The sequence below is a fragment of the Talpa europaea genome, assembly GCF_964194135.1.
Source record: "Talpa europaea genome assembly, chromosome: 9".
NCBI classification, from domain to species: domain Eukaryota; kingdom Metazoa; phylum Chordata; class Mammalia; order Eulipotyphla; family Talpidae; genus Talpa; species Talpa europaea.
The window spans coordinates 6,610,053-6,680,710 of NC_140076.1; the positions used below are offsets into that span (position 1 = coordinate 6,610,053).

A 70,658-nucleotide genomic window follows, 5' to 3' on the forward strand; every position below is an offset into this window, starting at 1 on the left:
TCCTTGCTGAGCAGGTTCGCCATGGGCCTGCTGGATGCCCGCAGCCCCAGGGAACAGGCCATGAGGAGCCTGCTGCGGGACGAGAAGGTGGCCATCGCCTCTCTGAAGGGCCTTCCCAGAGAGCTCTTCCCGCCCATGTTCACAACTGCTTCTTCCCTTGGATCCCGCAAGCTCCCAAAGGCCCTCGTCCAGACATGGCCCTTCTTCCGGCTCCCTCTGGGGTCTCTGTGCAGAGACCCAGATCGTGAGAGTTGGAAGAGACAGGCAGTGCTGGCAGGACTTGATGACGTGCTCTCCCGGGAGGTTCGCCCCAGGTGAGTCAGATCCAGTAGGCCTGTGAGGGTCCTGAGAATACACAGGGCAGCTGGGGGCATGGAGATGGGCCAGAGGTGGGCCTGGGGTGGGCCAAAGACTTCTGGTGCCACAAGAGGGCTCTGAGAACTGGACCATGGCTGGGCTCCCCTGGGGAAATACCTTCCCCAATGGTGGGACGGCTCAGAAGCAGGGCCCCCTGCAGAACATGCCTCTGCCTGCTCCAGGGCTCCCCGGGACCTGGAGGAGAGGCCAGGAAGGGTGGAAGGGAAAGGGGTGGAGCAATGAGGCAGGGAAGGGGAGAGAGGGCCGGGGACCAGCTGGCATCTGGGATGTAGTGAGATCCCGATGGGGGGGGGGGGTCCAGCCTTGCCAATGCTGAGTCCCGGGCTCCCTCACTGCAGTGACCTAAAGGCCTCACCACTGGCCCGTGGCCCCACAGGACCTGCAAGCTGCGGGTGCTGGACTTGCGAGATGTCAATCACAAGTTCTGGACAGTGTGGTGCGGAGGTCAGTTTTCCGTGGCCTTATGCAGGCGGCAACCAGTGAGTGAGAGAAGTTCGCGGGAGAAGCACTCAGCTCCCCTGACGGTGTGCATAGAGGTTCAGATCTTCAGGGGCTTCCTGGATGGACACAGCAGGTACATGATTGACTGGGCCAAGAAGACAAGAGGGGTGTACCTGTGCTGCGGGCGCCTGCAGTACTTTCACTACCCCACCAAGCACCTGCCCCTCATTAAGATTCAGCTGAGCTGTGTCCAGGAGGTATCAGCCCCCTGTTGGATAATGACCCACCCGGGCCAGTTCGCCTGTTCTCTGAGCTGCATGACAAATCTGAAGCGGCTGGACCTCAACCTCGGCCTCTGAGAATCCTTCTATCCTATGGGGATGGAGACCCCCAAGAAAGAGCGGCTACTAGGCCAGTTCATCTGTAGTCTGCAGAGTCTGAGCCGCCTGTGCGAGCTCTACCTGAGGTCTCTCCCCTTCGCTGAAGGCAGTCTGGGCCAGCTGCTCAGGTGAGGGGCGCGCTTCTCCCAGGGGCTAAGGAAAGACATGGGCAGCGGATCTTGGGGGCTGACCCCGGGCGGGTGGCTGTGAACTTCACAGGAGCTGACCTCTAGGATGGCTCTGGAGGACAGCAGGTGAGGGCAGAAGGCGCAGGAGACCTGAGCTTGGCCTGGCCAGGCCTGCCTCACTGCCCCGGGAGCAGGAAGGTGCCGTCTCCAGCCCCAGGCTGTGGAAGTGGATTGCCCCCGGGAGGGCGTTCCCTTGTTGGGAACCAAAAGCCTGTAGGTGGATGATGTGAGGGACCAGAGGGAGAAAAACGATTTGAGGGATGAGGGTCTGCTGGGCATTTGGGGTGTCATGAGCCCCTGCAGAAGGGCACCCCACAGGTGCTGGGGGACCTGGCTTGGGCTTGTTGTGTGATCTTGCCTCACCTCCAGCCCCCAGTGTAGGGCGACCAGGGCTCCAGGGGGCTGGAGGAGGCCTGAGTTGGGAGCATGCCTGGTCTGGTCTCCCAGCGTCCCGAGATGCCCGGCCTGATGGAGACACCGAGTCAGACTCCCCCAGAGCAGGTTCTAGCACTTCCCATCACCTTCACGCTCCCCCTTACATCAATGTACCATGTTGTCCCGCAGATGAGGAAGGAGAGCTTCAGAGATTTTCTGACCTTGACCCAGTCACACGGGAGGGCAAAACGCTCAGTGTCCCAGGAACCTGGGCTCGAAGGTGCCGCCCTTCATCAGATGCCGAGAGGACCTTCATCTTGGGCGGCTGGGGGTCATGCCCCACCTTGAGCGCTCTTGTGCAAGCTCGCACAGGGCAGGTTCGCTGCGGACTCAGGCAGACAGAGGGAGTCCGGGGTCCTCAGGGGAATTTGCAGGCCTTTCAATGCTGAAACGGCCTCTCGAGGCAGCGAGGCTCTGCAGGGGGGCTACCCCCCCTCCCAGCACCACGGGAATCTCCAAGCTCCTCCTCTCTCTCATGACCTCTTCTCGTTCTCGGGTCAGGCTGCCTTTATCCACCCACTCCGCGCCCAGGTGTGCACATTTGCTCATGCGCAGTGCCCTGCCCGGCAGCGGCTCCTGCATTAACACGGTCCAGGCCGCAGGTGGTGGCCATAGAGGCCAGGGGCCGGAGGCAGAGGAAGCCTGACTTCGTTTACCCTACAGGCACTTCTCCCTCCAACCTATCTCCTCAGAAATAACCCCGAGTCTCTCTCCAGGTGCCTGACCTCGCCCTTGGATGCCCTGGCGCTAGCCAAATGCACCGTTCTGGAGCCCGACTTGACACGCCTGTTCCGGTGGCCCAACATCTTTCAGCTGCAGGAGCTGTGCCTGCGAGGCATCCCCCTGGCCTCCATCGGGGAGCCCCTGGGATCCCTGCTGCAGGTGTGCGCGGCCACGCTCCGGCACCTGGATCTCGGGGCCTGTGGGCTCCTGGACACCCACCTGGAGGCCTTGGTGCCCTCCCTGAGCCTGTGCTCGCAGCTCGGGATCCTCAACCTCCTCGGGAACCACCTATCGGTGGCCGTGCTGGAACAGCTGCTGCTCCTCACCACTGGCCGGGCCCCCCTAGGCTGGGAGCTGTATCCTGCCCCCCTGGAGTGTTTCCACCCTGAGGGGTTTCTCAACCCTGAGGCTTTTGCAGTGACTTGTGAGCAGCTGCTGGAGGTTCTGAGGGACTTAGAGCAGCCCAGGTCCATCTGGCTCAGCTTCTGCCTCTGTGTAGAATGTGGGGATGACATATTTTGTAATGGGGAGCCCCAATTCCTCTCCTGCGAATATTGTTGTTGGGAGTTTGTAGATTTCTTTCAGTTGAGGTGACCTCTAGGGCCTGGTGATCCTGGGACACAGACCCTGCTCTTGATATTGGCTTCACATCATTGGAAGCGAATGTCAGGGGTCAGGCGCTGAAATAAAGGGAAATAAAGTCTTGAGGAGTCTGTGATCAGACCGGAGCTACCGGGATGAGGAGGGGCTAAGGAGTCACAGCACCTTCTAATTTCTGACCAGCCTCTTCTGTCCTTGGGTGTCTCGCTCAGTGGAAACTCTGCACAATGAGCCTGTTCCTGGCTCAGGAGCCATGGGAGCTTCAGGCTCCAGCAGGGGACTCTCTTTGACTCTGGTGTCTGGGCCTGGGCACTCGATTGCTCTGGCTCTCCAGGAGGGTAGGGACCCTCCTGGAGAGGGTCCTGTCTCCTGACCTTGGTGCCAGGACAGGCCTGTGCCGCGGACCAGCACAGCAGTAGACGATGAGGCCGTCTCAGGGTTGAGAGACTGCGCAGGGTGGTCAGGGATTCGGCTAAAGAAATGACAAACAGACACACTTCAAGAGAGAGTGTAAATCTGAGTGCGCCTTTATTAAGTTAGTGGTCAGTATATATATGTTTTTTCTAAAGGCATAGGAACAGTGAACATCAAAGAGATTAGTTTGCTCATAGGCTTAGCTTAATTGACAGGGCAGTGATTTATGTCCGAAGTTACACCTGGACCTAGCCTCATTCCTAATTGGACAGGTTATTAACTCTTTCTATATTCTTGTACTAACTACTACTACTATTACTTACTTATGTTTACTCATAATTAATTGTCATAGGTAAATTTATATTATAATGCAGTTAATAGCAAAGGTACTAAGGTTAAGCACATAACAGAAAGATTATTAAACCAACAATTCTATTATAACACAGTGTTTAGTAATGTTTCATTTGCATTAGTCTAATTATTAAATTACGTATGTTTTTTAATTAACAATCAATGACCAGAAAAAGGAAAGATTTTAGAAAGACAGTTGTAGCAGAATAAAGTTTGTGGGCCTTGAGAAAGCGAGATAAGGTTCCAGGTGGTCAGTATTTCTTTTAATCATCTTTGTGGCAGCTTCTGGTGGTCATTATTTCTTGGCAGGCATTCGGCTTCTCTGCATCTCAGGGAGTTTGCTGTTCTCCCCCTGCGCGCATGGTTCCTTGCCCACGCCGGACCTCAGGGACCATGGCAACAGCCATTAGCCCTGAAGGTCACTGCAGGGGGGTGTGCAGCAGGCCTGCATTGCGTGGGCAGAGCCCCTGGTCTATAAGGGCTGCGCCACACAGAAGCTGGAGCCTCCTGACCTTAGGTACCCTCATGCCATGAGCCAGGACCTGTCCTTGCCTTAAGCACTTGGGCCAGTGATGAGCCAACCCCTCCTTGGGGTTTGCAAGTGGTGACCTTGGTGTGGCAGGTGACTGAGGTCAGGGGCCCCTCCCTAAGCAATAGCATAGAGACCCACATCAGAGAATCTTGGTGGGAACTGGTTCAGACACAGGTCTGCGAGGGTCTGCTGTCTGAGGACAGAGGGCCGTGGTACCCCTCCCAGGCTGGGTCAGGGCTTCTACAGAAAGGCTGCAGGTCTCAGGGCTGACAGACAGGCGCTCCTGTCCATAGGCCTGAGAAAATGGACGTCACAGCTCCAAGACAAGAGATTTTGCCTCCATGGCCTTTTGCTTGGGGGTCCTGGAGGCATGAGCTGCAAGCTGCCTTGGTGAGGACCGGACTCCATCCCTCACCCTCTCATTCACGTATTAGCTTCTCCAGAAACCCCCACAGATACCCAGGAGTCCTGGTTCACAAGCTCTGGGAAATCCCTTCTCCCAGGGGAGATGGCCCTTCCATGATGCGCCACAGGGACCCTGAGTTGAGGGCACAAAAAAGCTCCCACTGAGCACCAGGGGCTGGGGCAGTAGGCCATCCAGATCGGCTTGGAGGCTAAGGGGGTCGACCTGCAGGCCAGGCCAAGGTAGGCCTGGAGGATGAGGGGGTCGACCTGCAGGTCAGTCCCAACATCGACTGGAGGTTTAAGGGGTATCCGCAGGGGGTCCTGCTAGCCTGGAGGCTAAGAAAATAAATTTGGAGGCCATACACATCCTAGCATGGAGGCTGAGGGGGTCGGCCTGCAGGCCGGACTCTGCTCCACATGGAGACTGAGGGGTCGACTGGCAGACTGGTCCCAGCTTGGCCTGGAGGATGAGGAGATTGACCTACAAGACCAACACAGTTCGGACGCAAGGCTAAATGCATAAACCTGAGGGCCATTCCCAGCTGAGTAAGAAGACTGAGGGGGTTGACCTGCAGGCCGGCCTGAACACAGCCTGTGGGCTGAGGAGGTCAACCTGCTGCCGGGCCCCAGCCCAGCCTGGGGGCTGGGGAGGTCGACCTGGTGGCCAGCCCCTGTGAAGCCTAGGGGCTGAGGTGGTCGAACTGCTGGCCGGCCCCTGCAAAGCCTGAGGGCTGAGGAGGTGGACATTACTGGTCGACCACAGGCCAGCCTGTAAACTGTGAACGTCGACCTGTTGGTTGGCCCCAAAGTGCCTGCGGTCTGTGGAGGTCAACCCACAGCAGGCCCCAGCCCAGCCTGGGGCGTAGGAGGTCGAACTGCAAGCCAGCCGCCACCCACCTGGGGCTGAGGAGGTCGACCTGCAGGCTGGTACCAGTTCAGCCTGGGGGCTGAGAGGTCTACTTGCAGACCCCCCTGGCCCAGCCTTGGCGCTGAGGATGTCCACCTACAGGCCGACCCCAGCCCGGCCTGGGGGCTGAGGAGGTCGACCTGCTGGCCGGCCCCAGCCAAGACTGGGGGATGAGGAGGTTGAACTGCTGGCTGGCCCAGTCCCACCTGGGGCTGAGGAGGTCGACCTGCAGGATGGCCCCAGCGCAGCCTGGGGGCTGAGAGGTTGACCTGTAGACCGGCACTGGCCCAGTCTTGGGGCTGAGGAAGTTGACCTTAAGGCCAGCCCCAGCCCTGCAGGGGGCTGATGAGGTCGACCTATAGGCCGGTCCCCGCCCAGCCTATGGGATGAGGAGGTCGACCTGATGGCCGGCCCCAGCCTGGGGGGGGTCTGAGGAGGTCGACCTGCTGGCCGGGCTCAGCCCACCTGGGGCTGAGAAGGTCAACCTGATGGCTGGCCCAGCCCAGCCTGGGGGATGTGGAGGTTGACCTGCTGGCCAGACTTGGGCCCACCTGGGGCTGAGGAGGTCGACCTGCAGGCTGCCTCCACTGCAGCCTGTGGGCTGAGAGGTCATCTTGCACCAGCCCTGGGTCAGCCTTGGGGCTGAGGAGGTTGACATGCTGGCCGGCCCCAGCCCAGCCTGGGGTTTGAGGAGGTCAACCTGCAGGTCGGTGCCAGTCCAGCCTGGGGCTTATGAAGTCGACTTGCAGACCGGCCCTGGGTCAGCCTTGGGGCTGAGGAGGTCGACCTGCTGGCCAGGCTCAGCCCACTTTGGGCTGAGGATGTCGACCTGCAGGGTGCCCCAGCTCAGCCTGGGAGCTGACGAGGTTCACTAGCTGGCTGGCCCCAGCCCAGCCTGGGGGCTGATGAGGTCAACCTGCTGGCCAGCCCCAGCTGAGCCTGAGGGTTGAGGAGGTCAACCTGCTGGCCAGCCCCAGCCCAGCATGGGGGATGGGGAGGTCGACCTGCTGGCCGGCCCCAGCCCAGCCTGGGGGCTGAGAAGGATGACCTGCTGGCCAGCCCAGGCCCAGCATGGGGGCTGAGAATGTCCACCTGCTGGCCGGCCCTAGCCCAGCCTGGGGACTGAGAGGTCGGACCTGCTGGCCTGCCCCAGCCTAGCCTGGGGGCTGTGGAGGTTGACCTGGTGGCCAGCCCCAGCCCAGCCTGGGGGCTGAGGAGGATGACCTACTGGCCAGCCCCGCCCAGCGCGGGGGCTGAAGAGGTCGACCTGCAAGCTGGCTCCAGCGCAGCCTGGGGGCTGAGAGGTCGACTTGCAGACCGGCCCTGGGCCAGCCTTGGGGCTGAGGAGGTTGACATGCTGGCCGGCCCCAGCCCAGCCTGGGGTTTGAGGAGGTCAATCTGCAGGCCGGCCCCAGTCCAGCCTGGGGCTTATGAAGTCGACTTGCAGACCAGCCCTGGCCCAGCCTTGGGGCTGAGGAGGTTGACCTGCTGGCCGGCCCCAGCCCAGCCTGGGGCTTATGAGGTCAACCTGCAGACCGGCTCTGGGCCAGCCTTGGGGCTGAGAAGGTCAACTTGCTGGCAGGTCCCAGTCCAGACTGGGCCTGAGGAGTTCGGCCTGCTGGCTGGCCTCAGCCCAGCCTGGGGGCTGCGGAGCTCGACCTGCTGGCCGGCCCCAGCGCAGCTTGGGGCTTGAGGAGGTCGATGTGCTGGCTGGCTCAGCCCAGCCTGGGGGCTAAGGAGGTTGACCTGCTGACCAACCCCAGCGCAGCCTGGGGGCTAAGGTGGTCAAACTGCTGGCCGGCCCCCGCCCAGCCTGGGGGCTATAGAGGTTGACCTGCTGCCTGGCCCAAGCCCAGCCTGGGGGCTGTGGAGGTCGACCTCCTGGCCATTCCCAGTGCAGCATGGGGGCTGAGGCGGTCGAACTGCTGGCCTGTCCCCGCCCAGCCTGGGGGATGAGGAGGTTGACCTGCTGGCCGGCCCCAGCCCAGCCTGGGAGCTGAGGAGGTCCAGCTAAAAGCCATCCCCTGCCAGCCTGGAGGCTGAGAAGATGGACCTGCAGCCCGGCCCCAGCCCAGGCTGGAGGCTGAGGAGGTCAACCTGCAGACAGGCCCCAGTCCAGCCTGGGGCTTAGGAGTTCGAACTGCAGGCTGCCACAGCCCACCCTGGGGCTGAGGAGTTCGTCCTGCTGGCCGGCCCTAGCCCAGCCTGGTGGCTGTGGAGGTCGACCTTCAGGCCGGCCTTAGCCCAGCCTGGGGGATGCAGAGGTTGACCTGCTGGCCTGCCCCAGCCTAGCCTGGGGGCTGTGGAGGTTGACCTGGTGGCCGGCCCCAGCACAGCTTGGGGGCTGAGGAGGATGACCTGCTGGCCAGCCCAGGCCCAGCGTGGGGGCTGAAGAGGTCGACCTGCAAGCTGGCTCCAGCGCAGCCTGGGGGCTGAGAGGTCGACTTGCAGACCGGCCCTGGGCCAGCCTTGGGGCTGAGGAGGTTGACCTGGTGGCCGGCCCCAGCCCAGCCTGGGGCTTAGGAGGTCGACCTGCAGACTGGCCCTGGCCCAGCCTTGGGGTTGAGGAAATCGACCTGCAGGCCCGCCCCAACCCAGCCTGAGGCTGAGGAGGTCGACCTGCTGGCCGGCCCCAGCCCAGCCTGGGGGCTGAGGTTGCCTGCTGGCCAGGCTCAGCCCGCCTGGGGCTGAGGACGTCGACCTGCAGGGTGGCCCCAGCTCAACCTGGGGGCTGAGGAGGTCAACATGCTGACCGGCCCAGTCCAGCCTTGGCGCTGAGGAAGTCCACCTGCAGGCCAGCCCCAGCCCAGCCTTGGGGCTGATGAGGTCGACCTTCAGGCCTGTCCCCACCCAGGCTATGGGATGAGGAGGTCGACCTGATGGCCGGTCCCAGCCCAGCCTGAGGGCTGAGGAGGTCAACCTGCAGGCTGGCCCCAGTCCAGCCTGGGGGCTGAGGAGGTCGACCTTCTGGCTGGCCCCAGTCCAGCCTGGGGGCAGAGGAGTTTGACCTGCTGCCAGACTAAGCACAGCCTGGGGGCTGAGGAGGTCTATCTGCAGGTCAGCACCTGCCAGCCTGGAGCCTGAGGAGATGGACCTGCAGGCCGGCCCCAGCCCAGCCAATGGCTGAGGTGGTCGACCTGGAGGCCTGCCTTAGCCCAGCCTGGGGATAAGGATGTCACCTGAAGGCAGGCCCAGATATAATCTGAGGGCTTAGAAGGTCAACCTGCAGGCCGGCCCAGGCCAGACTGGTGCCTGAGGAGGTCTGCGTGGTGATCTCCTCAGCCCCTAGGGTGGGTTGTAGCTGGTCTGCTAGTGGCCCTCCTCAGCCCCCAGGCTGGCTGCAGCCGGCCTGCAGGTCGACCTCTCAACTGACAGGATCGGCTGGGGCCCGCCTGTAGGTCGACCTCCTCAGCCTCCTCGCTGGGTTGCGGCCCACCCGCATGTCAACCTCCTCAACCTCCAGGCTGGGATGGGCCCGGACTGCAGGTCGACCACCTCATTGTCCAGTCTGGCTTGGGCCGGTCTGCAGATTTATCTCATCCTCCAGGTTGGGCTGGGTGAGGTCTGCTGGTCCACCTCCTCAGCCTCCAGGCTTGGCTTGGGCCTTCCTGCAGGTGGACCTCCTCAGTCTCCAGGCTTGGCTGGGGCTGGCCTACAATTCCACCTCCTCAGCCTCCAGGCTGGGCTCAGCCTTAGTCGAGGACCTCACCTTCCCTGTGAAGTAAGTAGCCTGGGAACACGTGGTGAGTGGGATCTGGTGGGTCTCATGAGCTCAAGGTCCCTGGAGCCATCTTCACATCCACCTGGACCTTGGGTCCTGGCAGCGGGAGAGATGCTCACAGCAGCTGGGGCCTCAGCTGGCACATGTGGCTTCGAGGAGTCCTGATTCACCCACAGGGCTCAGCTGCCAATAGGGAGGGGTGGGCTGGTGGCTGGTCAGAGCCACCTCCATGGAGATGACCAAATTCCCAGCCTTGGCCCTTTACTGCCAGGCGAGACAACGTATTGGCTGTTGCAAGCAAGGGCCTATTGTCAGTATTTCTAATCATCTATTATTGAAAAGCTATTTGAATATGAATGTGTTATGGTTTGTAGAAATATGAAGGATATAGAAACCTTTTCAACAAGAATAGAAATTTAATAGTTTTAACGTTTGCATGCTGCTATTGAAGAAACATTTGGTATTGAGTCACAAGTCAAATGAGACTTCAAAACAGATTTTAAAGATCAAGGAACCAGAATGTTTCTTTAAAAAATAGTCATAAAATTTTAGAGCCAGGAGGATAACAACTGTATGTTTTAAAGTAATCTATATTTCAGCGCAATTTTAGGTTCACTGGAAAGCTGAGGAGAAATTCCAGAGTTCCTATTCAACTCCTGCTTGTCCCTCCTGGATCCAGCACAGCAGCCCTAGCAACCAACACCGCCCACCAGAGGGCACAGTTGCTACAATTAAGGAACCTATTTGGTCACATTACTGTCACCCAAGTGCGTGGTTGACATGACGGTCCCTCTTGGTGGCTGATATGCTGTGGTTTTGCCAAATGCTCAATGACACGTACCAATATTCTGGGGTGTCATCCGAATATTTCCTCTGTCCTACAAATGCACTCTACCTCTTCATCCTTCCTGCCCCCAACCACTGGTACCACTGGCCTTTTTGGTGTCTGGGTGTTGCCTCTCCATGATGTCCTAGGGTTAGGTCACACAGGGGGTCGCCTTTCACTTGGAGATACCCATGCATGGCCCCTCCATGCTTTTTCATGACTTGCTAATATTCCATTGCAACTGGCCTCTGGGAATAGCACGTCCTGACACACTCCATCTCATATGGCTGGGTGGCCATCACCTGTGGAGAAGCTGACGAATGAAAAAGTTCACTTATCCCCCATGTGAAGGGCACAGCAGCCAGGTCCCTGCAGTCCCTCGAATGCTGAGATTTCCTAGGTGTTCTCAGTGGGCCACATGTTCTCAGATGCAAAAGCCTTCCTGAAAGATCACGTGGCTGAGCTTTGGGTCGATCATGGAGACTCACGCATAGCAGATGTCTCAGGGCACGTGTACTAGATGCAGAACCTGCTATGGGGATGCAGGTGCCTGGGGTGACTGGGGGAGTCTCCTCAGGGCAGGGGTGGGATGTCCCTAATTGAGCCCCGACTTTAGCCTGAATAGCAGCCTTGGTCCCACCTGGAGGCCAGAGTGCTGTCTGCTCTCCCTGGTCACTGTGTTGTGGCTGTGGGCTGCTGGGGTGGGCTGACAAGGGGCCTTCCCTGATGCTGCGGCTGATTCTTTAGAAGCAGGTCACTGTGAGCCATAAGCACCCAACATCCCAGCAGCTGGGGCTGGTGTGCCCAGGACAAGTGTGGGGACGGGCCCCTCACCATCCACTGCACCTTATAGGATCTGTTTCTCACTCAGGGGGCCAGTCTGGGGCCCTGCTCAGTGGCCAGCAGTGGACACCAGGTTTGCAGGCCACGGACTATCCTGCTGCTGCCGACAGTCGGCCAATGCTGTGGGATTCAGGACCTGGGCACTCTGCCCGCTGGAGGGAACTGAAGCCAGAGGACACAGGGCCTCATGCAGACGCTTTAAGAAAAATGAGCTGCTCATTTTTCAAGAAAAATGGTTTCTCACTCAAGTGCACTTTAGACAGATACATATTTATGAGTGGCCCCGGCAGCCAGTGTCTGAACGTTAACTCCCCATCAGAACGTGGCATTTCTTCTCGGACTTGACATGGTGGCCTGCCTTCTCCGCCGACGGGGGGTGAGCGGCGGCTGCGAACGTCCCCTCCTGGGCAGGCAGATCTGTCAGCGCAGCCGTGACCCACTTCGGCGTGTCCCAGACGGACAGCTCAGCAACAGCCTCTGGGAAAATTCTCTCTCTCTTGTCCCCGGAGCGAGAAATTCGGGCAGGGACCCAGGTTTAGCTCCACGGTGGCTTCTCCTGCCTTATTTCTCCATCTTCCACCCCCAGGACACTTTATCCTTCAGGACAAAGAAATGCAGCCAAGGGAGGGGGTGTTTGGAAAAGTGCCGCCTCTTCTTCTCTTTCAGCACCAACCACCTGACACACTGGCCTCATCTAGGGCACATTCTCAATGATTTTGTGTGGGGTTGTCTCTGTTGAGGACAGAGGTACAGGGAGAAGCAGTACAGGGCGGAAGGTGTGCAGGGGTTTTGCTCTTTCAGGATCGTGCAGGGAAATGACCGGAGAAAGTCAGCCCGAGGGAGCAAATGTCATTTCTGAGGACCAGGTTAAGCGCAAAGCGGAGCAGGCTTTCGAATAGTAGCCCAGCCTGCTGTGCAGTGAGGCTTTTTTAAACTTTTCCCTAATCCAGACACCACTGAGGGTCAAGTCTATATTTTGGCACAATCAAGAAATGCTCTCAAAGACTCATGAATGGTGGCTCTTTTCTCAGAGACACTCAGAATTGAGTCTCTACGTGGGTATTTGCCGAGGCGGTCCTGAGGGCATCTGGACAGTGTGCTAAGTCAGGTGCTTAAGCTGGCAGCTTGCCCGGGTCCCCGAGCCTCTGTACACAGATTTGACTCAACCCGTTCAGTTTCTCAACAGTTCTCTTTGCTATCAAATGGTAAATGGTTTCTTCCTCGTCGGGAGCAGCTTCTCTTCTCGAGTGAATATGTATGCAGGTGGGCACCTCCCGGTGCACTCGGGTCTATTTCGGTGCGGCACAGTCACCGGTGCAGAGGATGTCAGCGAGCTATAAATCAAAGGGCTGTCACCTTCCACAACAGCACATTGCAGGGGACATTAACTGGCCTCCAAACAAGACTAAGGTGGCCCTTCTCTCTCCGGAGGAAAATCTCCCGCTGCGGGAGGCTAGGACGGGAGTTGGAGCAAGGAAGCTGAGTTTGTGTCAACCTGCTCTGAGTAGGAGACATGCAGGGGACCTCTGCTTTCTGGAGGGGATGCTCTATCTAGCTCCCCAGTCCCTCCATCACACCAGTACCTGCCCCAAGGGGCACATGCTGAGCTACTATAAGGGCATTCATTGCCACGTTCATCCAGCAGGGCCTTGAGAGTCAATGTTGGGGCCCCATCTGAAGGGCCTCCCTGGTGGAATCCCTGCCCCCTAGGACAGGGAGAGACCAAAGGAAAAGGCAAACGCTCTGGAAAAACTGCAGGTGGCTGTTTTAATGAGCCAGGAAACGTCTATTCAAGGGCTTGTCTTGGGTAAGATGAGCAGCTCTCTGCACACCTGGCCAAATCTCAGTGTTTGAGTGGAGATTTTAACTGTGTTCAGCTGTGTCCGTAGTCTGGGTGGTCTCAGCACCACACACCACACATCACACACATGGCATTTTCTCAAGGCCAGATTCTTGGAGCAGCCTCTGGAATGCACATCCCAAGGGTCAAGGCTCTAAGGGGAGCAGGGGCATAGAGCGGAGCCTCATTTCCAGGGTCCGGCTCTCAGGTCAACAGGTACATTCTCCATCACCTTCCCCAACAGTCGGGTGCTCGGCTAAGTGCTGTGGGGACTCAGAGAAGTGCCAGGCCTGAGCCAGGCCTTGGGAAATGTCATTCATTCCTCAGTCTGTGCCTGCCCCTTGGCCAGCGCCTGGCCACAGCCACTGTCCCTGTGCCCAGTCTCCCTTCTGGTGTGGGAGGTGGATTATCCAGTAGGTAAGAATGGAAGTGTGGGGTCAGCCCCCCAAAAGAGTCAGACAGACTGTTCTCAGGAGGCACCAAGTAGGCTTCTCGTCACCTTGGCATAAGATCTAGAGGTCAGCTGAGACTGAACCTTGGAGGACTAATACCACTGCTTAAAGGACAAGGATAGTTTCACCGGAGAGCTGGAAGAAGCTGCTGTTCTTGCTCTATCCTTTCCCCTCCCTGGTCAGACATCAATCTGTCCTAAGCTTCTGCCCTTTTCTTAAAGAAGCCGTCATTGTCCTCCTTTTCATGACCTAAAGAATGGAGTTGGGGGGGGGTCTCACCCCATTCTAGGTGTATCAGTAACAAGTTCTCTATATCTTTCCTCTCAGAGTGAGGATGAGGTCACTGGCTTTTTATCTGCCATATGAAGTCTCCACCTCTGTGTCCAAGATGCCCCAGGTTCCCAAGCCCACGAGGAACATCGCTGGGCCTTCTTTGGAGTTTACAGCCCTGGGGATCCCTCCATGTTTAGGTTATTAAATTCATTGTTTTTCCTTTGCTTACCCATCTGATGCTGTCTTGATTATTCATCCAGCCCAAGAAGAGCCCAGAGGGGTATGGGATGATTATTTTGCACCCTGACAAAAGCAATTCAAGTTGTGAGAAAGAGCCAGTACAAAAGCCTCGGGCATGTGTGGGAGGAGGGACGCCCCCTCTGGGTGGGGTGTTTGCATATGTCCCTTGGCATGATTTCATTCTGTCACTACATAAACTTTGCTTTTGCTTCTCACACAAGGGCCCAGAAACCCCAAATCTAGGAACCCCAAAACTTGCCAACAGTCACTTGCTGCCTCTGAGCATCCCCAGAGACTCCAATCTTACTTCTGGCTCAGTATCTCCACTGAGTCTTCTTCTGTATGTGAACAGCTTAAGATCCTTCTGCTGGTTTTACATTTTCCCAAAGACAAATGTCTTTCTGTTCTTTCTGTTGGGGCTGCGGGTGAAGGGACAGGTCAGCCAGATCCTGGGGTGGGGCGAAGAGGAGGGAGGCTGCCAGCTGCCGGCTTTGTGTAAGGATGAAGGATGACAGTCTTTGCCAGGCAGACGGGGGAGAGGAGACAGCAGCCATCAATCCTGTTAATCTGTAACCGTCTACCCGAGGCCAAGCCAGCCCTGTACCAACCGCCTGCTAGTAGTGTCACAGGGCAGGGAGAGGGGCAGCCCAGACCCCGCAAACCTGCCTGCTCTAAATAGGCTCTGCCATCTGCCGCATCGACACAAAACATATGAGACTTTAATGGGAAGGAACTTTAACACAACTAGGAAACAATACAGGAAAGGCAAAGAATATAGTTTCTAAATCAAGCACCCAAAGTGACCCATCCCCTCGTGGGTCAAAGTCCATCCAAATGGGATTGGCCCAGAGCAAGGCCCCAAAGCCTGCCACAAGTCTAAAGCATCTTCCAGCGGGGACCCACAGAAAAGGGTCAGAAACAACCAGGCAAGCCTGGAAGGAAAAGAGCAAAATCAAAAGACCTCCTCCAGGTCTCCTTCTGGATCCATCCTGCTCCTTCCTTCTCAGTCTCCTCTGCAGCTTCTTCTCTCCCTGCTCAGCTCCACCCTCCATTTGGGTGGGGCTGGGAACCTGGAACCTCCCCCTTTCCTGGGGACCACCCTGTTACAGTAGATCAGTCCCGAGGCCCCTGCGCACATCCCTAAGGGCCCTCAGCTGTGGATGGTGCCAGGGAGGTAGGAGAGGGAGTGCTAGGTTTCTTTCCTGCACCTCCATCCTGGCTTAATTTACCCCAGCTCCTTCTATTCAGCCTAAATGAGGGCATGAGGGAAAACCTGGGTTAAATGAACTGAACTCAAGTTAAATGAAATGACCACTTATGGGTGGGCCAGTGTTGGGAAGGCCAGATGCTGTCCCTGCCTGTCAGAGGTGAGGGTTCCAGGTGCGTGTGGATAGAGTCGATCCTTGCTATTCCAGGTAACAGCTCACAGTCTCAGCAGCACTGAATTAGCAAATACCAAGCCACTTCACCTAGAGAAACCACAAGGTTTGGTTCTAGGAGGGTCTTTGTCAACTGATCCATAATCTTGTTTCGTGTCTATTTCTATTTAAAGAAACCTCGCTTGCTGTGTATTGTTGATTCATCCATGCTGAGCTCACGGCTTCTCTGTCTATAACCCGGGTCTGAACAGAGCTGATCTGACCCAAGTATGTTCTCCGTAAGGCACAGCCCACCTGTGTCGTGTGGTGATGCATGGGCAGGCCCAGCCTTCCGTGGAGGTTTGAACCCTGCTTCACCTCTCATCATCTTTATAACCTGACTGTCACTTCATCATGGTCACTTCATGTCTTTGTGCCTCAATATCCACATCAGAGGGACCAAGTGGCCAGGGAACATATTAGTAGAAATTAAGTAACTTGCTCTTTCTAAATTTCTCTGATTTTACTCAATGTGAGACATGGATGTCTTCATAGGGCCTTTTTCCTAAGGTAGCAGGAAGGTGAGCTGTGGATGTCATGGCAACACCCCAGTGGTCCTGCCCAGTGCTGATCGGCCGTGGAGAAAGATGCTCCAGCTGAGGGTGTGGAACAAGTGACCCCAGGAAGCTATGCGAGGAAGGTCCAGCACGTGCCCAGGGAATCTCTAGTTGCTTCCCAAGAGATGACAGACTTGTCCAGCCTGAAGGAAGCCTGTATTTGCCCAAGTCGGGACCAGGGGATGGACCTAGTCCGTGGGGGAGGTAGGGTTTTCTTAAGCAAGGATCCAAAATGGTTCCTACTGGACCATAGAGAAGTGCAGAAGAGGGTCCCCGGGCCCCTGGAAAAATATACCCTGAAAGTAAAGTCCAGCCAAAGTCAAGTTCCAGCAGCAGGGGAGGCTTCCCCAGCAAGGGGAGGCACAGGGTGTCACCTGGGGGTCGGCAGCCTTGGAAGCGGCGTGGGATGAGAGAGATCAAAGTCCACGTGCAGCAGTGAGAAACCCAGAGGCTTCCACAGGGATGTGATGGGCAGCCCCATCCAAAGGCATCTCGTATTTATCAGCATTGAGTACAAAGGTGGGGCAAGTGCGTATGGAGTGTGGGGGATGCGTTAACCGGGACGTGAGCTGGGAAGCAGTGAGCAAGGACTGTTGCCTGGGGGCTCCGCTGTTCCCGCAAGTCCAGCATATTGTCTCCAGTCTGGTATCTGCCTGCTGTTTCCAGCAGATACTGGTTTCCCGCTATGTTCCTCATACCAGGACTTTTGCCCTTGGGGAGAGACCCCCTGCCTGACCCAACACCTGGCTGACTAGCAAGAACTCGGCACCAAGACAATATCCCTCAGAACAAGGAGGGCTGGGGAGTCCACACATGGCCCCCCAAAAGATGGAATCTCAGATCAGGGTGAGGCTTCTTAGCCCAGATGAGTCTAGACCTTGGAACTGTCATCAATAGTTGTCCTCTCTGTTTTGGAATTTCCAACTACTTCTTTTTAAAGCAATGCTTGCTCAAGACTTGAAGAATGCCGTTCTGAGCGTAAGCCCCCTACTGTCCCCATCTCCGTAGAGGACATTGGAAATTCAGAAACAGCATTTGAGGTTAGGTCTGCCAAGGATATTCAAAAGTATTTCTATTTTCTGTTTGTTTCTCTCTCTTTTCTTGATTTTTTTTTTCCCCAGACATATTTCATTTCTTTTCTAGGGCAGGGGCGCTGCCCAGCTGCCTCCCTGCCCCCAGCCCTAAACACCCCCTGCACTATTTATACTCCTCATGCAGGATCCAGCAGAAAGGAGGGCAGGGCTGGCGCAAATGGACCCTGGGATTTGATTGATCGGCTGTGTGTCTGCAACACGGAGCAGAATTCTCTTTTGAGTGTCCACAGCTGCTCAGAGCGACGGGCACACAGGCCCATCCACTCACAGGCTGGTCGCTCCGGATCCCAGAAGGGCTCCAGAGTCCCTGGGTGTCCTGTTTCTCAAACATTCTCTCCCTCCATAAAGTAAGAACCACTCACCTGCTCAAATCAGAGGCAGCAATCACATGTAGAGAAACCCAGGCATCTGGCATACAGGTAAGCAGGTGAGGCATGCCCCCAGTCTCAGGAGGAGTTAGCCAGGTGGGAGTTTCCCGCAAATCTGGGGCCTGTTTACCCACTGGGGAAATTGAGGCCCACAGCGGCTGAAAGAGTTTTCAGGACTTCTCGGTGATCAAAAGGAACAGCCTGTGGAAACAAAAAACGTGGATGAAACCTCAGGACAGTCAAATTACATGAAAGAAGAGAGCCCAACAGGAATTCCTGCTTTGCATCACTTTATAAAAATTTTAGGAAATGCAGATTAACCGGTAACAACAGAGCAGGTGAGTGAGTGATTGCCTGGGGGTGGGAGGGAGGTGACCGGGCAGCAGATCGGGATGCGAACCCCCTGAGTGCTCTCGATGGTAATGATTTTACGGAGGGGGGATCCTATCAAATTCTATTATTTAAACATGGACAGTTTATTATACATCAATTATGCCTCAATAAAGGTTTTTTAAATTAAAAAAACAATTCCCCACCTTGCGTGTGCTGTTTTCTGACCAGGATGCTTTCCTCTCCCCAAGTCACTGCACATGAGTTTATTTTGAAGAATAACAAATAATCAGCTTGAAACAACACCCACTGAGGATCCCCAGTGTCTGTGGTCAGGAGTCCAGGTGTGGCCAGCTGGGGTGCTCTGCTCTGTCTCAGAAGCTGCCTTGAATGTGCCTGCTGGGGTGGGGATCTCAGCTGAGGCTCAGGGATTTGGTCCAAGTTCACATGGCACAATTCATTTCCTGGCTGCTTAGCATTGAGGGCAGCTTGCTTCTTCCAGGCCAGAGGAGGCGGAGTCTCTTCCAGATCCTGCTTTGAAGGGGGGTCAGGCCCACCTAGGATCGTCTCCCTTTGGATTAACCTGGAATTAACAGCTGCAACTCCCTTCACCTTTATTCTTCCGATGTAACCTAATCACATCAGTAAAATCCCACCATTTTCTCAGCCCCGCCCTCTCTCCAGGAGGAGGGGGTCACACAGGGTTCACACACCAGTGGGCGGGAATCTTGGGGCATCTAGAATTCTGCCCACCTGCCACCCTGGATGTCCCTACCTAATGATGCACAAGGAAACGAGACAAACAGGCATGCTTTGGAGAGAAGGGCAGGGCCTGACCGCTCCATTTACCCTACAGGCAGGATTGAATGATCACTCGGAGTTCCATTCTGCTTCCCAAATAGTCTTTCATCCCAGGATGGCTTGAAGAAGGGTCTCTGTCAAGCAGAGGAATCAGCAGGATTGCAAGGAAGCCCGGCAAGGGAGGGATTTCCTTCTGAAAGCTCATCTGTCTTGTTTTGGTTGACCTGAGATAATCCTTCCTTCATACTCAAGAAAATCCCTGGTCTCCGTGCTACATGTGATATGTGGCCACGAAGTATCAAGGTTCACAGATGTAGATCTCAAACCATGGCATGGGGGAGGGTTGCACCCATGTCTTGTGGTGGCGGCCAGGGGTGCTGCTCAGCCTCCTACAGGACCCCTCCCCCCACAAAGAACGGGCCGGCTCAAGCGTCAGTGTCACTGAGACTGAGATACCTGCCCTAGAACCTCGGTTTCCATGCTCGCCTGGCCAACAAGCTCTCCGAGGCATGGGCTAAATAAGAAGTGCCCCTTCCTGGGTGTATTGAATCTGAGTTTCCAGGACCTGGGCCTGATCTGGATATTCAAAACTTCCACAGTTTACGGGGTCCACACCAGGGCGAGGCCAGAGTCAGCAGAGGAGTTAGAATCCAGACTCCCTGATGCCTAGTGCAGGGCTATTCTGACCACCCACCAAGGTCAGGGGGATGGCCATGGCCACTGTCATGGCCACCTGCAGCGCTCGACCCGCTGGCCCACCTCAGCACAGAGCCCACTTGGGGCCAGTGCTTGACAGAGCAGCCTGTCTTGGCTTGGGTCCCCTGGAAGCTGAGGCTAAGATGCAGATCTGTGGGCAAATGCCCCTGGAAGAAATCAGTAATGGAGGCGGGGGTAGAGGAAGGTGAGGAACAATATGAGACTGGCTTCAGAGCGGCTGGCTTTAGCGAGATGGTCGAGAGCCCTGGAGCAAGACATGCCCCCCAGGGCCTGGTCCCCATGAGACAATGCAGGAGGACTTTCTACCCTGGCCAGCACCCCATCTATCAGTCATTGGCTGTTGGCCTGGGGGCTCTGGGTGCAGAGGACAGCTGTGTGCTGTTGCTAACACATATCAGCTGGTGAGACCGTGTTCGGTGACCTGACATTGACGGCCTGAAGTTGGCCAAGGCAGGAATTACACCATAGGTTTCAGCACATTCTATAGCTGGTCCTCAGGTGTGTCCTGAGGTCATTTTGCTGTAACAATGCTGGTCAACCTTGACCAAAATGACATTATTTCATCATGATACACCATTTTGCTTTTGCTGTTTCACATTTCACATTGCAGTTTCCATGAACCTACAGATGACATGAAGAGAGGATGTACTATATGCCGGGGGCTCTCCGCAGATATCCTGGCCCCTATGAGGTGGAGGTGCTGTGTTATTCCTGGGTGGTGGCTTCAAGGCCCCCAGGCAAGCTGCAGAGACGGCAGCAGCCATTGCTGTTGGGTGGAGCCCCCGCAGGCAGGAATGGCTCCCATCAAAATCAGCTAAGGCCGAGTGCTGTTGAGAGGCAGGAGATGGGCATGCTTGTACCTTGCTGGTGGGATGGGACATGGTGTGGTCTCTTTGGATAACAGGTTGGCAGCTGTTGCACAAAATCACCATATGACTCAGCAATTCTGCTCCTACATACGTGCTCCAAAAGAATGGGGAGCATGTGTTCATAAACAGATGTGCGTGAGTGTTCACAGCAGCGTTATTCACAGTAGCCAAACAGCAGAAACAATCCAAATGTCCATTGGCAGGTGAATGGATAAGCACAGCATGGTCCAACACCATGATGGACTATTATTCAGCCATGAAAAGGAAGTAGCTACACTGGTCCACGCCACAACATGGATGATGCTGTGTGAAGTAAGCCAGACATCAAAGTCCTCATATGACCCTATTCAAATGAAGCATCCGTGATAGGCAACCTCACAGACACAGAGGTAGATTAGTGGGGGCAGGGACTGGGGGATGGGAAACGGAGCGGCTGTTAATAGGTATAGGGTTTGAGGTGGTGAGATGTTCTGGAACTGGAGAGTGGCCATGATGACTCAACCTTATGAATATACTAAAACCACTGATTATGTGCTTTTAAAGGGTGAACTTTATGGCGCGTGAATGATATCTTGATTGTTTTTAATGGAAACGGAAGGGAAGCCACGTGGCAGCAGCGCCCTCTGGGTCTCTCCAGAGAGGGCAGGGCAGGCTGGCATCAGCTGGGTAGATCTCACCGGGGAGAGGGCAGGAGGGTGAGTGGGCTCTGGAGAAATTTCTGTAGTGTGGGAGGTTCTCACCCAGGGTAGATAGATGGGCTGTGCTTGCAATGGGCACCCCCTTTTCATCTCCAGCCCCTCCAAGACGCTCTTGGCTTCTTCCTTATCCTCTGCCTACAGTGTTCTCTCCCACCTCCTTGCCCATGGCTGACACTGCTCAGCTTGCCAGCTTGAGATTTAATGGCCCTCCCAGAGCGCCAAATACAGCGTGTATTAGCAAAGCAGTGAAAACAGATTTTATTCAGGGACTACTGACAGTAAGCAAAGAGCAGAGGAGGGTGAGGAAGTCAAGAACTGAGCAATGATAAAGGCTTGGTCAGTGCAAATGCCATTGGGCCAGCTGCACCTGGTAGGGGGCAATGTAGTTAGGGCTCTATCCCCCCAGAGACTGAGGTCCTGGCCTGCCTGCTCATTGCAGTTCAAAGACCTGACTGTGGGTCCTGGAGAAAGACATTCCCAGTTGTGGGAGGCACAGAGGGAGTGCAGGCTCTAAGAAGGGGGTCTAAAGTGAATGTACCTGTGAGGATAGACTCCAAGTCTGGCTGAAGCTGTAGTTCTCAGCAGGACCCTTTTCCTGCCCCCCCCCCACGCTGAGCTGGCCCCTGCTCTGGACTCCTGGGACCATTTATTGTTTTCATTATTGTTTTTGTTGATAGAGAACTGCTGTGTTTATCTGTTTGCTGCTGCCTAGCCAGGGTCTGGCCCGGTGAAATACATAAAAACACACTGAGTGACTGATTGAATGAATGAATGAATGTGTCCCAAATAAGATGCAGAGGGATTATAGGGGCAGGAAGGGCACTCACTAAGCAGGTTTTCTATGACCCGAGTAAAGGAGGAGAGAGTCCTGGAGTCCTTGGTGGCTTTTGCAGGCTTTTATTGGGATTTACCAGGTACACAGCAGGCAGGGGTGCCGGGGGGCCGGGAGGCTGGCAGGCCTCCCAGCCCCCAGCAAGTCTTCACTCTTTCTGGGCTCTCTGGCCTTCTCTCACGTTCTCTCTGCTGCTCTGCTCTCCTGCTTCTCTCATGGTTCTCCTTCTTTTCGCTCTCTGCTTCTGCTCTTCCGCTCATTCTGCTGGCGTCCCTGTGACGCCGCCCTTATAAGCCCAGTCTCTCAGCCCAGGTGAATCCCATCTACCTGTGCCCACACCCCACTCCAGGTGCCCGCCATCAGGCATGCATTCAGGACCGCAAGGATCCATCATCTATCCTGACGGCGGGAGGGCAGAAAAGCCTGATGCTTTTTCACTTACCCAACAGGGATTTAGACAGGACAATTGGAGGGAAAAGTATAAACCAGATAACCAGGGAGCCTGTTCCACCCTCCCTAGACCCCGGGGTGCAGGGGGAGGGCACTGGTGTATCAGGTAATGGTTTGAGGGCAGTGGGAGCTGCAGAAGTTGGTCCCTCTTGGGCCACAGTTCCAGGGACCTCTCCTTGGGCATGTGAGGTGGAGAGAGAAGAGAAAGCACTAAGGCAGTGATTCCACTTTGTACGCTCCTCCCTCTCCTCTCCAAACAAGTAATCAGTCCCCTTAGAAGATTCGGGATTAGCAAGAGAATAAGCTCTTTGAGGAAACCCATCAAAGTGATGGGCTGACCTCCACGGAGGGCAAATCTCTGGAAAGTTGAATAACCTGAGAGGTGCTCAGTCTCCTCCCTCAGAGGCAGGTGGTGGCGAGGGCAGGTGAAGAGCATCCCCCTCTCGCTGTCCCTGGGTTTTAAGCCCTTTTAGCAGGGAAGGCCTGTCCAAGTAATTAACTGAAATAATTAGGGGTCAGATGGTCACAAATGGAAATCACTCTGGCCCAGCTGCCAACGCCAAGGCTGGCGGAGCCAAGGGGAACACGGGGAGGAGGCCCCGCACTGCCCAGCAGCCTCGCAAGCTGGTGGAGCTTGTTCTCCAGGGTGCTCAGGTCGGAAGCCCAACGGCAAGGCATAAAGTCTGGAGGTTTGTGTCCGCAATCAGCAGCGCACACTCGGCTAGAGGAGATTTCAGAACTGTCACACAGACGGGTGCCTGTGCCGAGGAAGGGAATACAAGAGGCTCCTGGCATCATGGCAGTGCTGGGCTCAGAACTGTGCCCCTTGCTCGGTGAAGAGACATTTACTTTAACACACTCAGCACGAGTCTTGTTAGCCCTTCCTTGGCTGCAGTCCTCACATGACGTGTGACCTTCAAGTCCTTGAACAGGGTAGAAAATTTCCATCCATTTATCTGTCCACTCACCTATTTATCTGCCCACCCATCCATGCACCCCCAGCCATCCACCCACACAACCAGCCATCCATCCACCCATCCACATACCCTCTCACCCACCCATCCACCCATCCAAGCACCCACCCACCCACCTATCCTCCTATTTGCCCACTCATCTACTCACCCACCCATCCACACACCCACCCATCCACTTACCTATCTATCCATCCATCCATCTACTCATTTACCCACCCATCCACCCAGCCATTGATCCCAGTGGCACGGTAAGCCTCAGAGGCCCAAGGTGGGCATCTCTGAGCCAGCGCCCTTGTCCAGCCAGCTCCTGTGCTTGGGGAGGAAGAGGAGATAATGTTTGCAGGGGTGGGGTGCTCAGTGAAGGCACTGAGCTGAGGGCCCCTCCTATTACTTTGCTGCATCCTCACTGCCTCTGAACTAAGTTATTACTCTTGCAGGGCAGGGCTTGGTCCAGGGCGCTTGGCCAGGCGGACACTCCATCGGAGGCTGCCGGCACCCCACTGAGGGCTCCTTTTGAGACAGGTCAACTCGCAGTCACTTCTATCTGATTATTCCCAGTGAAGGCTCCAACCCCAATGGGGATGGTGGTTTATTATCGAGCAGCAAACCCTGAAGGAAGGTTCTGGAAAACCAACTCATAGCTCAGGCACCAATGGAACAGAGCAAATGCGTTTGTGACTAATAGCCCTGAGCATAAGTGTGAGCTTTCACCAGTGAAACAGCTTGTATGTTTGCCAGGGCCAAAATATAATAACTCATTTACACCCTGCAAAGAAACAGTTTTTAATGAGTGGGTCACATTCACCAACAGCCAGGAATTGTGTTCTTTTCTGTTTTTGAAAAATCTTTTACATGGAAATAAGTTTAATGTTTGGATGTATGTTTATTAGTCTGGAGTCTTGAAGAACAAAGCTACCTTGTTGGTTGCAGGCAAATGAAACCCACAGGCGTCTGCTCCGGGGAGGCTTCGCTGCAGGCTTCAAATAGACCACTTCACAAATAATAAATTACTTAACCCTCAAGGCCACTAGAGGCCACTAAAAAGAAGTTTATAGTCAAGGCCCAGGGCTGGCCCTGGCTCAGTTGGTGGTGGAGGGATGTTAAGGAGACTTGGAACCTTGATGTGCTCTGGGGTCCAGTTCAATTTAATAGAGCCACCCCCCTCCCCCCGCTTAGACGGCACCTATAATTCAAACCTGTAACTTTGACCATCTGAGCCTAAGGGACATTGGGAAAATGAGAGGGGAGGGGAGCTGGGACTTCGAATGCAAGCCCTTCTAAAGGCCCAGACCTCAGGGCCTCCCTGTTGGTGCAAGGGGTTGAGTCTCAGCACTATGAAGCAATCCAAAGCCACTGTAGCACGAGTTCAATCCCTGGCCAGGGAGCTGACCCACATGGCACAGCAGATCTTTCCTGTCTCCCTGCTGCTCCCCTCAGCAGTGGATTTCAGTCTGCCTGTTCTGCTCCCCGCTCTGTCTCTGGTGAATCCTCTCACCCTCCTGCATGTGTGGCCTACACCCCAGCCCTTGTATGCATAAATAAATAAATCTTAAAAAAAAAAATAAATAAAGGCCCAGCCCTGCAGGAGAGAAGCAGCATACAGCCGTCAGGCCAGAGCTAGAATGTGTGACTGCCCTTTGCTTCCTGATGTGGCTCCCGGCCCAGCTGTAACTCCTGCGAAGCTGGGACACAAGCACCGATACCCTGTGTACCCACATCCGAACACTCAGTCCTAAGTGAAGAGAAACTGTTAAGGAAAATGTCCTACCTGCTCCCTTAACCAAAGTGCCTTGTCAATGGCTTGGAAGGCTTCAATGATGGCTTCTTGAATTCCTGGAAATGTATCCTAGATTATGGCAGTGGGGAGAGCCCAGTGGTCTAAGTCCTCCCGCCTTCTCTCCCCAGCCCTGTCTTCATCCCAAGCCTCTGGGGATGATGAGTTTCCACTTGCACATTCAACCTCTGCTCCATCCCCCCCGCCCCCTGCCGTCCAAATCCACCCTGGTCACTCGGTCCATCTGGTAGTGGGAGGTGGAAGGTCTCTGCCCAGTCTCTGAGAGTGCCTACAGAAGTTCTGGAAGAGGATCCTGTTCTGGGTGCCTCCTCAATGGGCTCCTCCCGTGGTCCCAGGTAGTGCAGGCGTAGGAGACAGGTGCGGGGACAGACGAGAGGAAGTCCCGGGAGCCACTGCGGCCTGCTGCGGTGCATCCTGTGAACTGACCCCATATCCGGGCACTGTGCCTTGCCCAGCTGACATGCAGTTGGCCATCACGGCCATCACCATGATCAACCCCCCTGGACGCCTGCATCCAGCAAGGTGATGGTGATGCAGGCGTCCAGGGGGGTTGATCATGGTGATGGCCGTGATGGCCAACTGCATGTCAGCTGGGCAAGGCCACAGTGCCCGGATATGGGGTCAGTTCACAGGATGCACCGCAGCAGCGCCCAGTGGCTCCCGGGACTTCCTCTCGTCTGTCCCCGCACTGTCTCCTACGCTGCACTACCTGCACCACGGGAGGAGCCCATTGAGGAGGCTCCCTGGGGGGCTGCATTTGTCATGGAGACTGGGCAGAGACTGCCACCTCCCAGGTACCCAGTGACCCAGTGAGAAGACAGCTCCATTGAGCCTGGGTATTCTCCACCAGAGCAGAGGGGTTGGGGCTAGAAGGGGTGACCCAGGGGAAGGGAGAAAGAAAAAGTAGAGTGGAAGAGTAGGAAAGATGGGGGAGAGGCAAGGAGGTGAGAGGCGGAGGGGGCAGGATCCAGCTCACAGCTGAACACCCACCCCCATGATGGCTACCGTTTACACTGGGCTGAGCTGTGGAGCGCCCAGATATTTGGATAAATATTTCTGGGTGTGTCTGGGAGGAGGCTCCCAGCTGGCATGAGCAGTGTGGACCGAGTAGAGTAGATGGCTCTCCCAACGCAGGCTGGCAGCACTCAGTTCTTTGAGGGCCCCATCGGAGGAAGAGATGGAGGCAGAGAGAACCCTCTCTCTCGCCGCCTGAGTGCAGAGCTGGGTCTTTGGGTCCCCTGCCCCTCAGGCTGTGGACTCAGACTGGAGCTGCCACGTCAGCTCCGAGACATCTCAGCTGCCCAACACAGGCGGCGGGGCCTTCCAGCTTCCAAAGTCACTTGAGCTGGTTCCTCCTACTCCAGACAGAAAACAAGGACGAAAGAAGAGAGGGAGGGAGGGAGAGACAGACAGACGGAGAGAGAGAGAGAGAGTAGGTAGAGAAGGGAAGAAAGATGGGTCTGGAAGGAGGGAGGGAGGAGAGAAAATAGGAAGGAAGGAAGTCAGCAGGCCAGAGCAGGTAGAAAAAAGAAGCAGAGTGAAGGCAGGTAGAGGGATGATAACTAGGCAGGTGGCGTCCGCAGGCCTCCTCTGGGCTCTGTGTCTCTGGAGAGCCCCAATACGCCCCGCCCCCCACTCAAGAGTCAGCGCCTCTGCCACAGACCCTCATTTATTTCCTTCACGGAGCTCCCCACCACCCACCAGCACAGCTCTGTTCACCATTTTGCTTTCTGCTGCAAGCAGCAGGCCCCTCTGGCTCACTCGAGGCATTCCCGGCCCCGGCGCGGCCTCGGCACCCGGGGGTGTCCTGGACCAGCAGGGGGCACGGAGCCGAGGAGGAAGGAAACAGAAGGACTGTGTTTATGTGAGAAACCACAGGGCTCGGGATGCCCAGAAATGTCCCAGGCGCTTCTGGCGGCCCCGCCTCTCGTTCTCGGTCCCCAGCAAGGCCCGGCGCTAGGTCACGTCACCTGGCACTCCCCCGCCGGCCCAGGAGCCCGCCGCCTCCGGCAAACACGGCCTGTCACAGCCCAGGCGGGTGTCAGGCAAATACCACACCCCCGGGCCACTGAGGGCGCTTCAGAGGCCGCGCCCTGGTGTGTCTGTGTCTGGATATTTTGTTGGTCCAGAGCAATGTGCTTGTTTGGAACGCGGGCCTCCGGGAAGGTTCACTGCACGTCCAGGAGGCGGCAGGTGGGAAGGGACCCCGCAGACACGGCAGGTGCGGCCGGGCTGACAGCACCCTGGCAGGGGAGGGGCACGGGGAAGGGACACAGCGCGGCCGTGCCTCGGAGGGGACAGGCACCGCCGCTATCGTGCAGACGACCGTCTTCCTCCACGCGCGGCTACCTCTTGGGATGAAGGACCAGGGCTTCAGCTCCGTCAACAGAAGTTGCCCCAACCCGACCACCCGTTTCTTCAGAGCCGTCTCAGCAGGCACGGGGTTGTTCTCTGCATGACGTCTCAAGACGGCTGCGGCCGATTACAGAAGGGGCAAAAGCCCTGTGCCCATGGATAGGAACCCGAGCACAGCCCCAAACAGCGGACACGGCCCGGCCTCCCAGTCTGGATCTGAGAAATGGGCCAACCGAAACCGTCTCCCCAGTGGAGAGCTGCCAGGCTTCACACCCCCCGGGGCTGGCTCTTGGTGGGCAGTTACGGAGCCTGACACGGCCATCTTTTCCCCACCAACATCTCAAACCAGAAGGCAGGACCTCCTCCAGGCAGCCCTCCTGGGCTGCTCTGTGCCTCCTCAGAGTCTACGCTCTGAGCTGGGAAGTCCCACGGGGGGCCTGAGGGGCCAGGCATGGAACAGACATGATTCTGGGCACTGATGGTGTCAATTCTGTCCCCTTTGCAGACTTCCCCTCTCTTCTGGGAGGGGAGCCCCTGCCTGGGGTGCTGGAAGACGAGGAACGGGCAGGGGCGGCTCAGTCATCCTCATCTTCGTCTTCGTCCTCAGTGTCCTTGTTGGGAGTGCACCTGTGGAAACACTGCACCACGGTGGCCAGAAAGAAGCTGGAGATGATAGCAGCAATGGACACGGCCACGCCCGAGAAGATGATGATGAACAGGTCTGTGAGGGACAGGCTGAACCTGCACTCGCTGAAGCTGGCCTCTGACAGCTGGTGCAGGAAGACCCTCCTGTTCTCCACGGGCAGGGAGCACTGGATCTCATCGAGGCCTGCGGCAAGGGAAGGCAGAATGTCACCGAGGTTTAGGCGGCTGCCCAGGGTGGTTTGGCAAGCCCCTGCCTGTGAAGGCAAAGCAGGTGCATCCCCCAGAGTCCAGAGGGGAACAAAGTTGATTTGCATGAAATTAAAACTTTTGACAATGCCTCAGGGTAATCACCTTGGCACAGATCTGGAGGTCTTGGCCCCCTGACCTACCGGAAGGCGTGGTACACCTTGGGGTTCAAATCCCTAGGGATGGCGATGAGAGGGCAGCAGCATCCACCTGGGCAACACCCACCTGGTGGGCAGGTACGGGGGAGGCACAATGCCAGTGCCACCCAAGGCCCTCCATTTTGTAGGCCACCTTCCCAGTTCAATGCTGCTCCCTGTGACCTCCACAGCCCTAAGGACAAAAAGGAACCAAGTTCCAGCAAATGCCACTCCCTGATTTCGAAAAGCCAGCCCTCAGCACATCTCCAGCATTATCCCAAAGTCAGGATGGTCTCTTCACACCTCACTAAGTAGCTAATTTCTCTCCTGCGAAGAGCAGTCCTGCTAATTGCACAACAATCCTGTAACACCCTTTGGGCTTTTATTTGTGTATCTTTCCTTTGCCAGCTCAGAAACAGAAGATGGAGGCAGAGTGCTGGAGCTTCCTCCTTTGCTCCGTCCTGGCCCAGCTTTTAAGCAGTCTGCCGCCAACCCACTGATGCTCTCCTCACCATGGGAACTGCTGCCTAGCAACCAGACTCACCTTGCAGCCCCTCCCTGATTCAGAGGCTATCTTATAAACCTAAGGATTTAGCTGGACCAAAGCTCTGCAGCTTTCTCCAGTTTATACCTGACTACAGTTTTTGACTGTTGCTTTTTCATAAAAAAGCCAAACATTTTGCTTATTTGAGTTGTTTAAATGCATTTGAACAGGAAAGCTGTAGACAGAATATCAAGGTTTGCTTGCAGACACTTTTCTCTGAAGGAAAAGTGGAAAGATTAATTGACCTGATTCCCCCTTAACATTCCTGCCCTACCCCACTAGCAAAAGATGTTATGAAAATAAGCAAGAAGGACACTGTTGGAACACAGGCAGTTCCCGAATCCAAGATAAGGTTTGCAATCTTTGCTATTTACCTATAGAAACTTTCTAGAAGTCCTGTTCTTCAGCGAACTGTATTAACTGATAAACAACCATAACAAAACAAGTCCATAGAGTCTGGCATTTAAATCCAACCTGTGCTGGCCCCGACTCCCCCAGCTGATTCTGATTTCTATAACATTCTTTGTGCCTTGAGATGAGGCTTGGCATTTCTACAAAGCGGCACTGTTAGAAAATGTCATCTCACATTTTTCCATGGCGATAGGAAAGGGGCTTATTTGAAAAACCCCGCAGACAACACCATGGCTGGGAGACCCTGGATCCCTGCTCAATGGGACCCGCTCGATAAGACACACTGGCTTAATGGGTTTTTGTAGCTCACAAAGGGCAGAGAAATAAGTATCGGACAAAGAAAGTCAGCCAGTGTAGGGAAAATGGAGTTAAATCAGGCTTTTTTTTCCCCTCCCCTCCTGCCCCTGGTCTCTATGGCCAGCACCTGTGGCCTTGCACACCTTCTGGGTTGTGTGGGCACAAGGCACATGCACCTGTAATTACGGGCACTTGGGCTGGGAAGCCAAAGAGCACAGGTGTGCACATAAAGGGAGGGCGTCACTCTGAGGCTGGGGGCTCAAGTTGCTCTCTCTGCTGGCTGGTCTGTTCCCTGATTCAGCATTAAAGGCCTGTAAAAATCTACTGAGGGCCCCAAAATTCTCTTTCCATTTGTGAGAACCGACAATGAAACTACCTGGCCAGGCACGGTTGCACAACCGCCCGCCAGCCAGCCAGGGCCCAGCAGAGGCGGGCAGGGCATGACTGCCAAAGCACATGAGAGAGTCCTGTGAGGTTGACTGCAGATCTCAGGAGTTGGAGGTGCCCTGACTATGGGCCCCCTCTTCTCTCCTGCAAGGCCTTACTGTACTCTAAGGTTTCTGTAGGGTAAAGAAAATATCAGGTTTTTCTGCCCTTCTGCCATCAGGATAGATGATGGATCCTTGTCCTGAATGCATGCCTGATGGCGGCACCTGGAATAGGGTGTGGGCATAGGTAGATGGGATTCAGCTGAGCTAAGACTGGGCTTTTTAAGGGCGGCGTCACGGGGACACCAGCAGCAGAAGCTGAAGGAGAAGCCGAAGCAGAAGCAGAGAACGCCAGAGAGCCCAGATAGAGTGAAGATTTGCTGGGGGCTGGGAGGACTGCCAGCCTCCCGGCCCCCCAGCACATACCCGCTGAACCCCAATAAAAACCTGCAAAATCATTGAGGACTCTGACTCCACCTTTACCTGGTCTGCATGGGATCAGAAAACCAGTACTGTGGTCATTCCTGCCTTTACAGTTTCTCACCCTTGGCATTTTTGACACATTGAGTCAGATAAGTGCTTGGTGCAGCGGGGGGAGTGGGGGTCTGCTCTGTGCACTGTGGGATGCTCAGAGCCTGAGCTCTACCTGTGAGAGGCCAGCAGCGCTACCACTCACGTGACAGTCCCAAATGTCTCCTGTCAGGGCCGCCTGTCCCCAGGAGGGAGTGTGGAAGGAGAAAGAATCCCCTAGTTGAGAACCAGGCTGAAATGCTCACCTCAGTAGACTAGCTCCTAAGGCAGGCTGCTCTTGGTTACTAAACAGACATTTAGTTATTAAATGGTTTTCTTTAATCCATACATTAAACAAAACAGGTGAGGCTTCATGGGAGGGGGTGTCAGGACATGTGATGAAGAAAGAAAATGAAAAGTCATCCGGAGTGGTCTTGGGATGCCAGAGGGAAATTGAGAGGTGAGCTGTTGCGGCTCAAGGCAATCAGGAGAGAAGAGCAGGGTTTTGTTCAAATCGGGCCTTCACCTGATTGGGTGAGGCCCACCACATTGGGGAGGGTAATCTGATTTATTCAGTCCACTGATTCAGATGTTTATTGCATCCCAAACACCCTCACAGACACATTCAGAATAATGTCTGCCCAAATATCTGGGCACCCCATGGCCCAGTGGAGTTGACACAAAATTATTCATCACAGTGCTCTCCATACTTTTCAGCAGCAGCAGCAGCAGCAGCAGCAGGAGAGACACTTTCCTAATTACATTAGACTGGAGTGAAAATGAATGCAAAAATGAAAGCTTCCTTTACTTTTTCAGGAGACCTGAGCTAGCAGGTAGAAAATGCTCTGAGCAAAAGATGAAGCTCATCAGGGACCCAGAGTCAAAAACGAATGAGCTGAGCCTCCCCGGTGGCGCAGCGGTTGAGCGCGGGGTTGCGAAGCTGCCCGCAGCCTCTGCAGTGCCGGTTCGATCCCCGGCTGCTCCCCAGCCACCGGAGGAGGGTCCCACATGGCGCGCAGACCTCTCCTGCCGCCCAGACCTCTCCTGCCGCCCGCTGCTCCCCTCAGCAGTGGACTTCGGTCCTTCCGCCTGCTCTGCTCTCCGCTCTGGCTCTAGTGAATTCTCTCACCCTCCCATGCTTCTGACTGTACCCAGTGCTTGTATAAATAAATAAATCTTAAAAAAAAAAAAAAGAAAGAAAGTGGTGCAGAAAATTCCCTATCAGTTTCCTTGCTCTTAAAAAAAAAAAAAAACGAATGTGCTGGTTCTCACTACAGCGGGGGGTGGCTTTTTGTTCTTCTTTGTATTTTTTTATTTTGGTAAAAAATATACACAACACAAAATTTCCCACATTAACCACTTCTGAGTGTACAATCGGTGGCATTAAATACATTTATAATGTTGCACACCTATCACCACTCTCTGTTTCCCAAACCCTCATCCCCCAACTCTGTTAAAAGAACTCCCCTTGCGCTGTGGCTTCAACATCGCAGCCCCTGGTCTACATTGTGCTCATGAGCTTGCCCGCTCCTATAAATGGGGTCCTACGACATCGTCGTTCTGGTTTTTGGCTGTGAGTTGAGGATAACACCGCTCACCTGCCAGGGAAAGTGACTCGCTAAACGACAGGTGCAAAGGGGCGTGTGCTGCATCAGAGCATAGATGCTCGATAAATGTGCCCCCCTCCATGTGCACAGGCTCCAGTTCAGGCCGTGGATGAGGCTTAGAAGCAGTGGGCGGGTCACACTGGATGGGGAGAGACGCCCGTCCTTTTTTCTCACCCCCAGCATCGTGCTTTCAAGCTACATCCATGCTGTCACCTGTGTCAGAACATCCTTCCTTTTTAAGCCCGAATGCCAGTCCGCTGGGTGCATCCATCTGCCCTGTTGATGGACACCTGGTGGACTCCACCTCTGGCTGCTGTGAACATCTGTCGAGAAGCTTCTGTGGGAGTCCCTGCTTTCAGTTCTCTGGGGTAAATGCCCAGAAGCAGAGTTGCTGGATCATCTAGACAATCCGTGTTTACTCTGAGCCGTGGCCCTGCTGCCTCCCACAGCGGCTGCGGCTTGTCCTCCCTCCAGCAGCGCTGAGGAGTGCGCTTTCTCCACAGCCTTCCCCGCACTGGCTATTTCACATTAAAAATACTAATGGCCCCCCCCAATGGGTGCGAATTAGTAACTTGTTTTTCTGTGGTTCTGATTTGCACTTCTCATGATGAGTGAGTGTAGGGGCAGGACGGGCACAGAGCAGGTCTTCTATGACCCGAGCAGACGGGGTAAAGGAGGAATCCTAGAGCCCTAGAGGCCTCGGTAGCTTTCTTCAGCATACTCAGGCTTTTATTGGGGTTTACCAGGTACACAGCAGGCAGGGATACACGGCAGGCAGGGGTGCTGGGGGGCCGGGAGGCTGGCAGGCCTCCCAGCTCCCAGCAAGTCTTCACTCTCTCTGGGCTCTCCGGCTGTAAAGGGCCAGGAATGGCCACAGAGCAGGTTTTCTACGACCCAGCAGGCCAGGTGTAGGGTAAGGTAAAAGGTATCAGGCTTTTCTGCCCTCCCGCCATCAGGATAGATGAGGGAACCCTGTGGTCCTGAATGCATGCCTGATGGCGGGCACCTGAAGTGGGTACACCTGGGCTAAGACTGTGCTTTTAAGGGCGGCGTCACGGGGACGCCAGTAGAAGCTGAAAGAGAAGAAGCCCGAAGCAGAAGCAGAGAATGCCAGAGAGCCCAGAGAGAGTGAGGATTTGCTGGGGGCTGAGAGGACTGCCAGCCTCCCGGCCCCCCAGCACCCCTGCCTGCCATATGCCTGGTGAACCCCAATAAAAGACCTGCAAAAAACCACTGAGGACTCTGACTCCTCCTTTACCTGGTCTGCATGGGATCAGAAAACCTGCACCGTGTCCTTCCCTGGCCTTTACACTGGGTAAAGGAGGAGTCAGGGTCCTCAGTGGTTTTTGCAGGTCTTTTATTGGGGTTCACCAGGCATATGGCAGGCAGGGGTGCTGGGGGGCCAGGAGGCTGGCAGGCCTCCCAGCCCCCAGCAGGTCTTCACTCTGGGCTCTCCGGCCTTCTCTCAGCTTCTGCTTCTCTTGCTTCTCTCTCGGCTTCTGTTTCGGCTTCTCGGCTTCTAGTGGCGTCCTCATGATGCCATCCTTAAAAGCCCAGTCTTAGCCCAGACGAATCCCATCTACCTATGCCCACACCCTACTCCAGGTGCCCCCATCAGGCATGCACTCAGGACCTCAAGGATCCATCATCTCTCCTGATGGCGGGAGGGCAGAAAAGCCTGACATTTTTCCTTACCCTCTACCGGCCTTCTCTCGTGGCCTTTTCTCTGCTGTTTCGTTCGTTCTCGTGGTTCTGCTCCTTCCGGTAGTTCTGTGCTGCTGGCGTCCCCGCGACGCCGCCCTTATAAGCCCAGTCTCAGCCCAGGTGAATCCTAGCTACATATGCCCACACCCTACTCCAGGTGCCGCCATCAGGCATGCACTCAGGACCGCAGGGTTCCGTCATCCATCCTAATGGCGGGAGGGCAGAAAAGCCTGATGCTTTTTACCTTACCCTACAGTGAGGCTGAGCATTTTTTCCACATGCTCATCAGCCTGCTTCTTTTTCTTTAAAGATTTATTTATGCATACAAGAACTGGGGTACAGGCCAGAGGTGTGGGGGGTGAGAGGATTCACCAGAGACAGAGTGGGGAGCAGAACAGGTGGATCTACTGAAATACACTGCTGAGGGGAGCAGCGGGCGAGACAGGAGAGGTCTGCTGCACCATGTGGGTTGCTTCCTGGCCAGCCAGGGATCAAACTCATGCTGCAGTGGCTGGCGATACAGCTTGATAGCACTGAGACTTAACCCCTGGACCACTAGGGAGGTCCTGCTCCTTTTTAAATGAAGGCCACTGTCCCCTAAATAGCCCGCGGGTAACATTTCACCAAGGATCAGTAGTCACTTTGCAAAGGGCTGGCCCTAAGCACATCAGCTGAGCAGCGGCTGAGGAAGCTCAGGGGCGACCTAGCGACTCCTGGGCAGGTTTTGAGAAGGAACAGGCCTCTCTCCCAACTCAGTGTAATCCACCCGCCTGCTGCTTCCTGAGCCTCATCCGCCCTAAACTGGGTACCTGCTCGCGTGGGGCTGCATTTATTGAGCACACATGATCTGATGCAGCACATGCCCTGACACCTGTGGTTTAGCCCGTCCCTCCCCCTGCAGGTGACGGCCATTATTTCAACTCACAGCTGAGAAATGAGCTAAATGGTGAAGCCAGAATTTGAACTATGCACTCAGTTCGGTTTTATTCCAAAGCCTGGCTTTCCCATTGCTCCAGGTTGTGTGGTGCTAGAGAAAGTAAAATCCCTGGCCCCATTATCTGCCAAACCTAAAATATACCAAACGCTTGGGGAGGAAGATGTGTGACTGAGAGCGGAGGGCAGAGCTTCACTAGCCCATGGGGAGATGGGGCAGGACTAGAAGGTCTGGTACGTGCTCAGTAGTTATGGTACGAAGGAAAACCTGAGTCCTGGGGAGTTTTGGGGTGGCAACCTTCTGGGTTAGAATAGCACCCCTGTGTGCCGGTGCTGGGGGGGGGTCACTGCAGGGTTCTGAAAGTGCATTAAGATATCACAAATGAGGCCTCCCTGGTGGTGCAAGGGGTTAAGTCTCTAGTGAGTCCTCTCAGCCCCCCACACCTCTGGCCTGTACCCCAGCTCTTGTACGCATAAATAAATAAATAAATAAATATTTTTTTAAAGGGTTAAAAAACAAAATGGTGCCCTGAACCACACTCAGGCTGCAAGCCGGCTGTGTGTATGACTCCTCGGTGGCGGTCACATAAGCTAGGAGTCTAGAAAGCATTTAAACTAGGATATAAGGCCATCCCCTTACAAGGGGACAATGGTCAGGCTGCATCAGGAGACAGGACAATCATGGGTCTGATCCCTCATTCATTTGGCCCCCACCTGAGCACTTGAGTTTGCAGCCCCCTGGAGCTGTGGGTTTCTGCCTGTACCATGTTCTAGATGCAGCAGGGCGTGAAAGACATGGGTAGAAGTTAAGCACAAGGCCACCGTCCACAACAAAGGTATCTCAGGAACCTAGAGCTGTGAATTCAGGCTTTGAACTTCACAGGGTAGAAAAAAATAAGAAATGAGAAATAGAGGACTGTGGCTTATACTTCTGCCCTGTAAGGATATTAAAAACACTCATCATCATCACTGTTCTATAAAAGAGAAGACTTGCACACCATCAGAATTAAGAAGGGTGGGACATTACACAGTGGGAAATACATTTAGCCTTAAGAAATACTCACCACAATGTCCACATTGTTTTCATTTTGGGCTCTGAGCCCCGGACCAGGGAGGACCGGTCCAGGGCCCCATGTGGGATGTCCTGTCCACCTCCTCACTCGCCACCATTCCAGGAACAAGTGCCTGGGGATCGCTGCCTTATCCCTCAGGACTAGAGGCCCCTCAGCCCCAAGGTCAGCACCCCTTCCCGTATGTGTCTGTGAATAAGATCTGACACAGCCGGGGCGTTGATTGACCCTCATCCAGAGCTGCTGTCCCTCTGCACAGCAGCCTGAGTAAGTGCCGTGGCGATCATGACTCAGGAGGGCTAAATAGTCACTCTCTGGCCTTTCATGGGAAGTTTGCCAACTGCTGTTCAAAATGCACTCCAGGGAACACCTCCTCCGGGAAGCCCGCCCTGAATGCTCCCTATGCTCCCCCTCCCGTGAGCCCTCTCCTTCCTGGGTCTCCAAGCCTCCTCTGTGGGCATCCCTGACTCCAGCTCAGGGCCTGGCATGTGGAAAGGGAACCGCATGACAACCAGGGTCACCCAGAACAAGTCGGAAACGTGTGGATTAGGAGGATCCTCATGCGTTCCCAGAGCGAGTCCCTAAGGGGGACTAGTTTTTCCAAAGGGCAATCAGAAATCACTCCCTGGTTTGTGAGAAGGCCTCAGGGGCTTTGCTAGGAAAATCTTCCAACCCTGTGTGTGGGAAATCGGTTCTTAGGAGCCAAATTGCCGTGAGCTGTGATGTTTTATGATTACTCTCCCTTCTTCAATGAAGCATGGAGATGTGAAACACCCCTCCTACTGATTACAGATGATTGCTGACTGAGTCATAGTGAGAGATGGTAGTTCAACAGATAGCACAGTTCCCACCGAATCTGGAACTCAGTGAATGAGGGACACGGATTCAGAGTCAGGAGGCTCAATTGGCAGCCTTATCACTGATAAAACTGCAGACGCCTCAGTTGTCTGCCTGCTTCTATTCTACCCTACAGAGAGCCCAATCTTCTCTTCAACAGTCAGGATGAACCTTTAACAGAAAAATTTATACCCCGTGTCATTGCTTCGCTCAAACCCTCCTCATCTTTCTCAAAGTGAAAACCACAATCCTTACCAGCAGTGTCTCCCCAAGCCCCTCACTCCACGTAGCTTGCTGTTCCCCGAGCATGAGCCTACCTCAGGACCTTTGCACCTGCTCCTGCTGCCCAGCTCACTCCTTCACTTTTTTAAGGTCTTTGCTCAGACGTCACCTAACCAGAGGCCTCGCTGCCCTCATCTAAAGGAGCTGCTCTTCCTCATCCCAACATCAGCCTCTACCCCCTACCTGGCTTTGTTTTCTCCAGCACTCAGCATCACATGATATATGACACATGCATTTGCTTATTTTCTGTTCCCTACCCCTCCCCACTCACATGTCAGCAGCTCTGAGAGATTGACCTATTTATTGCTGTGGCTCCCTGCTGATTCCCAGTACCTAGAACCTTCAAACAGTATTTCTGAATGAATGTTTGCAAATCAATGAACACTCATGTAGGCTTCTAAGCAATCTGCATTGTCTATACTCCTTTTACCCACCAAATAAACTCTGCAGTTGTACTACGATGACCTGATTTGCAGTTAAGGAAAGTGAACAGTCAGTCTCTTGCTAAAGATGATCCAGTTAAAAAAGGTGGCACTGGAACCATCAGTCATTACCCTCCCTGATGGCCTTAAAACTGCTCACACGAGTTATCTCAGGGGACACTAAAGCCCAGGGGGGTCATAAAATTACACCCAAGCTGTACTTGTAAACCCACTTTGGAACCCATGCCATGTCCAGTGGTGGCCAAACCCAGAGTTCTGAGCAGCAAGCACATAAAAGATCATTCTAAAGGATTTGAGTGCTGTATTCTTTTTCTGAGGCTGCAGTTAACAAATGATCACAGACTGGTTGGCTTAAATAAATATCTTCTCTCATTGTTCTAGAAGGCAGATGTCTAAAATTAAAGTGCAAGCAGGGCCAGGCTTTTTTGAAGGCTGTTGGGGAGAATCCTTCCTGCCTCTTCCAGCTCCTTGCAGCCACCTGTGTTCCTTGGCTTGTGGCCACATCCATCCCATCGCTGCCTTTTGAATCTCCCAATCTTTCTCTTATAAGTACACCAATTTAGGGTGGATCTGAAATCCAAGATGACCTCACACCACATCCTTAAAGTTATCTTCTCTTTTCCTGAGTAGGGTCACAGGTTCCAGGAGGTAGGCTTGAGCCAGTCTTTTTGGAGGGATGTGACAACCCACTACAGGTGGATTATTCACAGTCACCTGCTGTCCTCTGGTTTCTCACCCTGCATCTCTGCTCAGGGGGACGCTGCTTCCAGGTTTAGTTTTGAGCAATTACCTCCTCCCCACAGGTATGTCTTGGTGGACCCCTGCTTCCACACAGTGCACGGCCTTCCTTGGCGGGGGTCAGCTAGCTCATGACCCAGCTCAGCCAGCGTCTCTCTGTAGCGCCCGGAGTCAGCCCAGCAGCCCTGCCCTGGAGAAATCATTCACTGGTCTCTGGGTCCTCCATTCCCAGAGCTGTCTCACTCCTCTAAGCCTGCTTCCCTGGCCTTCTTTTCAATTCTGTGAATGACCATCACCCCCAGCAAGGCCCCTTCCTTGTTCCCTTTAGCCAGAGTGGGCGTCTGTATTTACACTCAAGATGCAACCAGCGGAACAGAGGAAAGAGGAGCTGCAGAGCGAGCCACACACCTGTCATGACAGCCTGGGCCCAGCAAATCCTCCCCTTCCTGCTGTCCTTCAAAACCTTGTCCTGGTGACTCCAGGGTCCTCAGGGGGTGGGAATGATTCTGTGCATCTCCCCTCCACAGCAAATCCCCGGGGGACAGAGGTTGGGTGAGTTCCTGCTGGCCGTCTTGTTACAGGTCTTCCTCTACCCGCACCCCAGATCTACCTTCCATGGAAACCCAGTGGGTCCCGCTCGCTCAGCCCAGCCAGAGGGGCCGGCCTTGTCTTCCTGGCAAAACGCCTCTCCTGCACCAGGGCTGGCTCAGAAGGGACAGGCCACCTTCCTTGGCAGGGCAGCTGAACACCCCACCTGCTCCACTCCTCGGGGCTCTCTCCCCTGGACAGATGACTTCTCCCCAGCTGCTGACACCTGAGCTGGGAGGAGGAAGGAGCTGCCATTCTCCCGAAATAGCTGGTGACACCAGGGATGGTAGATTGAGATTAATCTCTCCTCCTTGCCAACAAAGGGCTCTGGCCAAGGCCCTCTCAGGCTTTACCCTGCTCTGGCCTCTGGGGCACCTGCCCCAGGCAGATCAGTGACAGGTCAGCATTGTCATTAAAAATAGTGTTTTGTTTTCCTAATTCCACTTGTTATGCAAAGCCTGTGACCCAACAGAAATAAACAAAAAATGAGGAGCATAAAAGAGCCCTTCATAAATACAGGTTTAACATGTTAGCTCCTGACTTTCTAGATTTTTCCTGTGGGCACTGTACACAAATTCTCCAAAGAGAAATATATTCTGCCACTTCTGAAGAACCATTCTGCAACATCTTTCCACCCCCTCTAGGATGGTCCAGCATTGCTTGAACTGGCTCCTGGGGTCTGACCTTGGGAATGAGCCAACCCCAGGGTGACTCCATGCAGCTCCACCCAGCTGGGCACTTGTCCTCCATTATTCACCCAAGACACATCCCCTGACTTGAAGTTGGGGTGACAGACCCTGAGCTGGTGCCAACACGGCTCTGTCACCTTTCCATCTTTGCTAATCTGAGAAACCACGAAAGAACACAGGCTGAGTTTGCTTCCTCGGAGCCCCAGTAGAGCTGAACTTGGTGTGGGGTGCTCACTGGTCCCTGGAACTCTTCCCTAGCTGCCTGCCCAAGATTTGTGCTAAGAGCTTTGCAAGCCTTACTGAGAAGCAAGAAGGCCCCGGGTGACCAAGGCTGGGATGGGAGTGGGTGATCTGCTCCACCCAACCCACTGCAGGAGCTGCCTGCCTCCTTGAATGCCTGCCTCCCTGCATGCCTGCCTCCCTGCCTGGTGTGCTTGAGTACCTGGTTCCCCGAGAGAGCATTAAAGCCTGCAAAATCTACCAGACGCTCCATTTGTCTCCCCGAATCAATAGTCAACCTAAGGCCTCCCCGGTGGCGCAAGGGGCTAAGTCACAGCACTATGAAGCTATCTGCAGCCACTGCGGCATGAGCTCAATTCCCGGCCAGGGAGCAACCCACATGGCGCAGCAGACCTCTCCTGTCTCAGCCACTGCTCCCCTCAGCAGTGGATTTCAGTAGATCAGCCTGATCTGCTCCCCACTCTGTCTCTGGTGAATCCTCTCACTCCCCCCACCTCTGACCTGTACCCCTGCTCTTGTATGCAAAAATAAATAAAACAAATCTTAAAAAAATAAAAAGTCAACCTGCCCAGGGTCTGCTGGCGCCACGGGGAGCCACAGGACAGTAACCTGGCTCGAGGGGAGCTGGGTGTGAACAGGATGCACGATACATACTTGGAAGCTGAAGGGGTGCTGGCGACTGATCTGGTTTCCTACAATGGACTGGCCTGAGCAGAGAGAGCCCCGTCTGGGTAAGGCAGGCTCAGAGCTTTCGCTTTCTCTCTCGTGATCCAGTTAAGCTTAGTTTTTAAGGTCCGGGAGGAAGCCTGAGTAGGGGTGGGGGGGCGGGGGTGGGGGATGCTCTGGGTGTGGTGGTTGCACAGTCACTGCATCCTGAGCACACTGCCCTCTGCTCTGAGGCACGCTGCTTTGCCCAGCAAGACCAGGGTGTCGGCAGGGATGGTTCTTCTGTGGACTGTGGGAGAGAACCAGCAGCCTCTCCCCTGTGCTGGGGGTTCTCTGGCCATCTTTAGGGCTCCTGCCTTCATCTTCACCTCATCTGTATATTCAAATTTCCCCCTTTTATGGGGACACCAGCCCATCCTCATGGCCTCGTCTTAGCTAATTCCATCTGCGGTGACTCTTCTACCAATTACATCTTTTTGCTTTATTTCATGAAGCTTTGACCTCCTGGGCCTTGTGAGTCAGGGAGGGATTGTGCCTCCAGGGTCAGCTAAGTCCTAGAGATGGTGACAGTGCCTTCAAGCACACCTTTGAGCTGCACACCAACCAGTCCTGAGCCCAGACTCCTCCTGTCTCCTTTTACCAGACTCTGGAAGCCCAGAACACTATCTCCCTGGCTAAATCGCCCAGAGCTGAGTACTGGACAGGTATGGGTCACCCCATTATTCAAACTAGCCAACCCTAAGCCTGCCTAGCCCCGAGCTTACCCGGCCTCACCCAATCCTTCCAGCAAAAACTACAATAAAGCCTTTCACTAAGCCTTTCCCTCCTGCCTCTTGGCGCCGCGGTGCCCCCCTGTGGCCCTCTGTAGCGCCCCTGCCTCCTGTTTAGATCTGTGACACGTCTTCCGTCATGACAATAGTCATATCTGCGTCTGCCTGATCAGAACAAATCTCAGGTCCACTTAAAACAACCCAGGACTGGACGTCTGAGCTCGGGGCTGTCAACGTGACCAAGGGCCGTGGTCATTTCTCACACAATCCTTATGATGGTTCTGTTTCAAAACAGGCAGCATCTCTTGGGTGTCTTGGGAAAAAGCAATGCTAATTTCTCTAACACTTTGGGAGGGGGGGTCTTCACATGAAGAGCATCCCTTGATTTGAAGGAGAGCTCCTGGGGTTGGGGCCTGCGGTAAGGGAACCACCTGGGAGACCTTTGCTGGGAGTTGGGGGTTAGTGGCTTGGGAGGGCACATAGGCCTCCAGAACCAGAGCTTGAGGGGCCTTTGTTCCTTTGGTGAGGACTCTAAAACTGCTGAGGACAAAGCCCCCAATAGGTCTTGGGGTTCACTGGCTGGTGCTCACACTGCTTCTGGAGTGCATGAGCTCCAGCTTCTCCTCCTGCCCTACAGGAGCTACCCGACAGCTTCTCCACTACCCACCCTGCCTGCTCCCCCCAGGCTATTTGAAGTTAACACTTGAGAGTGGGAAGGTGACTCACAACCTCTGTAGCATGAGTTCGATCCCCAGGGAGCCAGGGAGCTGACCCACATGACACAGCAGACCTCTCCTGTCTTGCCTGCTGCTCCCCACAGCAGTGTGTTTCAGTCAGTCTGCCTGTTCTGTTCCCCACTCTGTCTCTGGTGTGATCCTCTCACCCCCCGCATCTCTGGTCTGTACCCCAGTTCTTGTATGCATAAATAAATAAACCTTAAAAAAAAAACAGTCTCACCAATAGCTGATACCAGGGCTTGAGAATCTGTCCCGTAAACTCAAGTGGCCTACAGCTCCCTCGAGGTCCAGCCCTTGGCACTTACCCCAAAACCAGCAGAGGGCAGAGGAGCCGGGTGCCAGGGGCTCCTTGCCTGCAGCCTCTGCAGGAGGAGCCAAGCTGAAAGGTGCTGGGAGGACGAGCTGGGAGAGCAGTGCCCGGGGCTGGCAGGTCACTTGGATTGGCCGGGCATTGGCTTTGCAGCCTGTGGCCAGATCTCGTCTGTTTGCCTGCATTTCTATGATTTAGATCAGGGAGGAAAAGAGGAACTTATGTGTGGTGGTGGAGGACGCTGCCCTTGGGGTGTCTTCACGTGACATCACTTGAGGTCAAAGGGCAGCTGTTACCACCTGTGTTTGGCCCAGGTACGTCAGGGCATTTACCTGCCATCGGAATCAACCAGAAGCACAGTCACATGCGGGAATTGGAGGGCGAGTTGCTGAAGAGACTTAACCCCTGGGTATCTGAGTCAGTTGGCAAGTGGTCAGCGCAGCTTACTGACCAAAGCACACCCCCAGGGGTGCGTCCTAGAAGGGCAGGAAGGCCTCACACTGTCCCAAGGGGCCGGCCATGCGGTTGCCTTGGAAGTCTTTGATAGGTGAGTGACACATATGTGACATTTTCAAAAACAGCCAATGCTGGGGACAGAGAAGCAGGACCCGGTGGGGCTCTGCAGGGGCAAACAGGCCAGAAGGCGGTTACCTCGGGTCCTGAGTGCAGCCAACTCTCTGCCAGAACAGGACCGCGGTCCCGTAAATGCTGACTCTGGCCCTGGATGCTGGAGGCGCTGAGCAAGGTGACACCTGGTGAGGCAACTCTAATTAAGGGTCAAGTTAAAACCGCATCAGCCTGGGACAGACAGGGCAGGCCCAGACCGGTCCGTGGCAGGAGGGCCAGTAAGCCCTCAATCGACCTCTGCCAGGAGCAGGATTCTCTTAAGGTTAGAAACACACAAGACTGGGGATCTGTGCTCGGGATCCAATCACACACATGAAAGCCATAAGGAGATGCCATCATTTTGCTTCTCAAATTGGAAACCATCTTGTAAAGCAGTGATGGGTAAAACTTAGGGGTGGGGGATGAGAGAGAGACTCTAGTCACCACAGGAGCCAGCAGCCTGTGGTGCAGGCCGGCAAAACTCTGTCCAGAGGTTTCCAGGAAGCCTCCACCCTGACCTGTGCATCCACCTCAAAGAATGCACCCCAGAGAAATAACCAGAAGCTCCCACCAACTTCGCACATCTCAGGATATTCACTCAACCTCATGTGTATACCCCCAAAATAAAACAAGCTGCATTCCCAAGAGCAGCAGACTGTTTCAATCACCAACTCTGGAAAATGACCCATTCCATGGTCAAAGTTAAATTCTCGAAGACCCATAATGTCAGGAAAGTCACAACTTAAAGTAGAAGGAAAAAAAAACAGTAATAAAATGTAAGGTACAACAGCTATTTGTTTAAAAGCATAGGTGTGCATGAGAATACAATTGGGGGGCCTTGGGCCTCCCCAGTGGTGCAGTGGTTGAGCGCTGGGTTGCGAGGTTGCCTGCAGCCTCTGCAGCACCGGTTCGATCCCCGGCAGCCAGCGAGGGTCCCACATGGTGCGCAGACCTCTCCTGCTGCGCCCGCTGCTCCCCTCAGCAGTGTACCTCGTCAACCTGCCTGCTCTACTCTCCCTTCTGGCTCTGGTGAATTCTCTCACCCTCCCGCGTGCTTCTGACTGTACCCAGTGCTTGTATAAATAAAAAAATAAAATCTTAAAAAAAAAAAAACAATTGGGGGGCCTCCCTGGTGGCACAGGTGGTTGAGCGCAGCACTGTGAAGCTGTCCGCAGCCTCTGCAGGGTTAAATCCCGGCCGGCAGGCGAGAATCCCACATGGTGAGCAGACCTCTCCTGTCGCGCCCGCTGCTCCCCTCAGCAGTGTATTTCGTCAGTCTGCCTGTTCTGTTCCCTGCTCTGTTTCTGGTGAATCCTCTCACCCTCCCGCACCTCTGGCCTGTACCCTGGTTCTTGTATAAATAAATAAATCTTTAAAAAAAAAAAGAATACAATTGAGGGGGATACAGCAAACTTCAATAGTGTTGAGATTCTGGCTCGTTTCATTTTCTTCCTAGGCTTATTACATTTTCCAGTTCCACGAGGAGATGGCTAGTTTATAATCAGGAAAATAAAACTGCTGCTATTTTTAAGAAAGAAGCAGAGTCACCTTGGAGTTGCTGGGATAAGGGTTGGTGGAGCCTCCAGGGAAGCATCAGCTTTTGTCCCTTTGGCTGAGCGATTGCTTACTTCCTCAGGCTGACAAGTCCCTGCTCCCACAAAAGAGGGAAGAAAGGTCACTGGGGTGGGGGGGCAGAGTCCCCCAGAGAGTTGGGCCTTGCAGAGGCGGGGTTGGTGATGTGGCTGGGCCAGCGCCTTCCCGCTGAGGCCGGGGCTGGGTCCCCGAACACTCAGATGTCCCCGGGTTGACAGCGGCCCTTCTCCAGGAGGCTGTCCCCAGCCAGGAGTCCACAGTTCACTGACCCAAAGTGGGACAGGTGCCCTTGTTTAATTTCGCCCACTTCACCTGCCCTCCCAGCCTGCCCCTCGCTACAGCCCCACGTGTCATGGTCTGGGCATGAGAACCAGCTCAGCTCCTCCCTGGTGCCATGGGCTGTGACCTGCAGATCACGTGGCCGTGGCTAGAAAAGGCGGCGAAAGAGCCCGGGCATTCAGCCTCCCACCCGGGGAGCCGTGTGCACCTTCCCATGACATGCCCAGGGCTTGGCAAGGCTGTGTGCCCTGGAACGGACCTCGCTCTGCACTCTGGGAGGCCAGGCCCAGAGAAAGACGGCCCCTCGCCTGCTGGCTATGGTTTCCCAAACCCAGGAGCCTTTCCTCCCTGTGGCTCCAGGAGCCAGGGAGGGGCGCTGGGGGTGTCCTGTGAGTTCAAGAGCTTAAAAATCCTTCTGCTCACTCCTTTGTTTACCAAAGAAAAATATGAGACACAGCGAGGACAAGCAGCTCAGGACCTCACAGCATCTCACAGCGAAGGCCCCCCCCCCCCAGTTCTCAAGCTCCCGTGTGTGCACTGCAAGACCCTGGGGGTGAGGGGAGTATGTTCAAAACTCACCCCCTGGCTCCTTACCGGGGCACTCACTCAGGAGGACCTAGAATCTGCATTCCAAGCAAGCTTCTTGGGTGATGGTTCTTTGCATAACACCAATTAGTGTTTCCAGGCCCTCCCGCTTCACTGTAAGCAAAGACGAGGACAGACTCCACGAGAAGTTTCCAGATCATTGCATGCTGAGAAGGGGGTTCCCCTGCTGCTTCTCTGTGTCCCTGGACCCCCCACTCTCTCCCTCTTTACTCTAGTTGCCCACCTGCGAGGTTCCCCAAGTCTCTGCCCTCCAGGTCTAGGGCCCCTTCCACTTAAAGAGGACCGGTGGCTGTCCCCATGGCAACGCACCGTCAGAAAGCTCGGAGTCTTCATGGGGAACCACCAGACCAGGTGCAGATTCCGGGGCTGGAAGGAGGTTAGCCAAGAACTGGGGTGGGGGCGCCCTGGGGATTCTCTCTCTCCCCTTCTCTGCCCATCAGAAGTAGAGGTTTAGTCGGACACCCCTGAATGCAAGCTCACCTGAGCCGCTGGCTGTGGAATTGTGCAACCCCTTTGCTTTGTGCCTGTTTCTTGAGGGTGAAGGAACCTGCCAGGCACGGCTGCTGTATCACAGCACATGGCACCTGTAAATGGCCAGGTACCCCGCACTGTTGGAGCTGCTCAAGTCCCCTGCCTCGGCCCCGCTGCATCTCTGGGGAGGAGGCCACGGAAGGCGAGAGAAAGGAGAGGGAGACAGCACACCCTTTGCTCCTCCTTTGGAATTCCCTCCATGGGGAGAGGCGGGGCACCTCCCTGGCTAGAAGGCCGGGGGGGGGGGGGGCATGCTCCAGGGGCCTGATTTCCCTTGGTGGAGGAGGGTGGTCAGTGTGGTGGGGACTGGGAGCCGGGAGGTCCTGTTTTCAACCTGGGTTACCTCGTAGCACGCCGGCCACCCCGCTGGCCTTCCAGTTAAAATGGACTAGTAATGGCAGCACGAAGGCTGCCGGTACCGACGGCGTGCCAGGCACTGTGCTAAGTACTTTATCAACAGTTCTCTCTCGCCCTCCCAACAGCCCGAGCAGGTGGGTACTGGTCTTGAAGGTCTCGAAGCCAGGCCTGCGGAGCCTGAGTCAGGGGCCCTTGGCCACGTGCTCTGCTGCCTCTGTGAAAATTTCAGCAGCACAAATACAGGAGCGGGCAGGGGGCCGCTGACACCTACATGCACCTAGGTGCCCGGGCACTCTTGGGCCTTTATTAAGACGAACTCTTCAAACCCGACAGCAAACACGGTGCGGGAGCTGCTACCGCAGCCCGAGGTTAGGGGCGGGGAAACTGAGGTTCAGAGAGGCCAGGGGCTCACCTTGGCTCGTAGGTCTGAGTCCCCGTGGGAACTCAGCCCTCGCATGGAGGCCGGCTCTGGTTCACATCCGCAGGGACACAGCTCTGGCCACACCATGTGGCACGGGCAGGGCGCCATGACCACGCCCACCCAGGGGGTGCTGGATCCCTGCAGAGTGGCCCTTGAGCTGCCTCTATCCTAGTGGCCCCGATGGGACAAGTCTTCCACCAGTGCCTGCTCAGACCCTGCCCCGCTTCCTACCCTGGCCGTCCCCTACACACATCACAGACAGTCGGAGGAACGTTTATGTTCACCACATAAAATGTGGCCTGGCGTTCAGCCACATTACCTGGTCTTGACCCTGACAAGCACACGGTCAGATGGACCATGGAGCAGCCCGTGACCCGATTCCACACATGGGGAAGACGAGGTTCAGAAAAGTTAAAGCGACCCACCCAGAGTCACCTAGTTTCTAAGCAGGACTCAAACCTGCATCTTCTGACTCCAAGTCCAGGATTTTGTAAAGACCTCAGAGGTCAACTCAAGTACTTCAGAGATGAGGACGCTCAGGCCCAGGCAGGGGACGCGGCATGTTCAAGGTCACAGACGCCCAGGGCAGAACTGAGTGTCAAACCCACAGCCTCCGGCCCAGAACACCTGGCCCTCATGCGGGTGACGGGGGAGCCAATTATACCAACTCAACTAACCGTGGGGGCTGATGCCAACCTGCCAGAAGGCGACAGCAGGGCGGTCAGAAGGAGCGTACCCGCTGCACGCTGCGGTCTTCACCGGCACGTCCTTTCCCAGGACAATCTGCTGGGGGAGGGTCTGGGGCTCCAGGCAGGTGAACGGAGGCAAAGCTGAAAGTTGGGAGCTGCTCGGTGGTCGTGCCAGCCTGGTTTTGACCCTGACAACCACACGGTCAGATGAACTATGGAGTGTCCCCAATCTCACACTCGGGGAAGATGAGACTCAGAAAAGTCAAGCGTGCCAGGAGTGCCAGCTGAGGGGCTGTGGCTGCTGTGCAGTGACACCCCGAGGCTGGTTCATGCTTGTAGCTTATGGTGAGAGCAGCAGGGACTGAACAAGTGAGCACGGGGATTCAGGTACTGCTGAGCCGTGTCCTCACAAACTTCATACATGGGAAAAAAGATTCACTTGATCTAAGTCTGCACCCATGCCACTGTTGGTAGTGATCTGGACAGCTCTGGTTTCTATTCTGCCAAGCCCCTGGGGGCAAGGTGGGAGGCAGAAGCTGGCTGAGAGGCCCCTCCTGGGCCCCATAAGCACAGGCTCACCAGCGCAAGACAGGAATCCACGGAGGGGAGGGACAGTCCCCTGATCCCCCTCCTGGGGCTCTTCCCCCTGCATGGGGCCCTCTCCTGCATCCTTTTGCTTGTCTTCACAGAGACCCTTAACTGCTGTGCCCTGGTGTTCCCTTCTGCCAAGTGGGTATGTATGTCCTTGTCACTGTTGATAGCACCCACCAGGGAGGCAAAGGGTAGGCCGGCCCACAGGTTTTTCTCCAGCTGTTTAACACCTGGGCTGCAAAGGCACAGAACAACTGCATCACTGGCCCCCAGTCACTGCCATTATTCCCACCAGGAATATTCTTCACTCCTCTAGATAGAGGAGCAGGCTGATAGCTGAGAAACGGGGACCTGCTTGGGGTTCTCGGAACTGCCTGACTCTCAAGATTCAGCGTAGCGAGCCTGAGGCCCTGGGAGCTGAGCCATCTCACACAGGAGGGGGCCTTCCACGCAAGGGGTCCATAAATAACCTGCCCCCACCATTCTAGGATCCAAAGCCCCATGAGTTGATGGGTCACAGGTGACCCACAAATACCTGGTACTGAACTTTAGAAAGTGAGATGTTGGGGAAACCAGGGAGAGGCAACACCACACCAGAGCCCCAAACTCCAGAGGATTCCCCCCCTGTGTCCCTCCCACCGCGTCCCCAGCAGCGTCCCAGAGAAAGTTCAGGCCGGGGAGGGCTACCCCGGGAGCGCCTCTCATGCAGGGCAGTGGCCCGGAGCACCCCAGCCGCCTCCTCCAGGATCCTCCAGGCCCCTGTCTCTGTTGCTGGGCTGCGGGGGTCTCTCCCTGCTCCTGCCCTTTGTGCCCCAGCCCCGCCGGCCCGGCTCACCTTTGGGCAGCTTGGACTCGTTCTCCTGAATCCAGGAAAAGAGGTGGGCAAAGTCGCAGTCGCAGAGCCAGGGGTTCCCGTCCAGGCGCAGGGTGCGCAGCGCGGGCAGCGCGGCCAGGGCCGCCACGCTGAGGCTGTGCAGGTTGTTGTCGTTGAGTTCCAGCACCTGCAGCGACTCCAGGCTCTCGAAGGCGGCCTCGTGCACGCCCGCCAGGTTGTTGTTGGCCAGGCTCAGCTTGACCAGCCTGCCGGCCGAGCGGAAGGCGCCGGCGCCCAGCTGGGTCAGGTTGTTGTAGCTGAGGTCGAGGAAGGCGAGCTTGGCCGAGCCGCTGAACGTGCCCTCCTCCAGCGAGCGCAGCGAGTTGTTCCTGAAGTCCAAGTAGACCAGGTCGCCGTAGAAGATGAAGAAGTCCTCCGGGATGCGCTGGATGCGGTTGCCCGCCACCAGCAGCTTGCGCACGTCCAGCGGGAAGGGGTCGGGCACGCTGGGCAGCCCGCGGTCGCGGCAGTCCACGGTGTGCGGGTCGGTGCAGGCGCAGCCCGCGGGGCACGCGCGCCCGGGCCGGAGCAGCAGCAGGAGGCTGCAGAGCCCCAGCGCCGCGGCGGAGCTGGCGGGGCGGCGGGGCGCGGCGCGGGGGCGCATGGCGGGGCGCGGGGCCGGGGCGCGGGCCCGGGGCGCGGGGCGCGGGGCGCGGGGCGCGGCTCTCCGGCGAGCTCTGGCGCGGGCGGCGCGCGGGGCCGGGAGCGGGAGCGGGAGCGGGAGCCGGAGGGCGTGCGCCTGGGCGCGCGGGGACGCCAAGCCCGGGCGCACGGACCAGGGGAGCTCGGGTCGGCGGTGACGGAGCAGGGAGAGTCGGGGAGGGAGGGGCGAGGCACGAAGTGAAGGATTTGCCGGGACGGGAAATGAACGGGCTGGAAAAGGCCGGGAAGAGGGAGAGCCGCAGGGGTGGCCGAGTGGCTGTCGCCAAAAGCGGCCTCGACCGAGACCCGGAGAGAAGACCAGCCCGCCGGGACTCGGCCCCCGGTGCTCCAGGAAACTTCGGCGCTGAGCGCCCTCCCCAATCCTAGCGGGCTCCAGGGGGCGTGGCAGAGGGGTGCGCCCACCCGCCGGCGCCCCCGCGCGCTCCCACTGCGCCACCCCAGTGGCCAAAAGGTGGACGACCTGGGTCACTCTGGCGCTGCACCCCGGGGCAGCCCCAAGGGCTGCGGACTTGTCTGGGGGTTGGGGGAGGCTCCCGCGGGGCCCCTGGGAGCTCTAGGGTGGCTGGCTCCCCGGCCCTCCCCCACCCACCCTTAATCCATCTCAGAGAAGCTCGCAGGTCAGGGAGGCAAACAGCTGCCAGGGCCCCCCTGCTGTGGCGCAGTGGAAGGCCAGGGCCGGGTCAGCACTTTCCATGCTGGCCCCAGCTGGTGGTGGAGCTGGCAGCCCGGGCACGGTCTGCTGCCGCTCTCCAGAGGCCCACAGAGAGGCACTGTGACCTGGAGGCCAGAGGCTGGGCTTCAGTTGTGGGGCTTCTCAGCCAGCTTGTCCCCCTCTCTGGACCTCACTCGCCCCATCTGTGAAATGGGAAGAAGTATCTTAGCAGCTTTGGGGGAGGCCCCCGGGGTCAAGAAACAAAGTTTAAAAACCATCTTTCCCTCTGAATGTCCACTCCCTCCCGCACCAGACACCCGGCTGTGGTCCCCAGGGTAGATGCGCGGTCAGGGAGGTGCCAGGACAAAGGTCAGCCAGGTCAGTTCAGCTTCAGGCCCTGGCTGAAAACTTTCCTTTTCCATGTCCCTCCCAGTCAAACTTCCCCTTACCCCCTTTTAGAAACTTTTCTAAGAAGAGGTCCCCACAGTGCTACCTGACATTGTCCTGCTGGTGGCTTTTTGGTGCAAATCCCCTGAAATTGGTACATTCTTGGGGGACTGAAATTACTCAGCCAGCAGCTGCTGGCCAACAGGCGCAAGAGACCCTGCCCTGTCCCGTGCCCACTACCCCATGCGGATGGGTGGAGCTTGGATGCCAAAGCCACGAAGTTAAGCCCCTGGCCTTTTCCCAAAGGTACACACCGGCAGGCAACCTTCTGGTGGATCCAAAACCTGAGCCTCTAGGGCAGAGCCAAGGGCTCCACAGAGGACAGGAGTCTGCAGGAGCCCGAGGGAGGTGGGGGCCAGGACCCCAGGGGATGCGTTGAGGTACTGGGGTCCCTCCTCTCTTGCCCTGCTCACACTCCAGGCCACCAAGCTAGATGTCCCAAGCCCCCTGTCTGTGTCCCCACTCTCCCAGGGTCCCCAGTTTACCTTTGACAGCCTCAGCTTCAGGGGCTCGGTGCCCTCTTGGGTCTCAGCCCCTTCAAGAGGCAGGTGCTACAGCCCAAGTCTGACTCCCTGGCATGGGCACGTGACTGGTGCATTGTTGAGTGTCAGACAAAGCACAGGCAGGTGGCAGAACAAACAGGTCCCCACACTGTGACTCCCCAGGAGCAGGCTGGGGTGATGTTACCTCCTCTACCACTCCAGGCTCCGGTGCTCACTCCACGCTGGGGTGGGGGACCTGTTTATTACTGGTCTGAGCCCTCAGCACCCTGCTTCATGACTCCCACCTCCGGTCAGGCTGCCACACCCGTGAGCAGTGGCTCTACGAGTCTGTGCACCCTCCTACCCGGTTGGCTGGGTCCTGGCCTGGGAGACACATGTGCATCTGGCCCTGGTCCCACCACCAGCCACAGTGCTTTTCAGGGGCCACTCGATGTTTCCAGAAAGGCGCTTCCCAGCCTGAGGTCTCTGGGCCCCAAGATAACTTTGTTTAAAAAAAAAAAATAAAACACGGGTGGAAATTGGGCCTTTACCCATGAGCTCACCCAGAGCAGCTGCTGCAGTTCTTGGCAGTGAGCTCGGTAGTAGCCCCAGATCTGTGCCGGGCAGAAACTGGCATCGTGGGTGCCTGATTGATGAAAACAAAGATGAATTGCTACTTAATAAATGCAAAGGCTTGCAAAGGGCTTGCAAAGGGCTTGCAAAGCCGGAGGCCCTGGGGACGTGAAGTCAGGAAAGTGGCCCTTGGTCATGAGAAATACCCCCTCCTGGTCTCCATCACCTCACCTTGAAACTGGGGAGAAAAATCCCTTTCCCCTTGCATGGATGACGCGAGAGCTGTTTGGGGACAGGGTGGCTGGGGAACGAACGTGCTGTGAAAGTGTTTGGAGAAGGCCCTGCATATAAACGTGGCCGGAAGTCGAGCTGTGGCAGGAACTCCTTGCTTCTTGCTTGGAGTCCCTTGAATGAAAATGGAAGCATTTTCCCCCAACAAGACCCCATGACTGGTGTGCATGGGGAGGGAGGAGCGACCCTGTTCCAGGGTCCCAGGAGGGGGGTTTGGGGAAGTGCAGGCTTCACCACCTCTGATCTTCCCCCAGCAAGGCAAACAGAGCCGTGACCTCAACAAGGTCACGCTGTGAGTCAGTGAGATGCTGGAAATAGAACTCAGGCATCCCTGCTCCAGCTGCTCCCCACAGCCTGCACCTCCCCGGGAAGGGGCCTCTGATGGACAGAGGAGAAGACATGGCAGGTGACTCGCCTTGTCCCAGCCTGTGATTCCCATTCAAAAGGCGGAGCTGTGCGGCAAGCACCCAGCCACCCGAGGAGTTCAGCACCCAATGTCATTCGAGCAAATTCCTTGCCCCTCCCCTGTGGTCCCCCAGCTGCATAGCCTCCCCCCCCCCAGTCCTGTCTCCTAGGGACCCCTGTCTGAGTCCCCATGAGGTTGGGCTTTGGGGCACTGCGCTGATATCCCCCCGGGAAATCACCCACCTGGGGACCCTGTGAGCACAACGACCCAGCCCTGTGGGTTCCCCCAGTGGGTTGCCAGACTGACCTCAAAATTAGCCAAATCCTAGGCCCTAAGCTGTAAACAAGACCATTCCAGAAGGGTACGTGCTGGAGTCTGAATGTGGGTGCAGGTCTGGGTTTGAATGATAAGGAGCATGGCTGGTGTTCGGTGACGTCATCCAGCTACTGGCGTGTCACCTCTGATGAGCGCTGGGCTGGCCTGGGCCGGAGGCGTGAGGACACCCCAAGTGCCCCAGGAGAGGGAATGAGCTCTGGTCCCTTGTCTGGGCAGCCTGACTCAGTGGAACCGGGTCTTTTCTCTCTGTGTCTGTCCCCCAGCGCCGGCTAACTCCCCTCTCCAGCCTGCCCCCACCCGCCGCCCTTCCTCCCTGCCACCACCAGGCGGCAGCGCCTGCCCCGGGGAGACCCTGCCTGTGCTCTCTCCACCTCCTCTGGTCAGCTGCGATGGTGCCAGCCCCACGCACCTCGCTCCCACTCTGCTCCTCTCTGGCGAGTCTGGACCCACTTTTTAGCAGAAAAGCTCCAGTTAGTTTCAACCTGGAAGCAGGGAATGGCAGTAACTGCCGTCATGGAGACAGGGCAGAAGTCCTGATGGGAACTCGGGTTTGGGCCTGGACAGACCTTGGGACACTCGCATAACTGTTCTGAGCCTCAGTTTTCCCATCCGTGAGATGGGAAAACACCAGCGCCTGCTCCAATGCTCTGCTGTGAGGATCAAATGAGAACTTGCCGGAGAGTCCCAAGCATGACCGGGAGCCTGGGCTGTCTGCTTCTCTCCCTGCTCGCCGCCCGCACGGGCCGCTGTTCTTCGGGAGAAGAATTGACGCCTTTGTCTCTGCAATTAATTTGTTAGTGGCTCCCTGACACCGAGGGTGAGTTTTGTGACCCTCCCTGCCGGGAATCATGTTCCAAACTTCAACTGTGTCAGCCCCGACACACACACACACACACACACACACACACACACACACCCCTTGGTTGTCTGCAGCTCAGGCTGACTGAGCACCCTGACAAGGGAACAGCTTCTCCCCTGCACCCCTAGTCTCCCCCCAGCTCCCCGGCTCACTGGTCTGAGCAAGGGCAGACTAATGAGAGCAAGGACATGGGGTCAGTCCCCAGCCCAGCACAAGGCGACATCTGTTCTCTGCTCACAGCCGTGCTCCTGAGGCTGGCCAGACATCCAGCAAGTGTGTGACCTTGGGCAGGGCCAGGCGAGGCTGGGGCCGTGCTGCCCCGTCTCTCCCGGCAGGAGAAAACCACTGAGCGTGCGCCCGCAGCCAGAGGCAGCCTCCCCCGGGCAGCAGGCACAGCCGTGCAGGCCGGGCCATCGCCCTCCTCCCCACGCGGGGCATTCGGCTCTCCTTTTCTGCTCGCCACCGTCACTTCCTTTCTCCAAAAGGGCATCACCCTCTGTAGAAGCCCCCACTGGCCTTTCTGCTCCCCAACTCACTTCCAAACCCCAAGAAAGCCAAAGTGACCCTTTCAAGATGCTTGCAGATGGCATTCCCTCCTGGCCCAGGCGCTGCCTTGGCTTCCTGCGTGATGGGTCAACTTCTAGGATGACCCACAAGCCCCTGGTCCCTTCCTTGAATCGGGTAAGGGCAGGGCCTGTGACTTGTTTCTATGGGGAGTCAAATACAGCCTGGGGGCGGCCGCCCTTCCTCTCAGAGGTCACGGGGTGGTAATTCCCGCTGGGCCCTCAGGCTCTCCCAGGCCTCTGGTGATGCCAGCTGTTGTGCTGGAGGGTGGACTCAGGTCAACAGCCCCCGAGGAACCAAATCTGCGAGCACCCCCACCCCCAACACACACACACACACACACAAGCTTGAAGGGGAGCCTTCCTGGGGGCCTAGAGTCAGCAGAGAGGCCCACAGCCCATCTGAAATCTGGGTGGCAGCTGTGAGTGACCCTCCATGGGAGACCCAGGCGGGGCCCAGATCCTGACCCACAGGACCTGTGAGATAAAGGGGGGCTTTGTTGTCAGTGTGGGGGATATTGTCACACAGCGGCAGCTAGCTACGACCCACGGCACTTGGGGTAAAATCCTACTGGGCCTGAGTGGCATAGCCCCACATGCCTCCCTCACCCCAGTTTGGTCCAGGGCAGGGCAGGAGGCCCCTACCTACCCCAGCCACCCTGGTCCATCACGCCCATCCCATTGTCCCACCCAGGCTCTTCGCCCTTGCTCTGACCTCTGACGGGACATGTTCTCCCCAGCTTGTGGCTTGGGGGCTGCCATCTGGCCTTTCAGCCTTTTCAGCCCAAATGTCCCTCTTCAACCAGCCTGTCCTGACCTTCTCTCCAGTCACTCACTCGGCTACTCCTTATTTTATTTTCCTCAAAGCTTTTTTCTCCCACCTGACATTACCTAGCTGACTTGTTCCACCTTCCCCCGCGGCACTGGGGCACCTATGAGGCCGTTATGTTGTCCCAGTTCCTAGAACTGACCCCAGAACATACTGAGCCTCAGAAATGTATAACTAACCTACTAACTGTTACCTAGAAATGATGCCTTTCAACTAGACTGCCCGTTTCTCAGTAGCTCCAGGTGAGGTCTCAGCCAGAGACACTGTCCACCTGGCCCTTGACCAGCCAGCCTGCATTTGTCCATCACTGCTTGTGCCACTGAGGAAACCTCTCTGTCTCTCAGTGGCTTCATCTGTCAAATGGGGATCACAGCACCCGCCTGGTGAGGTTTAGTGAGGAGTGGATGAGACTGTGTCGGCATTAAGCTGGCATAAGATGGGAGGGCTGTCTGACAGGTTGTCGCCCCTGAAGGGGCCACTCACTGGACACCGCCAGCAGCCGATGCTGTTCTCTGCTGAACCTCCGAAAGAAAGGTTCCTGGGGAGACCAACAGAAAGCAGACAGCTGCAGCTCTCAGGCGACCCGATCCCCTCAACCAGATGGACACACAGCAGCCACAGCAGACGGGTTGGGGACCCCCTACGAATGACAACACCCCGGCCAGTCCTTGGGTGAAGAGTCGCCACAGGCACAGGGATGAGGGTTCCGGAAGGCCTGGGCTGGGGGGTGGGGAAAGGTAGGTCTGGATTCCATTCACTCATTTTCTGAGAATCAGCTCCTGAGCACACAGCCGTGTGGCTTCACGCTTCTGTGCCCTGGCTCACACGTTCCCTCTGCCCGTCCACCTGGCCAGCTATGGGTCCCCCTTCCAGAGACCATACTCTTTCCCAGGAGACCTTGACCTTCCAGGTACAGCTGAATCGTTGTTCCTCCTTGGCCTCCACACTTCTATTTCTGCCCCTTGCCTGTGCTGTGGCATTTGCTACATGTTTTTCTCCCCCGCTGGACACTTAGTGAGCTCTGGTGTGGGGTCCCGGGGGTCCCGCCGAGTGAGTCCCGCAGGAGGAGGGCCCTGAGAGCAAAGGTCGTGTCTTTTCCACCTTATGTCTTGGAACCGGCAGAGGGCCCTGCCCTGGGTGAGCGCTCAGTGCATCCTCAGCGAGTGAGTGAGCACACGCACGTGTGCCCTGATCATTCTGCCAGATGGAAAGATAATTGGACAAAAGATTTGAAGTCTGGTTTGCTTTGGAGAGCCCAACAGGCGTGGGTCTCTGCAGCCCGGTGACAGCCATTTGTGCAAGCTCACAAATACTGCAGGCCACGGGGCGCGGCTTCTGCTCCTGGCTCACCCCGCCCCACTAATTAAATGGTGGTGACCCAGGTACTCTCAACCTGGGCCCTCTGCAAGACTGCAAAGCTCTCTTACACCCAGAGTCTCTGTTGCTCCTCAAAGCCATGGTCAGGTGGCAGGGCGTGGGCTCATGAGTCCCTCTCACAGAAGCTAAGACCCAGCAGCTCAGGGAAGGCTCAACCAGTGAACTCCAAGGACAGTGGCATATTCCACCCAGCACTCAGTTCTCAAGGCTCCTTTTGCAGCTCTTCTGGCCTGAAGAAGCGTGCAGTTCTACACTAATGGCAGGCCAGTTGATGCTGTTGTTCAGGAAGACTGATTGCATGGGGAGCCTCGGATTTTAAAATTTATTTTCCATCAGCCATGCATATCTGATGGCTGAGCAGTGTTTAAACTTCCTCAGAGTATTTGAGCCAGTCTCCTCTCCCTCTCCCCACACCATACCACATGCATGTGCACCCCTACATTTGTACCCCAACCTGCACCCCCATAAGCACACCCCGCGTACACACCCTCACGTGTACATCACCACGTGACCACCCCTCTCTCCTCCCATGTGTGTCTTCCTGAAAGCGTAGGTAGGAAGCCTGACATAAGCCAAACAAAGAGTACAAAGCCACCAGGATTCTTTCTAGTAAATGCAGAGGCACACAGGAGGCTATTTTTATGTGGATTTGCATGCTATTTGCATAAATTTGCATGTGCTTCCCAAATCGATTACACTGAGTTTGTGAAACGATTAGTGGGTAAATCCTTGTTGGCTGTGCAGCCAGTGGACACACCTGCTCTCCAACTCCTGGGGCTTCTTTACCTCCAAGTTCCTTCTAACTTAGTGTGAAACCCAGTGTTGCTGAAAACATGCAATAACAGTATCTAATCCTTTCTGAGTGCTCACTCCGTGTGAGGCACTGGTCTAGTCTCAATTATCTAAAAGGTTGTTTCAATTACTGTTCCCATGTTACAGGTGAGAAAACTGAGGTCTAAGGTCATGTGCTGATGGGCAACTGACACATAAATGGGCAGGTGGAAGGGAGTCTGGAGGAGTCTCCCTGTGTGTTGAAGCCCAGGAGAGAGGCAGCCGTCATTGCATTTCCTCTCTGTGGGTGGAAACCTGGTCCTGTGGCCACATCCACCTTCCAAGGGGTGGGGATCTGCTTCAGGCCCAAGGCTGAGGGGGAAGAAAAATGGGTCTGTGGGCAACCAGCAGCCTTTGCCACCAAGTGACATTTACAAGGCATGTTGGAGGATGTCAGAGAACCCTGAGTGCAATGAGGGAAAGAAACCAGGGGTTAGAGGATGTTGGGGGTCACACTGCCGACAGTCATGCATTCTAGTCACTGTCCTGAGCTGACCCCTAACCAACCATGTCAGTGCTCAGACTGACAGTGCCCCAAACATTTCTTGAACTAAATAAGGTCAATTCACTTCCAGCTGAATAACCAGATGCTCTGGCCAAGTCAGAGTTTACTGGATTTGACCTTCATGCCGTTTCTCATGCCTCTTATCAAAGTACTTTTATTTAGTGGTCATTTAAAAAATTCTCTAAGGTAGCATGGACAGCTCTAGTCATCCCCCTTTGACAATGGGAGAATGTAGGGCTTGAGAGTGTTCTGTTCAGTTAAAAAACTAAGCTGTATGGAGCTCCAATGTGTCAAGGAACTGGGATTAAAAGGGGGATATGGAATGTGGCTTCCCAAGAAACTCTGATAGGTTGCTTAGTGCGGTATGCAGAGCAGACACAGATGCAAATCACTTGTCAAGCATACAATAATAAAAGTGGGTACTGAATACAGAGGCAGAGGAGAAAGGAAATAATTCTACTTGGAAGGGAGTGAACAGACAGACTACCACAAAGAGGTGATGTCTGAGCAAGGTTTTGAAGGATGAGTAGGAGTTCTCCACGCTGATGGGGAATCTGTTCCAGGTAAGGGAACTATGTTCCAGAGAGAAAGGGATCTGTGTACATAAAGGCAGAGAGGTCTTACGAAGTGCTTTAGAATTTGGCCATAAACATTTGAGAAAGGCAACTGAGTTTTTAATATCAATTTTAATTCACAAGGCTTGGAGCTAGGAAGGGACTTGTTCCTTTCCAGATCCTATTTGCTAGATGCATGTTGTAATGTGATAGATTATACACAGGACAGGCTGGTTTAGAAAGGAGCTCGGTCAAGACCACGGTGGTCACAGTCCTCAAAGGGCCGAGGCTCCCACAGGGGTGACATCTCCTGCTACTGGAGGGACCCCTCTAAAGCAACTCTCTGCAACTCTGGACACCAGTAATCATTAGAAAATTCATAATGCTATTTCCTTCCCATTTTTTCAGTAGGTTCTTGTGTGTTTGTTGAATGAGTTCCAACCTGATTTTTTCCTAAGAGGCTAGACAACTAGTCTCTCCTGAGCTCCAGTTTCCTCACTTCACGTACAAAACGCCAGTGACACCCTCTTCTTGAAGGTAAGTGCTCCTGGTGAGTGCTAAGATCAGCACAAGTGGAAGGTGCTCCTCCCCCAACCAGGACGGCACCCATGTCTCCATCCTTCACTTCAGTCTGGAGAGCAGTAAAGTCCGCCACATTTATTTTCTTCCTAGGATGGCTTGGTCCATCCGATGAGCTCTGAGGTCCTTGGCAGCTGGCAAGAGGGCACTTTGTGGAAATCCTTCCAGATTACTCAGAAGATTATGTGCTTCTCTTGACAATCATGGAAGGAACCCATAAGCTATTGGGGACCAAGATGTCTTGTTCGGGATTTCCTGCAGCACAGCCTAAATAAGTGATGGTGCCCCTTAAACATCAAACACTTTGGTTCCCTTGACAGAGCTCTGGGGAGCAAGGAGATTGGGAGAACATACTGTAGGTTCTCTGAGTGGGGAAATGAATTCATTCCACCTGGCGCATGGAAATAAAGCAAAGCCATTGTGAACAAGATGTCTCCTGCTCAATTTACTCTACTACTCTGTGAGGTGACAGCTTCTTACTCTCCATGCTGCCAACACTCTGCTTCTGGAACTTGATGGTGGCTAATGGCAGCTCTCCTGGGGCAGTCACACTTGGGGGTGGGGGTCTTTAGGCATTTCATCTATTTACTTTGGGCCCTGATCCCGCCGGTGATATGCATCATCCATTTACATTGGCCACCCCCACCCCATCCTGCCAGTGATATGCAAGTGACCACCTGACTCTCCAGGGGACACGTATGTGAATAGATGCACACATCAGTTAGTAAAGACTTGGCTGACATAAATGGTGTCCAGCACACCATTTACAAGAGATCATAAATTACACAATACCTGTTTTTGTAAATTCCATTTAGTCAACTGATCAACCAAAGGCTTCCTGTGATCTCTGTAGACATCTCGATGTCTAGCCAACCTGTGTGAGCACCTGAAGCATGACTGGGAAGTCAGACAAGGATACTCCTCATTCACGATCTCATCAGCCCAGGAGCGGCTTATGTCACTGATTATCAAATATATCAAGTGTTCCACCTTGAGTATTGATCGTTCTCTTCATTTGCAAGAACGAGTAAACTAAAAACACAACAGTGACGATCCATAGTGAAACTTCATTAAGAATGCAAGGAACTTCAGCTCAGTTTTCAAATATGAGAATATTCCCCTAATTTCTTGTGCTGGTCTCAGTGTAGTAGCCTCAGACACAGCATGCTTTTCAGTGTAACTTAGATTCTTAATGTTTTTCCACCACTTTCTTAAGACTGTATTGTTTTTAGTAATTAATACATTTTTTTTGGTTGTTATTATTTGAGAATTAGCTCCTCCTCTGGCTCAGGGCTTAGTAGACCCGGTTCCCATCCTGCCTCTCTCACCCAGGGTGTCTTATGTGGGTCCCCTGACCTCCCCATGCTTCCACTCACTCTTTCAATGAAGCCAACGAGGAGGATTTGTTGACAGGACTTAACTAAGCCAGGCTTTGTTTTTGTGTCAATGAACTGTCTTCTCTCCCCAATCCCCATCACCTGCCTCATTCCAGCTCAGGCGCATTCCTGGCCCTCACAGATAAACTGACAAGAGCTTGGAAGGAGACAGTGATTTGTGGCCTCTGCTGTCACCACCAGTCTCACTCTCTGCCTTGCAGTGACAGGCGAGGCACAAGTGGTCTGAGGATGAGTAAGGTGGGACTGGCCTCCACAGTGATGCTGGCAGGACAGAGAGTGAGTGGGAGCAGTAAGTCTAGAGTCACTCAAGAAACAGTAGAATAAGCTCAATGAGCTCAGTGTGTGCAAGAAAAGAACAATTACCAGGCGCCTCCTGTGTGCACACCTTTACCACTCAGGAGGGAATACCTGGTTGAGTCCCCCGCCTGGGTTGAGTCCCCAGCCTGAGAGTTTGGTTCGCCACAATCCTGAAATCTACTCTTCCCACGGCTGCCTCAATGTGAACACTCGCATCACCACTGGGTCTAGGCGGAGGCCCTCAGGCAGTGCCACTCAAATCAAATTGGAGATGCTGAATTTGGAAACTCTCCAGTGTCTGCTTGGAGGTTGGGGTCTGATTCTCAGGGAGCAAATGACCTCAGGAGAGGGTGGATTTGTCGCCTGAAAGGATGGGAAGAGGTGCTGGGAGAGCCCTCATAGGAAGTGACACCTAATTACCAATTTCTCATTCTGTTTCCAGGCCCTGCAGACAAAATCCCTGTGGACATCTGGTCTACCCCCCCCCCGCCCCCCCCAGTGCAGAGCACTCACGCACACACACAGGATGAACCAAGGCCTTTCCTTAGCTTAATCATGAGCCCTGCAAGAGCAGAAAATGGGCCCTGGTGGTGAGGCTCCACCTCCCACTCCTGATCAGTTATTCGGGAGCTGTTGATGGGTGACACTTGCCGTGGAGTCTGCGTCTTTCAATATCCTGAAGTGTGGCACTTGGGGAGGGAGCGCTCTGCTCAGAATGACAATGCATATTGAAAAAGGGAAAATTGCTGCTTTGAAAATAGGAATGTATCTCTGATGAGAAAGCGCCTTGCAGCTCAGAAAAAGAAGTTTTGAGAGGATTGTTTCTGTGAAATCACACGTGGAGACAGGCAGCTATTTGGCCAAGACACCCACTGCGGTTGAGGAAGGAAGGAATGAATAGAAAGGGGCTGAGAGAGCTTTCATTTCGTCTGGGATACATATGCCCCTCACTTTAAGGACAAGACGTGTTCCTGGAAAGTGAACTGCCAATTGGAAATTTTTTAGCCTAAGTCACTTTTTCCATTATTTTCCTTGCAAAAATGGGTTCTGGGTATATTCTTAAGCTCTGGGCTGTCATAAAACCACAGCTAGGACTGTAGCAGACTCCATTATACCTTTATAGCTGAAACAGATCATTTTCTTATATTAAAAATTACATTAAAAAAGCTGAAAACATAAAATAAAGCAGCAAGGGTTATTTCTCCAGGTGGTACAATAGCTTCACGTCAACCAACGTTTCCTGAGCTGTTTCTGCATTCAGGGTATCAGGCTGGGCATTTTCTTGTGGTATCTAATTTAATCCCCACAACAATCCTGAGCTAGATATTATTATTATTATTATTATTATTATTATTATTATTTTGGATGCAATAATAAAGTTTGGGGAGCTTGAGGAACTTACTTGTGCTGGTAAATTGCAAGTGGCAAAGCCGGGATTCAATGGAGATCCCTGGGGTTGTTATAGGGCAGGGAGAGGGGCAGCCCAAGCCCCGCAAACCTGCCTATTCTAAATGGGTTCTGCCATCCGCCGCATCAACACAAAACATAGGAGACTTTAATGGGAAGGAACTTTAATAAAACTAGGAAACAATACAGGTAAGGCAAAGAGTCTAGTTTCTAAATGAAGCACCCAAAGTTACCCGTCCCCTCGTGGGTAAAAGTCCATCCAAATGGGATTGGCCCAGAGCAAGGCCCCAAGGCCTGCCACAAGTCTAAAGCATCTTCCAGTGGGGACCCACAGCAAAGGGTCAGAAACAAGCAGACAAGCCCGGAAGGAAAAGAGCAAAATCAACATCAAGATAAAAACTGCCATTGACACCTCCCCACGGGTCTCACCCACATCTGTGTCACCCAGTCCACGACCAAAAGACAAGCGCAGTTTCTTTACGTGTCTCTAGGCTCCATGTGCCTCCTCCAGGTCCAGGCTCCATCCTGCTCCTTCCTTCCTCAGTCTCTTCTTCAGCTTCTCCTCTTTCTGCTCAGCTCCACCCTCCCTTGGGTGGGGCAGGGAACCTCCCCCTTTCCTGGGGACCACCCTGTTACAGGGTCACCAGAACCTGGGTCTGGGGGAGTCTGGGTCTGTTGTACTTCCCCTCCATCCAGATCTCAGCTTTAAAGGTCTACAGTCAGAACCAGCAAAGGGAACCACAATAGCATCCCCTGGAGAGGAGCTTGTGGGTCTAGTGAGCTCACACCTCCATCACACCCAGCTCACTGTGGCCTGACCAAGGCAACTATTATTCTCTCCAGCCTCCCTTCCCTGCCCCCAGGCAAGTCCCACACCCTACTTGTTAACAGTGTGGATGCTCCACAGGGATGTCTTGAATTAATGGAATGAAAGACTCCATTTCTCTGGCCCTGAGGCAGGAGAGGGAGACAGCCCTGAACTCTAGTTCTGGATAAATCAACCACCAACCTTGAGGATGGTGGTGATAACAATGAAGTCAGCTTTTCACGGGCACAGCCACCATTTGAACCTTGGCCTCACAAGCCATTGCTTTTATTCCATCCTCTTTTCCAGGTGGGAGAAATTTCAGAAGAGAAATCCCTGTTAGCAAAGACAGACTCAGCAGCAGCAGCTGTGCGGTTCCAGATGCCCTTGGAGGGCTCAGGATAATTCTAACCTGGAGACGAACATGCAAGTCAATCACTTAAGCCTCAACAACTCGAATCAAGCTGCCGAGTGCCCAGAAGCTATAAACAGTCCTCTGGACACGGGCCCTCCCTCTGCTGGTCTCCATCTCCTGGATGGCATCTGAAAGACTCCGAGTGGAGAGAAATGCCACGCGTGCCTCCTCGGGCCGTCAGGACACCACTGACGTCAGAGGGGGATTTGCTCCCCCTGTCCCGGTATCCAGTTTCACAGCTGGTTTACTGAGCCACATAAAGGACACACGGACACAGCCGCTGCGGCCAGGGACGCCTTCTGGGCTGGCCCGGCCTGTGCCTGGGCATGTGGCACAGATTTTAAAAGAAAGAGGACTCCCCACCTCTTGGCATGGCAGGCCCAGTTCCCATGCCCACCCCTCCCCTGCACTCCCAGGGGCTGCCAGCCACCCACTCTCCTACCCTACTGCCCTCTCTTCTCCGCCCCAGGCCCGGGAGCCCAGGGGCCAGCTCTGTGCCTGAGAGGGTTACACGTGGACAGGAGGTGGGAACAGGAGCAGGCAAGCAGAGAAGTGGTCGCCACCATCAGACGGGGGTGGTGTGGCGGGGGAAACGAAGCAGTTCTGTGACTGAGGGACACCAGGTGGGATTCCATTTGGACAGGTGGCATTTGAGCCACAAGACTAATGGAGCTGGCCAAGCCCAGAGCAGAAGGCTCCAGGGAGAGGCAAGACCTGCCTTGTGGTTCTTGGGGTCCCAGACAACAGGAAAATGGGGGGGGGGGCTTATTCAAAACATTAAGAACTTCAAGATGGGCATGGCAGAGCATTCAGCCAGCATTGCGCCCCTCCAGCTGAGGGCCTGTGTGGCTGCCTGGGTCATTACACCAGTGGAGCAGGCCCCAGAAGAAGTCAGACTGAGAGCCCTAAGTATGGATGGGCGTGGAAATTTCCAGAATTAGAAAGGTCAGTGGAGGACAGGAGGCAGGAGAGGCATCAGAACGGAGTGTGTGCAGGGAGGCAGGTCCTAGTGTAACTGGGGTTCGGGCTACCTGTCACCACCCAATGCCAATAAAGTAGAGACAGGAATTGAATCTAAGGTGTGTTTTAATCAGACAGCGGCCATCTGGAAGACGGGGGTTAACACCCTCAAGAAACCATCTGAACATTTCATTTCCAGCTGCCTTTTTATAGTGAGTTGAACAAAGAGAGTTCAGAAGTGACCTGGCCTTCACTGCTGCCAGGAGACCGTGATGTCCAGCCCTGGAGCTCTTTATTGCCCTCCTGACCCCAGGCTCATTCCAGTGTGCTAAGGCTGGAAGTTTAACTCAGAGCAGACAGGCCATGGGCAATATGTGTGCACAGATTTCCTACACTACTAGCTTAGTGTCTCACCTGATCTCCGCCCCCACCCCACCCCCAGACCCTATCACTAGGACACAGAGGTGGGGAACCCCTAAGATGGGCAGCTGCAGCTTTGCACGAGGGAAGGGCTTGATCTGGTCAATATTTTCACTTAAAAATTTTCATCGCTCTCTTTTTTATTGAGGTAATATTGCTTTGCAGCACTGCATATGATTCAGGGGTACAGGTTCTCTGGTGAATGTGTTTAAGGACAGAACTGGCCACTGGGTGCAGGTTGGTGTGGGGGGTCAAGGGAGCAGACAGGCAGGTTCCAAGGCAGGAAAAGAGGTGGTGGAGACGGACTGGCCCGACCTGCCCCCAGCCTTTCCTTTGTGCCCTACCCCCTCCCCATGTGAAAGTGCCCCCCTGTCATCCCCCACTTCCAGACAGCACCCCCTCCCAGCTGGACCTGGAAATCCCTTGTGCTTCCAGCATCGGGCCCAGGCTGGGTGGCTGGTGCTTAATAAGAGTTGTGGAGGGAGTGAATGAACATTATTAACTCATGTTGGAGAAGCAGGGCCTTATCTCACCTGGCAGAGCTGGGCCTCGACCTTGACCTGAGAGGGGAGGCTTCTATTTCCAGACTCAGCAAGTTTCCCTCTCATTAGATGTTAAAAAAACAAAAAGGTCAAAAAAAGAAAGAAGCTGCATCCAAAGCTGTGGCACCCAAATTGCAGCCTCCGACTCTTGTTTACTCTATATTTGTCCTGTCTCCAGGCATCATCCTGGGAGACAGCAAGGAGCAGGCCAAGGCACTTCTCTGAAAAACCAGCGCCCAGAAGGAAGGCGGCCTCTAGTGGTCAGGGCGGGCACTGCCTCTGCCCAGAAAGCAATTTTTCCAAAGGCTGAATGAAGGAAGAACAAGATGCTTTAGATGGTGAAGCCTTTAGCCAGGAGGAGCGCTGAGCTGCCAGAGAGGCTGGGGGGGCGAGGGGGGGGGGCGAGGGCCTCTCTGGCTAGTGGCCTCCACTGACCTGGGCTGTTATTTATCCTGGGTCACCCGCAGGCCCAAGTTTGCCAAACTGCACAGGAGTTGGATGACAGCTCTCCTGCAGGAAAACAGGGAGGCTTTACATGACTCTGTCCCAGCACGGAGCTGTTTTATTTACCTGCTGCATAGATGAGGCCTAAGAAAAACCCAGATCCACCATATAATTTGGAGCTAAGTACATGATGGATGCTCAGAGATTTAAAATTAGCCAAGCAAACTTAATCCCGGGGCATGATGCTTGCTTTCAAGTGCCTGGATGTCTGCTAGGGAGGCATCGCAGGGAATGGGCTCTTGATCAAATAATCAGGCTCTATCCTCCCTGGAAATAAAAGAAGGCCCTGTCCTGAAGGGGCAAAAGTCTTCCAACTGGCCGGTGAGGAGAGCTGTCTTTTGCCTTCACCCCCGAGTATGGGGCTTTTATGATCTGCACAAATCAAAGTGAGCCTTGGGCTGATTTCCAACAGGCAGATGTGTTTGCTATTTTATAAGCACATCTCAGTTAGATTTTTTTTTAAGGATTTATTTATTTTTATACAAGAATTGGGGTACAGGGGGTGAGAGGATTCACCAGAGACAGAGCAGGGAACAGAACAGGCAGACAGACCAAAGTACTCTGCTGAGGGGAACAGCGGGCAAGACAGGAGAGGTCTGTCCCTCCATATGGGTGCTCCCTGGCCAGCCGGGAATCGAACTAGTACTGCAGTGGCTGTGGACTGCTCCATAGGTTGCATCTTAACCCCTGAGCCACCAGGGAGGCCCCTCAGTTAGATTTTGATACCCAGTTCTCCTCTCTCTCTCACACTCCATGGGGGACCACTGGGGTCTTGGCCTTTGGCCACTCTGGAAATCACCTAAGCAAAGAGTTGGCATAAATTCATGTCAATAGCAGGCACATGAGGGGGCTATTGCCCTTATACTCTTTTTTTTTTTAAAAGAATTTTTTTAAAGATTTATTTATTGATTGATTAATTGATTGATTTATACATACATGCATACAAGCACTGGGTACAGTCAGAAGCACGGGAGGGTGAGAGAATTCACCAGAGCCAGAGCGGGGAGCAGAGCAGGCAGAAGGACCAAAGTACACTGCTGAGGGGACCAGCGGGCGGCAGGAGAGGTCTGCGCGCCATGTGGGACCCTCCTCTGGTGGCCGGGGAGCAGCCGGGGATAGAACTGGCACCACAGAGGCTGCGGGCAGCTTCGCAACCCAGCGCTCAACCACTGCACCACCGGGGAGGCCCCTCTTGCCCTTATACTCTTTACAAGCAGCATCTCATATAATTTTTTTAAAAAAGATTTATTGTATTTATTTATGCATACAAGAGCTGGGGTACAGGACAGAGGTGCAGGGATGAGCGGATTCACCAGAGACAGAGCGGGGAGAAGAACAGGCAGATCAACTGAAATACACTGCTGCGGGGAGCAGCAGGTGAGAAAGGAGAGGTCTGCTGTGCCATGTGGGTCAGCTCCCTGGCCAGGGATCAAACTCGTTCTGCAGTGCCTGCGGATAGCTTGATAGCACTGAGACTTAACCCTTTGCACCACCAGGGAGGCCCTCGTTTAATTCTTGAAACTTTAGGAGGAAGATATACTCATCCCCACTTGGTACATGAAGAAGTGGAGGCTTCACAGTGATTAAGTGGTTCAGCCGCGAGCTTGCAGGGGGAGTAATTACATGGCCAAGATTCAACTCAGGTTGTCTGTTGGGTGCCCCCAGAGCAGGGTGGCATCCACTAGGTGTCATATCTCAGATTCTCTGCTAGAACTGTTGGGAGCCTCTGCCATCAATTGGAAATGTAGGGAGCCACTCAATTGACCCCCTTCACTCCCAGTTGGAGCACATGAACAATTGAGAGATAGACTGTATTGGTCATCTGTTGCTGTACAACACATTTTCCCAAAATTCAGCAGCTTCAAACAACTATGAGCCTGTATTATGTCACAGTGTCTGAGGGCAGGAATTGGGAGTGGATTAGCTGGGTGATGACGAGGCACGGTTTCTTTTGAGGTTGCTGTCAAGAGATCAGCCATGCCTGGGTCAGCTCAAAACTCTGTTGGAGCTGGAGGAGTTTTGTCTAAGCTTATCCACTTGACTTTAGGCAGGGGGCTTCACTCCTTGCTCTGTGGGCTTCTCCTGAGGGGTCCTCATGATGAAGATTCTGCCTCCCCCTAGACTAAGTGATAGAGAGAGAGAGAAAGAGAGTGAGCGAGCACAGAAGTGACAGTCCATCATTTTTGCCATATGCTAACGACCACATACCCACCACCTCCCATACTACATGTCACCACCTGAAGGCAGGATACCAGGAGGCCAGCATGATCAGGCGCCATCTTGGAGGCTGCCTACCACATACACAGGGAAGGTGAAAAGAAGGAGGATGAAAGGATGGTTTCAAAACTGAAAAAAAGCCACATCAAAGGATGTGGCACAAGGTGTGTAGACAGGAGGGACTTCTTAATAAGGAGAACAACACTTAGCAGCCTACTCACAGTCTGGGCTGGGGAAGCACAGCCCCCTCCAGGGGCACAATTAGCCAGTGAGGGGGCCACGTCCAGGAGTGGAGATGTGCTCCAGGTGTTACAGGGCAACCCCGATATAAAACGGGTTGCCTGACTGTGGGTCCTCACCTGTGCACTTAAGGGGGACTTAGACTGCAGGCACACACAAAAGTTTAATCAAAGGTTTATTTACAAGGAAAGGGGAAATGAGGAAATGACTAACTCAGGGAGAAAAAGAGGCAGATAAATTCTTAAATGTGTCCTACCTGTTCTGCTGACCTGGAATCCCAAATGACCCACTGAGACCAAGCGCTGTATGGCCAAAAGAGCGAGCCAAGAGAGCAAGCCCCACTCACAAGGCTGATTATAAACACAAGCAGAGAAAATGGCTGCTTAACTCTGCCCTCAGGTCCTTGCAACCCTCTCTTTGGGGATCATGGGATTTGTAGTTCCCAGTGTCTTGATGGAGTGGGGGCGAAGTCCACAAAGCCTGCATGGAGTTTGCTCAGGACATCCTTTCCCCCTAACAAAGGGACAAAATATTCTGCAAAGAGAGTAAGCGTGGCGGGCTCAGTAACATCTCCAACTGCTCAGCCAGCCACTCACCTCCCCCTCTCTGGCAGAGGCTCCCCTACCAGAACATTCCTCATGGCCATGTGGCCAGGGAATGGGTCTTTCATCAACTCCACCCCGATCCAATCAGCTCTGCTTCACTGCCTGCTACATCTGGTGGGTGTTTTATGGGCCCCCACAGACAAGAATTTTCTCATTGATGTTGTTGTCCCTAGAAATTAACATGGTGCATGACGTGTGCCAGCATCACCCTCATCCTCATTGTCATCATCATCACCTTCATCATCATAATTGTCGTCATCCATCACCAAGTGCCTGGCGTGTGTCAAGCGTGTGTAACTCCTTCACATTCCATCAGCGTCATCCTCTGTGGCAGGTGCTGTTACCTTCCCATTTAGTGGTGAAAGCAAACCCACCATTGAGAAGATCATGTACCCACCCCCACCCCTACAGCCGGTGGCAGAGGTGGGGTGCTCTTCAACCTCATACCAGTGAGGCTGTTCAGTAAATATTTGTTGAAATGGATTCAGAAATAACTATTGACTTGAGAAAAGGAAAGAAAACCAAATGAGTTCAGTTGTAGAGAAGAGCACAGGAAGTTGTAGAGTCTTCCCAGAGCTTTTTCCAGGCCTGGGGAATCCACTTAAGGTTGAGAACAATGACCAGCATCTTGCATCATGGTTTCCTTCTGGCTGCAGCATGGGCCAGGATGTGGCTCCCTCCTCAGCCTCAAGCTGCTCCTTCACTCTGCTAGCTTTTTCTTTCGCCTCTCACGTGTGGTTCCACGACTAGAAGGAGGCTCCTCGTGAGGCTGCAGCGAAGCAGGAGTGGTGAGGGTCTGGTCCTCTGGATGCCCCTGGGAAGTGGCCTGGGAAGATGCTTGCTGGCGCAGAGCACAGGACACGGAGAGGGCGATACTGCCCTTTCCAAGCAGCAGAAGCTGGAGTTTGTTTATCTGTCTGAGACAAACAAATGAGAAGCCAAGAGACAAGCTGTTTAGGGTTTTTCTTTTGTTTTTTTTTTTGAAGATATTTATTTATGCATACAAGAGCTGGGGTACAGGTCAGAGATGCGGGGGTAAGAGGATTCACCAGCAACAAAGTGGGGAACAGAACAGGCAGATTGACCAAAGGACACTGCTGAGGGGAGCAGCGGGCGAGTCAGGAGAGGTCTGCTGCGCCATGTGGGTAGCTCCCTGGCTGACGGGGCATCGAACTCATGCTGCAGTGGCTGCGGATTGCTTCAAAGGTTGTGTCTTAACCCTTGTGCCACCAGGGAGGCCCTGTTTAGGGTCTTAGTGTCTCCACACAGATTGTGGGAAGCAGGACACAGTGCTCTGACTGCTGCTATCCTGCCTGTCCTTGTAGCCCCACCCCAGCGCATCCTCCTGGTTATGCCAACTCATTTGAATGTCAGAAGCCAGAGTTCACACAAGAGTTCTGCTTATGTGTAAGGCACGAGGCAAGGCTCCTGGGGGGACAAAGACCCACAGGAGACAAGGATCCATGGGAGGACAAGGACTCACGGGGAGACAAAGAGGCAGAAGTGAACACTTACCTTGTGGGGTGTTTGACCGACTCTGACTCAGCCTTAGGGTGACTTAGGGGACACATACTGAATAAAGGGGTGATTCACAGGAGAAAGACAGAGGCATCCATCACGGTACTTTAGTTGCTTAGAGGAGGGAGGGAACCCTCAAGGCTGGATGGATGAGGGGGGGTCTTCAGAGAGTGTGGCATCTGAGGAATGGGGGAGACTCTGACCAGTGTTTCCCCTATTCTCATATTATGAGCTTTGGCATATTTGTCTATAGCCTGTACTTCCGATCTTAATTTTTTTTTAACTGAAGAACTTTTCATGGATAAATTAACTCCTCTTTAAAGGAAACTTTATATCCTAATGGTCAATGGAAAACTAGTGTTGCTTTACATATATAATGTAGCCAAAAGATAAAGATGATGAAAACAAAGCAATGGCATCAAAGCCCAGGAGCTACCATTGCCCGGGAAGTCTCTGAGTCATCACAGGTGCTAGAAGTGTTCCAGACGCAAGAACACTTCATTCAGACTTTCTCTTGATATAATCCTGAGATTAGAAATGAACTGAATTCCTCCTGCAGGAGGAGGCAACAGAGGTCTCAAAAGGCCACTCCCTCGAAATTATTACTGGACCCTGGCAAGGTTACAGTAAACATGCTCCTATGACTGCTAGGCTTGCATGAAAACAGGGACAGTCTCTAAGTTTCCTGAGAAGAGGGGGAGAGGAAAAAACAGTAGAATGGGAACAATCAGCAAATGTGCCCGTGGGAGATGGCATGGGTACCGGCCCTGGGATCAGGGCACTAAGCCTTGGGCTCTC

The 70,658-nt window shown here is 54.7% G+C and overlaps 1 protein-coding gene across 1 annotated transcript; it reads right to left on the reverse strand.

Annotated features, from left to right (window-relative positions):
* Positions 1-27,782: 27,782 nt before the first annotated feature.
* On the reverse strand, positions 27,783-49,190 carry LRRC38 (leucine rich repeat containing 38; the record flags this gene model as incomplete). Its single annotated transcript, XM_084243708.1, has 2 exons — positions 27,783-28,036; positions 48,548-49,190. The coding sequence occupies 2 exons, from the start codon at positions 49,188-49,190 to the stop codon at positions 27,783-27,785; spliced, it is 897 nt and encodes a 298-aa protein (XP_084099834.1).
* Positions 49,191-70,658: the final 21,468 nt, after the last annotated feature.